Source organism: Vicugna pacos, unplaced genomic scaffold (genome assembly GCF_048564905.1).
Source record: "Vicugna pacos unplaced genomic scaffold, VicPac4 scaffold_20, whole genome shotgun sequence".
NCBI lineage: Eukaryota > Metazoa > Chordata > Mammalia > Artiodactyla > Camelidae > Vicugna > Vicugna pacos.
The window spans coordinates 95,229,076-95,301,164 of NW_027328741.1; the positions used below are offsets into that span (position 1 = coordinate 95,229,076).

At 33.3% G+C, this 72,089-nt stretch overlaps 1 long non-coding RNA gene across 1 annotated transcript; it reads left to right on the top strand.

The window, feature by feature from the left end:
- The first annotated feature begins 13,630 nt into the window (after positions 1 to 13,630).
- Positions 13,631 to 50,268, top strand: LOC140693855 (uncharacterized). Its single transcript, XR_012069558.1, has 4 exons — positions 13,631 to 13,705; positions 15,182 to 15,438; positions 23,980 to 24,050; positions 49,942 to 50,268. It is a non-coding gene; the product is annotated as an uncharacterized lncRNA (long non-coding RNA).
- Positions 50,269 to 72,089: the final 21,821 nt, after the last annotated feature.

The following is a 72,089-nucleotide window of genomic DNA, read 5'->3' on the forward strand; positions in this document are numbered from 1 at the left end:
CTAAGGGATAATAAGAAGCATGCCAATCATGGCATGATAGAAATCCCAGAAGGGGAGGAATGATCAAAGGGGATTGCAAAGGTGTTTGAAGAAATAATGACTGAAAACTTCCCAAACAGATACAAGGAATCAGATATCCAAGTACACTAACCTCAGAGTGTCCCAAACAGGAAGAATGCAAATACCAACACCAAGACATAAAATTAAGATGTCCAGAGTCAAGAATAAAGAAATGATCCTAAAGGCAGCAAGAGAATAGCAAAGAGTGAGTTATAAGGGAATCCCCATAAGGCTCCCAGCTGATTTCACTACATCAATACTAAAGGCCTGAAGGGAGTGGAAAGATATATTCAATGTCCTGAATGAAAAAAAGTTGTATCCTAGGATACTTTAATCAGCATGTTTATCCTTCATGGTAGAAGGATACATAAAGAAATTCACAGACAAGAAAATGCTACAAGAGTTTAGCAACACTAGACCCATGCTAGAAGAAATATTTAAAAGTCTACTCTAAATAGAAAAGCAGCAGGATACAACAAATATGTGAAACTCACAGCAGGAAAAGTGCTAACTCATGAATTACAAATAAAATACACACAAAATTTTAAAACAAGTGATACAAATCATTGAGAATGGGAGAGGGAGGCAGGAAAAGACAGAATTTTTTTTTTGTTCTTTCTTTTTAAAATATTTTGTTCTCTGTAGGATGGGTTTGAGATCATGTTACTATAAGTTTAATAAAATCACTTATAATAATGGTCTAAAAGACTTATAAAAAAGGGTAACAACAAGAAAAAAACTTATCAGGGTGTCAATAAAACTAAATAAAATACATGATAATACAAAGGAAAATGACCAAACCATAAAAGGAAGATAAAAGGAACAAAGAGGAAATACCAAATCAACTGCAAAAATAATGTCAAAATAGCAATAAACACAAACCTATAATCGATTATTTTAAATGTTAATGGACTAAATGCTCCAGTCGAATGTCATAGAGTGATATGCTGGATAATAAAGCAAGAACTTTCAAAATGCTACATACAAGAGACCCAATTGAGAGAGAAGGACACATAGAGATTGAGAGTGAAAGGATGGAAAAGAGTATTCCATTCAAATGGAAAAGCCAAAAAAGCAGGTGTTACAGTAGTCATTTCAGATAAAGTAGTCTTTAAAACTAAGGCCATAAAGGAAGGTAAAGAAGGACATTTTATTCTGATTGAAGGAGTTATACAAGATGAGGATAGCACACACGTTAATATATATGCACCAAATAGAGGAGCTCCTAAATACATAAAATAATTACTAACAGATATAAATGGGGATACTAATGGGAATCTAAACATATTTGGAGATTTCAACACTGAATTAACATCACAGGACAGATCACTGAGATAAAAAATAAATTAGGCAACAGAGAAGTTAAATAATACAATAGAAATATTACACTTGGTGGATATTTTCAGAGCATTGCACCCCCCACAAAATAGTATATACATTCTTTTCAAGTGCACATGGGACATTTTCCAGGATTCATGATATACTTGGGCACAAAAGAAACCTCAGCAATTTTAAGAAGACAGAAATTACCTCAAGCATGTTTACTGAACACAATGCCATGAAGCTATAAATCAACAACAGAGAAACAAATGATAACAAAAGGAAAACATGGAGATTAAAAAATATATTATTAAAAAACCAATGGGAAAATAAAGAAATCAAAGCTGAAATGAAAAAGTACCTTGAGACAAAAGAAAATGAAAGCAAAACGGCACAAAATTTATGGGACACAGCAAAAGCAGTGCTGATAGGGGAGCTTATAGCGATACAGGCCTTCCTCAAAAAAGAAGGACAATCACAAAAAAATAATTTAACTCACCAGCTGAATGAACTAGAAAAATAAGAACAAAAAATCGCCAAAGACAGCAAAAAGAAGGAAATCATAAATACTGGGGAGGAAATAAAATAGAGATTAAAAAGAGCATAGGAAAAAATTAAACCAATCCAAAAGGTGGTTTTTTAAAAAAGTAAGTAAAATCGACAAACCTCTGGCAAAACTCAAAATGAAGAAAAGAGAGAGAGCACAAATTTGCAAAATAAGATAGGAGAATGGAGAAATTACAACAAATAAAATAGAAAAACAGAATATCATATGAGAATATTCTGAAGACTATATGGAATCAAACTGTATGACCTAGACGAGATGGACAAGTTTCTGGAAACATACTGTCCACCAAGACTGAATCTAGAAGAAATTAACCCCTTGAACAAGCAGAGCACTAGAAATGAAATCAAAATAGCAATATAAAACCTCCCTATGAATAACAGCCCAGGACAGGATGGCTTCACTAAGGAATTCTACCAAACATACAAAGAAGGACCCATATCAGTTTTACTCAAACTCTACCAGAAGATTGAAAAGGAAGGAATACTCCCAAAGTCATTCTATGAAGCCACATTCACCCTGATACCACAACCAGGCAAAGACACTACCAAACAAGAGAATTAAAAGCCAATATCACTGATGAACACAGATGCCAAAATCCTCACCAAAATAGTAGCAAATAGAATCCAAAAACACAGAAAAAAGATTATACATCTTGACCAAGTGGGGATCATGCCAGGGACACAGGTGTGGTTCACCATATGCAAATCAATCAATGTAATACAGCACATCAAAAAGAGAAAGGAACAAAACCGCATGATCATCTCAATAGATGCAGATAAAACATTTGCTATAATTCAACACACAAGTATGATAAAAATTTTAACCAAAGTGGACATAGAGGCAACATATTTCTGCATCATGAAAGCTATAGATAACAAATCTACAGACAGCATAGTACTCAACGGTGAGAAAGTCAAAATCTTCCCACTAAAAACTGGGACAAGTCAATGATGCCCACTCTCACCATTTCTATTAAACACAGTATGGGAAGTCCTAGCAACAGAATTCGGACAAGAAATAAAGTTATTCAAGTTGAATAGAATGAAGTAAAACTGTTACTATATTAACTTAGGTGACCTGATCATCTATATAGAGAACCCTAAAGATTTTCCAGAACAAAACTACTAAAGCTAATAAAGACAATTCGCCAAGTAGCATGATTCATGATTAATATATAAAAACTGTCACATTTCTTTACCCTAACAGTGAAATATTCCATAATTTTAAAAAATTCATATGAAATCAGGTCAAAAAATGAAAAACCTAAGAAAAACCAAGATAAAAAAATCAATAGGATACTGATAAATAAATTTGAAGATGATGCAAAGAAATGGAATGAAATCTCAAGGTCTAGTTGAGATTAATTAATATTGTTAAAATATGCATACTACAAAAGATGTCTACAGATATAAAGTGATTCAGCTCGAACTACATGATATTTTCCTCATAACTAAAAATACTCCTAAGATTTGTATGGCACTGAAAAAGAACAAGAACTGCAAAAGTAACAATGAGGAAAAAGAAAAATTTGGAGGTATAACCCTAAACCCTCCCAGATCGCAGAATATATTGCAAATATACAGTAATCAAAACAGCACAATACTGGAAAACATACAAGCAACTATATCACTGGAACAGAACACATAGGCAGAAATGAATCATCACATCTATGGTCAACTAAACTATGACAAAGGAAACAAAAATATACAATGCCTAAAAGACCATCTTCAGCAAGTGATATTGATAAAACTAGACAGCTACATGTAAATCAATGAAATTAGAACACTCCCTCACACTGTACACAAATAAACTCAAGATGTTTTAATTATCTGAATCTAATACATGACACAATAAAACTCCTGGAAACTAACATATGCAAAACAAGAGAGAAATTGTAGTAAAATTTTCTTACGTCATTCTTCCAAGCTGAAAACAATAAAAGCAAAATAAATAAAAGCAAAAAAAATAAACTTAAAAGCTTCTACACAGCAAAATAAACAGAATGAAAAGATGAACTTAAATCTAAGAACACATTAGGAAACTACGCAATCAACAAGAGGCTAATTTCTAAAATACACACATCGTTCATTCAACTACATTTCAAAAATCTACAAACAACTCAGACAGAAAATGAGCAGAAGACAATTCTCTAAAGAAGACACACAGATGACAAATAGGAACATAAAAAAAAATGTTCACATTGCTAATCATTATACAAAGGCAAGACAAAAATAAAATAATGTTTTACCTCACACTAGTGAGAAGGGCTGTCATCAAAATGTCTCAAATAATAAAGACTGTGGAGGTTGTAGAGAAAAAGGGACTCTCCAACGCTCTTGGTGGGTATGAAAATTGGTGCAATAACTTTGGTAACAGTATGGAAGCTCCTTTAAATAATAAAATTAGACCTATCATATGACCCAGAAATCCCAGTCCTGGGCATATAAAACATAAAACCTGAAAACAAAGAATCCTAGGGTAAAACATAAGAAGTACACTTGACTTAATTTGATACTTTATATGTCTCCTCTGGCAAGGGAAGCAGAAGCAAAAGTAACAAAATATGATTAGATCATTCTAAACAGATTTACACTGAAGAGGAAATGATCAATAAAACGAAAATTCAACCAAAACAATGGGAGAATATATTTTCAAGTGATATTTTCCAATCAACTGTTAATATTCAAAATATATGGCAAACACATACACCACAACAACAAAAAAGACCAAACAATCCAATTTAAAAAAATGTCCATAGGAACTGAATAGATAGATCTGAATCAATTTTCTGAAGAAAACATACAGTTGGCAAAATGACACATGAAAATATGTTCAGAGTTATAAATTTTTAGGAAAGTCATAAACCAAAAATGAGACAAGACCTCACACTTCTCAGAAGGCTCTCATCAAAAAGTAAAGAAATAGATGTTGGAAAGATTGTGGAGAAAAAGAATAACCGAGGACACTGTGTATGCAAAGAATGCAAAGTATTAATTCCATTGCATATAAACATCAAATTTTCTTCATCTAGTTTTTTTCAAGGGATGTTGGGTTTGTAGGCCCCTGTCTGAAGGCTGTAGAGATTAAGCCCATCGGCTGAACTGATAAACAAGCTGTGAGGAATGTCACATATTCAGGCTGGATAAGAAATGGCCTACTCAATGTATCCAGTATAGATGGCTGGATACCCAATGATGGGTAAGTTCCTCAGAGGAGGACAAACTACGGCAGGCACAGCCGCCGGCTGGATAAGAGATGGCCTGCTTAATGAAGTTCCGTGATGAACTTGAAAACAATCCTTGATCATTTAACATCCTGTGCTTTCTGCAGGAGCATCAGGACATAAATAGCTTAAGATTATTAACACTGTTATAACTTAGATGATATATGAGGTATTGTGCATGTCCTATATAAACCCTTCTTCTAATAATCAATGAACAGAGAACTGCTTCGCTTCTCTCCACACAGTGTTTTTGTATATATGTTATCGTGCCACTGACAGGGTTAATTTAATTTGTTGGGAGTGTCTTAAAAGGATGTTGCATTATATACAATGCTCTTTCTGCACCTATTGAGATGATTATGTGAGTTTTGCTTTTCATTCTATTAGTGTGGCATGTCACCTTTATTGATTTGAATATTTTGAAGTCTCCTTAAACCCAGGGATAAATCCCTTTACTCATGTATGTGTATGATACATTAAATGTGTTGTTGAATTCATTTTGCTTGTGTTTTGTTGAGAATTTTGGCACATATTTTCATCAGGGATAATATTCTATATTTTGCATATAATGTCTTTTCTAGCATTGTATTGCAAATAAAGCTGGCACCATAAAATAAGTTTGGAAACTTTCACCCCCTTCAAATTCTTGGAAGATTTGGGGAAGACTTGGTGAAAAATTGTCTTCAAATTTATGACAGAATTCACCAGTAAAGTCATCTAGTATATATTTTCTTGTTTGGGAGGTTTGGATTTCTGATTTACTCATACACACTTTTGCTCTATTTAAATTTCTAATTTTTTCTTGATTCAGTATTGGAAGACATATGATTCTGGGAATTTGTCTTTTGTTCTAGGTCATTCAAATTGTTGGCTAGTGGTAATTTCTTATGATGCTCTGTATCTCTACACATCTACAATATCTTCTCTTTTATTTCTAATTTAATTTCAATCTTTATTTTCTTAGCCAACCTAAATGTTTGTCCAATTTATGTTTAAAAGAAACAGACTTATGTATATTTTATATCTTTTCAATTATTTCTCTTGTTATTTCCCTTACTCTGATTCATTCAATTTTCTCATTATTCTTTCTGTTTTCTCCTAGATTCTTGATGTGTAAAGATAAGTAGTGTGAATATTTGTATTTCTTTTATTATTAAATATTATTTATATAGTTATTATTTATTCATTTACTTACATAATCATTTACTTATTTACTTATTTATTCATTTATTTATCAATGAAGTACTACCATTTACAATGTGTCAATCTATGGTTTATAGCAGAATGTCCAAATTCATGCATATGTTTTTGTGCCTATTAAAATAAACTTCATGATATTTACATACAGCCCTGTGTCATACAAAAGGCATTTTGAAAAAATCTATTGTTATATATAGTTGATAACATATATAACTCTACAGCTCCCAAATACATCGTCTCTTAGCCCCTTTCTTCAGTAACCATGAGATTATTAAGTAGGTCTGCAAGTTTGTTTCACTTTTGTAAATGGAATCATAGTGTTCTCATCCAAAATTTTTTTAATGTTCTACATATGTGATGTCATGTATTATTTTTCTTTCTCTTTCTGGCTCACTTCAATTAGAATGACACTATTTGGGACATCCATTTTGCTGCATTTGTCATTGTTTTATCATTTTTTATGGCAGAATATAATTCCATTGTGTAAATATGGCATAAATTCTGCATATTGTCATCTCTTGATGGACAATTAGTGTGCTTCCATGTCGTGGCTCTTGTCTATAGCACTGCTAAGAATATTGGGGTGCAGGTGTCTTTTTGAATTAGGGTTCTCTTTGATATATACCCAGATGTGGGATTGCTGGATCATATGTTAAGTCTAGTTTTATTCTTTTGAGGAATCACCGTCCTGTTTTCCACAAAGACTGCAACAAACTCTATTCCTACCAACAGTGTAGGAGTGGTCACTTTCTCTACAGCTTCCCCAGCATTTATTGTTTGTGGAGTTTTGAATGATGGCCATTGTGACTATTGTGAGTTGATACTTCATTAAAGTTTTGAATTTCCCTTCTCTGATAAAGATAGTGAGCAATTGTTTTTTCATATTTCTATGTGGTATTTGTATGTCTCTAATGGAGATTTGCTTGCTTAGGGCTTTTGAAAATTTTCATATTGGGTTTCTTGGTTTTTTTTTATTATTATTAGGTTGTATGAACCCTTTATATTTTAGAAATTTAGCCTTTTTCAGTTGCATCACTTCTAAATATTTTCTTTAATCCTGTAGGTTGTCATTTTGACTTGTTTATGGTTCACTTTACTGTGCAAAAGCTTATAAGTTTAATTAGGTCCCATTTATTAAATTTGCTCTTACATCCATTACCTGGGTAGGCTGTTCTATAAGATAATTGCTGAGATTCATCTCAGAGTGTTTTGCGTATGTTTTCTTCTAGGAGATTTACTGTGTCTTGGCTTATGTTTAAGTCTTCAAGTCATTTTGAGTTTATACTTGTGTATGGAGTGAAGGAGTGTTCCAACTCCATTGCTCTGATGCTGCTATCCAGTTTTCCCAACACCAGTTGGTGAAGAGATGGAATTTTCTCTGTCATATTCTTGGCTACTCTGTCAAATATTAATTGAACATAGGCCTGTAGATTTACTCCTAGGCTCTCTATTCTGTTGCATTTGTCCATATGCCTGTTTCTGTACCAATATCATGTCGTTTTGATTATTGTAGCTCTGCAAAAGTGTATGGAGTCCAGGCGGGTTATTCCTCCAGCCTATTTCTTTGTCTTCAATATTGTTTTGGAAATTATGGATTTTTTTTGATTATATATAAGTCATATAATCATTTGTTTCATTCCTAAAAAGAAATGTTTTGCATAATTTGATAGGAACTCCGATTAAGTCTGTGGATTGCCTTGGGCAGTATGGCCATTTAAACAATAGTATTTCTTCAATTATTAGACCATTGGGTATCTTTTCAATTCTTCAAATCTTTCTTGATTACCTTAATCAATGTTTTCTTGTTTTCTATGTATAAGTCATTTGCTTCCTTGGTCAGAGTTTTGATTAAACATTTTATAGTTTTGGGTGAAGTTATAAAAGGGGATGTTTCTATGCTTTGTTTTCCTGTTGATTCAATGGTAGTGTAAAGAAATCTAAATGGTTTGTACATTACTCTGTCTACCTTTCCCATTTCCTTTTATTGCCTAAGTTATATTTTGTGAAGCTTTTACAATTTTCTATATATAGTGTCATGTCTGATTATCGTGACAATTTTACCTCTTCTTTCCCAGTCTGAATTTTTATTTCTTTTTCTTGCCTGATCGTTGTGGGTAAGAATTCCAAGACTATATTGAATTGAAAGTGTGAGAATGGGCATCCTTGTCTTGTCTCAGGTTTTTGTGGGAAGTTTTCCAGTTTTTCACCATTGAGTATTTTGCTGGCTATAAGTTTGTGGTAAATAGTTTTCATTATGTTGAAATATGGTCCCTCTATGCCCACTGTGATAAGAACTTTTATTGAAAATAGGTGTTAAATTATATCAAATGCTTTTTCTGCATCTACTGAGATGATCATATCGTTTTTGTCTTCTCTTTTGTTGATATGGTGTTTCATAATTTATTAATTGATTTGCATATGTTAAACCATCCTTGTGTTCCTGGGATGAACCCAACTTGTTCATGGTGAATGATTTTTTTATAAATGCTGTTGGATTCTGTTTGTTAATAATTTCTTAAGGACATTTACATCTATGTTTATCAATGATATTGGCCTATAGTATTCTTCTTGGGGTAGTGTCTTTGGTTTTCTTATCGGTTTGATTTTGACCTTATGGTGTGAGATTGGGAGTACTCCTCCATATCAATCTTTTGGAAGAATTTGAGTTGGAATTGTATGGATTTTTCCTTCTATGTTTGGTCAATTTCCTCAGTGAAGCTATTTGGGTCTGAATTTCGTTTGCAGAGATTTTTTATTTAATTGATAATTCTATTCCAGTTTTGGTGATCTGTCTATTCAAATGGTTAATCTCTTCTTGATGCAATATTGCTGGGATGAATGTTTCCAAAAACTTCTCCATTTCTTCCTGGTTATCCAGTTTGTTTCCATACAGTTGCTTATGGTATTCCCTTATGATGTATTGTAAATTTGTTGTACACTTTGTAGTTTCTCCATTTTCATTTCTTATATTATTTTTGTTCTCTCTCTTTTCTTGCTGGTGAGCCTGTCCAGAGATTTGTCTATTTTGTTTACTACTTCAAAAAAGAGTTTGATTGATTTTTTTTCTATTTTTTAACTTTATTTTATTCTTCCTCCCTTCATCTTTATTTTTTCCTTCTTTCTGCTGACTTTTGGTTTTGTTTGCTCTTCTTTTCTTGATTAGTTTACATAGAAAATTAGATTATTTATTACAAAATGTTCTTCTACTTTTAGGAGGGTCTTGTCACTCTGAACTTCCCTCTTAAGAGTGCTGTTACTGTATTCCATAGACTTTGTATAGTGTTTTGTCATATTTCTCAAGATATTTTTTAATTTATTCTTTTATTTCATCACCTACCCCCCTTGTTTTAGTACCATGTTTTTAATCTGGATGCTGTTATTTTCCTCCCTGGTTTTCCGTGATTGATTTCTAGTTTCATGCTATTATACTCAGAAAAGCTGCTTGAAATTATTATTATCTTCTTAAATTTGTTGAGGCTTCTTCAGTGCCTGAGTTCATAATCTTTCCTGGAAAATGTTCCATGTGCACAGGAAAAGAATGTATATTCTCTTTTGGGGAGAAGTACTGTTTTGAAAATGTCAACCATCTCTAATTATTTTATAATGACTTTTAGTATCTTTGTTCCCTTATTAATTTTCTGTGTGAAAGACCAGTCCAGTGGTGGTAATGGGAAGCTGTAGTCTCCTACTGTGATTGTGTTCCCAGGGATTTCTCTCTATTTATCTATTAGTATTTGCTTTTCTTTTAGGTGCTCCTATATTGAGTGCATATATCATAATGAGTATAATATCCTCACGTTGTATTACTTCTTTAATCATTATGTCATGTCCTTGTTTATCTTTCTCTATGGCCTTTCTTGTAAATTCTATTTTGTGTGAAGTCAGTACTGCTAGTCCTGCTTTCCTGTCAAGTGCATTTGCATGGAATATAATTTTCCATCTTCTGATTTTCAATTGATGTGTGTTTCTCTTACTAATGTGGGTCTCTTGTATGCTTCATAATGTAGGGTCTTGTTATATTATCCCATCTGACAATATATATCTTTTTATTGAAGCACTAAGTCCATTAACATTTGTGATAATTATTGATAGACTGGTGTTTATTTCCATTATGAACTTCATTTCCCAGGTGATTTGGTATTTCCTTTTTGTTAATTTTTTTTCTCCTTGTGGCTTGATAAGTTTTCTTTTACTATTTTGGTTTTTTTTTTCTTTGTGACTTCATTGTTAGTATTTGATTTATGGTTACATTGTTTTGTATTTATATTGACCCGTACTATATCTGTTTATTTTAGCTGAAAAGAACACAAACTCAAATCCATCCTACAGAGAACAGAAACAAGAAGAAAACTCCCTGTATTGTCCTGTTTCACTCTGTGACACTTAAAAATTTTAATGTCCTGTTTTACAACATAATATTTATTCTGTTGTAAGTCATTGAATCTATTGCCTTTCTAATTATGCCTTTCTCTTCTTTATAGTGTCCTGCTTCTATTTTATTTAGAGTAGATCTTTCATTATTTCTTTTTCTCTTGCTAAATTCTTTTAGTATTTGCTTGTGTGCAAGTTATTTATCTCTCCTTCAATTCTCAAAGATAGCCTTGCTTCATAAAGTATCTTAGAACCCAGTTTTATTTTATTGATGACTTTGAATATGTCTTGTCACTGCCTTCTGCCTGCTGTATTTGTGTAGGAAACTAGTTTACAAATTTTATATATATAATTATATATATTTATGTAAAGAGCACCTAGAAATGAAGTTAATATATAAGGTGAAAACCTATACATAAAAAAACAGAAAACATTGATGAAGAAATTAAAATTTATCCAAAGAAATGAAAAGATCTCTTATGTTAACGATGTGAAACAATGTGGTTGAAACAACCATACTACCCAAAGGAATCTACATTTAGTGTGATTCATATCAAAATACCCATGAGAATTTTTCATTAAATAGATCAAATAATTTCAAAATTTATATATAATCACAAAGACCATAAGTTGACAAAATAATTTTGAATAAGAGTATTAAATTTAATGGTGTAAAGTTCTCTGATGTTAAACACTCCTACAAAGCTTTAGTAATTAAAACAACATGTTACTGGCTCAAAAACAGACACCAATCAAAAGAAGAGAATAGATCAACCAGATATAATTCCTCACACCTATGATCAGTTAACCCATGGTAAAGTAAGCAAGAGTACAAAATGAAGACATTCTCCTCAATAATTAGTGCTGGAGAGATTGAACATGTAAAAGATTGATTAGAATATTTCCTCACATTGTATACAATCCATGAGCAAAGAATATCATTCTATTTATTTTGTTTTCTTTTATTTCTTGCACCTGAAATTTATAGGTCTATGTTAAGATCTTTTATTTCACATACCAAATGTATTCCTATATTATTCTATTTGATATAAGTTAACACACAATTGTTTTCCTAATTTCTCTTTCTGATAATGTGTTGTTACTATACAAAAATGCAATGAATATTTGTATATTGATTTTGTATTCTGCAAGTTTACTGAGTTTGTTGGTTATTTCTAACAGTCACTGGAGGTGTCTATGGAGTTTTCTATCTATGCATAATTATGTCATCTGTAAAAATTCACTGCTTTTTTACAAGTAGGATGACTTTTATATTTTTCTTGACTGATTGTTCTGGCTAGGACTTCTAGTAATGTAATTTAGGACTTGTGTAAGTGAGCTAGTTTTTCTTATTACTGGACCAGAGTAAAACATTCTTGTATGCTAATATTGAAATTGATGTTAGTCATGGTTTTTTCATATATGGCTTTTATTATGTTTAGTTACATTCTTTGTAGAGCAAATTTGTAAAGAATATTTTTATAAAATATTTATGATCAGATCTGTCAATAACTTTCCTACATTTTTTGAGATTGTTATTTTTGAGTTCTTTGTTTTTTAAGGGATGATATCACATATATTGATTTGTGTATGTTAAATAATATTTATGTATCAGGACTAAACACAACTTAACTATAGTTTATAATACTTGTAATATGCCATGAATTCAGGTTGCTAATATTTATTTAGAATGGAATTTATAGATACTGAAGGAAAAATTTTCTTTGTAGCTTGAGTGTACATTTATTTATTTAAAAATTTTATCACTCATTTTGAATTTGGCTTCAGTTTAACGGAATTTATTACTAAATAAAAATATAAAGTTTTGTAGAACAGCATTTACTTCAGTTTACTGATACAGAACATAGCTATTATTTACAATTAGTGAACAAAACACTTGCCTTAAAATGCCGTATTATACTAACAATGCCAACTGTTCCAGAACTGAGAAATGTACTGCTACCTAAAATGAATTGCCTGGTCTTTTTCACCCCAAACCACATATACTGTTGTTTCTTTGTTTTTGATTGTTTATTTCTTTGCCCCTTAATGGAGGCACTGCTTATTGAACCAAGGATCTTGTGCATAAATGTATTTATCAACATCATTTTGGAACACATAACAGAACCCACAAGAGTATGGATAATAAACATGACAAAAAAATTTATTTCTTCTAGCGACTGAAAAACCTCTGAGTGAAAGAATGGCAAACATAAACATTTGTAAGTATACAATAATATGTTCTCTTTTGTAATTTTAAAGTAGAATATTAAATTACATTTTTTTTACTTATAGCAATGAAATGAAATTTAAAACAAAAATTCCCCCCTTTGGGATTTCTTAAATTTGATTGCTTATTTTAACCTAATTTTATTTCATAAATATTTACCATTTATTTACAAACATACCAAATAAACAGATATTTATTCTGCTAATATTTTGAATATAGAGTTATTTATTGTAAAGTACACAAATAAATACATACTTCCATTTCCAAATCAAATTATTTTTCACCTTAATTACAACTGATCATGAAAGTGTTATAAATTTTATGTAGAGGTTTTAAACAGTTTTCACTGTAAATTCCAAAATTTAAAATTATTTTATATATTTTCTGCATTATTTATACTCTGTTCCCCAATCTGGTGTAAATTTATGTACAAAAGGATGGATATTGGTTTTATTTCATAGACCCCAAAATTAAATTATTAAAAAGATTTTGTGTGGATAATATTTGCAGATCACACTATAAAAATAAACATCCTACATGTTTCATTTTAACTGGATAAATGAGAAGTAAACACTGACTGAACATTACACTTGAGTTGCTAGGAGACCAGTCGTTTTGTGATGTCACAGCTACTCAGGTTGAGAACCATTGTGATGGCCTAGCAGTTTATCTGTGCAGACCTACCAAAGCAGCATTTGAAGATGCAGTGCTCAAAATCATGCAGAATAAAAAGGTAGCTGTAGATAAAGTTACTTTAGATGGCATATTTTTCTTCAGAAATTCAAGTTGTGTCTCATAAAGATGGACCAATTGGTTCAGGAAACCCCGGTAGATCTCTATTGTGTAATCAAACATTCCTTGTGGACTTGGACTTGAAGACTATGATTGAAGAAAATGCTGTTCAGTATTTGTCTGAAAGATCCTTGATTAAAAGACCATGTTACATATATTGTGTCTCTGAACCAGATGAAGATAATGATTTTCGTTCTCTGTCATTTCCAAGAAAACTCTGGAAAAAAGGTGCGAGTGACAAACTTAAATCCATCTGGTGGGGTGATAATGGACCTTCCATAGTGATTGATGAAGATGTCTTTAAGAAGGAAGTTTTGGAAAGAAAGCCCCCTTTCAGAATATTTCAAATTGGAAGTATGAAAAGTTTAGTTAGACAGCTTAACCTTTATGGGTTTGGTAAAGTGCAGCAGAATTTTCAAAGATCTGCTTGTCTAGTTGACTTTCTGGCAAAAGAAAAAGAAGTCTCTGTTTTAAGAAAGGTATACAGAAATTTTAGATACCACTTGGTAACTTATATATAAAATTTTATTCTGTACATCATCCTATGGTAATATAAATGTTAAGATAGATTTTGAAAATTGTATTAAACTACTAAGGCTAAAATACTTTATTTTTTCTAAAAAATGAGGACAGTACCTTAAGAAGTCAAAATTATGAGAAACTTTGCTTGAAACTCTGAATCTTAACAGAAATCAAAATAAAGGTATTAATGCTGCTTTTAAAACGTGGCATAAACCATTACTGCAAATACTACCTTCTTAAATTTGATGACTATTCTATTTAAATGTGTAGTTTCCAAACAAGAAACTTAAAAATATCGTCAGCAATGTTCATATTTTGATGATATTATCTTTGCATTGTAAACGTGAAATCTGAGGATTTACAGGTTAGGCTAATTTTTGACTTGTATTTTGATTTAAAATATTACTAAAAATTTTCACCTTTGGTTGTAGCTGCAGTTCTATCATAATCCAAATTTTAAATGAGGCTGTCCCCAGATTTTACTTAGAGTAAATAGAAGAGTTGGGATTAAAAATGATTCTCTGGTATCTTCATTGGCTGAAGATTTCAAAAAGAAGCACTTTAAAGCAGGGGGTAATGTGGATAATCATAATTCTGGTTTTGTGGCTAACGCTAGTGGAGAAAGTGCTTTTTAACCTACTGCAAATTTTAACATGCCTCTAATAAGAAGGCCCTCTACCACCCAGATAATTGGTGATACAACTACCCTTATCAGAGGTGATTTTTCTCCTCCATCATCAAGGTCAGTTAGACCAACAGAACAAATTGCAGTGGATCAACGTGCTATTTTAAATGAGTTGACCACTGTCCACTGGCACTATCAATGCAGCTAAACTGAAGCAAATGGCCGTGTTGTGAACTTCATTACAACTAAATATTCTACTTCTCTGTACAGCATATTGTCTCCCATACAGAGCAATTATTTTGGACTGATGGTGGAGCCTTATACTTTTCCAAATAGATATCACAACATATCTGCCAATGAAGGTCGTTTTTATAAACTTCAACCTGGGAGCAACCCACGGATTCTAGTGCCAGTGATAGCTGATACATCAGCTACCTCTCTTTCAAGGCCAACTCATCAGCCATCTTCAGTTTATGAACGTCATCCTAATTACAACTGATCTACCACAGGATTACCATATTATACAGGTAACAAAGATTAAAATGATGTTGAAAAATGTCGACAAATATCTGCCAATTTCTTGTTTGAACGATAAACATAGATGTGTAGCTGTATTTTCCTTTTATTTTTTAATAGAATTAAGAGTTAAATGGGGAGTAAGTTACCATTTAAAAAAAAAGAGATATTTGATATGATCATTTGATGAAACAATATGGGAGTAAATTTAAATAATTTCTTGTAAGGAAGAAGAGAAAATGGAAGAATTTGGAATAAGACTAAAACATGGAGAGTGGGAAAAGTACTAAATGGTTTCTGGTTCATACTGGAAAGTATTAAAAGTGTTAAGTTAGGATAGGTTGGAACAGTAGATAAATGCAGGTATCGGCCCAGGGATCATGGTCTCTATTATGTCATCCCTGGAATCATAAAGGTCACATGATGTAGTCTCAGATGGCACATTCAGCACGTGGTAGAATTTAAGAAGTAATTTTATCAATGGTCTTCTTTGCGCTGTTCTCAAAGCAATCGAATGGGTGCTTTCATTCCCTGCCCTCAAGATTCTACACTATATTTTCTAGTCAATAATTTATATTGCTTTTCTGTTCCAGCCAAAGGCCAGCTTACATCCTCAGGGTGGCACTTAATGCTTTTCCAACTCTAAGCCCACAAACTCAACTTAGTTTAGTCAGTTCTTTATAAATTGGCATCTGTCTACCTTGGCATATCTTAATGTTTCACTGTATCTGGAGATACATCCAGGCAAATGCTTGTCAACTATTTTAGCTCCAGCCTCACCACTTTTGCTCCAGCTCATCCTTGGAAGTTGTGTGTCCTCCTTTTACCTACTTACACTTTTCCAGTCTCAGCACAGAAACCACCTCCTCCAGATGTTTTCTGTCTATCCCACTTTCCTTGTCTAACTTGTATACCAGCAAAGTAAGCACAGCACATGCCAAAGGAAGAATCTTACTATTTAGTGAACGAAAAATACATGTTGACTTTAAGCAAAATCTACTTTCCTGAAACAACAAAACTCTCATGGTTTTCAAAATATTTCGTTATGGTCTTTACTCTTCACCACAAACTAGTTCTTTTCATAGTCCAAGGACTAGTAACTCAAGAGAGTAAGTGGAAGTAGGTACAGGAGAAAAAGTATTATTTTCTTCTTAATTCATGCCTCCAGAGGCCTAAAGCATTCCATTCCCATTTGCTGGAATTTTTCCTGTCTCTTCATCACCCACCCACCCCAAAATAGCTGATTCTCTTCCCCTTACCAATAACTATACTGACTTCTAATTAATTTACTTCTTAGAATCAGAAATTTACACAGAAGAGACAGTGCCATTGCAAATATTTAATGTATGTTTATACACCCCACATAAATTGTGCCCCTTCTAACTTTCACACAGGAAGCATCTTAGAGGTACTATCCCGTTGGTTGGAGTGGTCATATTCAGTAACCCAATTGCAATCTAAATTGTGTGGAGTAGGAGGAAGTGAGGGTAGTGGAATTAAAGATTTATCTAACTGCAAGAACACCAAATTTCTGCAGATATTAGAAATATAAAATATTCATGGAAGACTCTGACTTTTTCCCATTATTTTAAAATTAAAGGTGAAGCATTTTCAGAATGTGAAATGCCCTGAAATGCTGGAAAAATTGTAGGCAAGTTCAGGGAGCCTAAGGCTTCTGCTCATAATCATGCAGTCAGTGTCAGCTGATAAGACTGAAATGGCAAGATTCAGTCCTGAAAATGCATCACCAGTTGTGAAGAAAGCCTTTGATAATCTGGAGAAAAGGCAAATGGGCCAGGGTAAGCTGTAGCAACATCCCACCATTATGAAATTTACCAAGAGAAGAAAATAGCCCACTTGCAGCAGGAGAACTTTGGACAGCAGTGGTTTTTTCCTACAACAGAAATTTCAAGCTTTTAAGTTTGTGAGCTCAACTCTGATGGTGGCTATGTTTTTGCTTACATTAGCAGTCTGGGGTTCAGATGGGCTGGTTCAGCAGCTAGTTTCCAGCTCTCTTATCAGACAGTGGTTCTTACCACGATCATATTAGCAAGGTTCTATAATGAAAAGTGAAAAGCTACAGTTTACTTTCAAAATTAGAAATCCTAAATAAGAATATTGTTTATTTGTCCATCTGTAGTATTCTACCTTGCAAAAGCTAGACTATTGGCAAAAGTAGAAAAGTAGTCTGGTGTTTGAAAACTATTATCTGAGACCTGCCCACTGAATTCTTCCCACTAAGTACAACAAATATGTCTACCATTGTGTGTGTGTGTGTGTGAAAATGGATTGTTAAGCAGCAACTGTTTGTCTTATTTGAGTCATCAGTGAATTATTCCTCTGCATCTAGCAGAATCTCTGTGAGTTAAGAGTTTCATTGAGCCACCAGATTTCCTTCCAATCAGGGATAGGTAGTTTTTATTTCTCCCAGTATACTAATTGTTACCTGTTCATTGAATCCCAAGCTGATATTAGGGCCATTATAATGAACCCTTGAATTGGACTGAGGTATATACATTTTCCTGTCCCCAGAGCCCAGCACAGGACTGTGTCTCCTTTTTAATTTAAGCTTATGTCTAATTTTTTTTGTCTTATTCTCATTGTTGACACAATTTATTATGGCTTTGAACAGCCGTTGTCTTATTTATAGCAACTGAGCCACTGACTTATTCCCGTTCAACTAGAAATTGCAATAACCTTTCTTTCCTTGGACTACCTGGAATAGAGTGAGCGTAGTCATCATTTTGAAAGCAGTCCTCAGTCCTAATAATGCAGAACCTTTACAGTTCTTTGCCCAGCACTTGAGCGAAAATGTTTGTTGTGGATCACAGGGATTATACTCACATCCCCTGTTGCAACCATGAGAAAACACCACATTGTTATCCAAAATCAAGTCTTAGTCAGTATTGCATTCCCATTGCAAAACAGTTAAGAATTGTAGGAGTTCTGAGATTTTACCATGCTGAGATTTTTAGCAACCCAGCAGGTTCCTTTATTACAGATGCTGTCGTGGAGATGAGACTTTCGGTCAGAGACAGTGAACTTTATCACTCACAGCAAAAGCAGCCAGGGTTACCATTTGTTTCCATTCTCTAATCTTAGATGAATATACAGAGTGATATTTTGTTGCCTACAGAAGCAGTGGGCTTTTAACATGAAGAAAGTTTAAGGCATGACAAAACACTAATTTTATTAGTATCTTTATGTATAATTTATTAGAATCACTTATTTATTAGTATTTTTACCTAGGATAAGTTTATCATGACTCAAGATTTCTTGCTGCAAAAACAATCATGAGAAATGACATGGGAAAAAATGACCATTGGTTTTCCATTTTTTCTTCCACTTTTTTTTGAGATATAGTTGGCATAAAACATTGTGTAAGTTTAGGTGCACAGGATAGTGATTTGATTTACAAGTATCATGAAATAAATATCATAGCAACTTTAGGGAGAATTCATTATCTCTTTTAGATACAATTTGAAAGAAATACAACTTGTCTTTTGGTTGTGATGAGAAACATTATGGTCTACTCTCTTAACAACATTCATTTAGCACATAAAGCACTATTAGTTGTAATTTTCATTTTACTATGGGACATCCTTACAACACGTTTATTTTATGGCTGGAGGTTTGTAGATTTTGAGTGCATTAATCAAATTCTCCTTTCCCAACCTCTGCCTCTGTTGACTGCAAGTCTAATTTTTTTCTATAAAAATGTTTCCTTGTTTTTGAAGTGTACTTTAATCTAAACACTGTGTTGGTTTCTCTTACACAACATACTGTTTGCAGTTTTTAATACATTTCAAGCTGCTCACCAGAATATACCTAGTTATGACTTGTTGCTATGTAAAGAAGTTTTATTGTTAATTACTAATACCCATACAGTATATTTCTTGTCCCTGACTCATTTAATTTGCAATTGGAAAATTTTCTCTCTTAATTTCCCTCAACTTTTTCTTTTCCTTACCCCATTTCCCTCCTTCTTGTGAACAACCTGTTGCTTTCTATAACTATAACTCCTTTTCTGTGTTGTTATGTTCATTTGTTTTAAATTCAACATATGAGTAAAATCATTCAGCATTTGTCATTCTGTTTCTGACTTATTTCACTTAGCATATTACCCTCTTGATCTACGAATTTGTTGCAAATGACAAGAAATTATTCTTTTTAGAGCGGAGTAATAACTCATTGTATTTTTATGTGTGTGTGTGCATATATATAGTGCATATAAATATATATTGTGTGTATGTATATATAAATATTGATAAATCTGCATTTAAGTTGGGTAGATATATATACTATAAACACACATGTTCTTTATCAATCATCTATTGATGAGCAATAAATATGCTTCTATATCCTGTCTATTGTGAATAATGTTGCAGTAAATATAGGTTTGAATTTATCTTTTCTAATTAGTGTTATCATTTTCTTGAAATAAATATCCAGATATGGAAATGTTGGTATATATTTCATTTTTAATTTTCAGATATATCTCCATGTTGTTTTCCACAGTGGCAGCACATATTTACATTCACTCCAGCAGTGCATCATGGTTGTTTTTCTTACATCCTCATGAACACTTATGTTTGTTATCTTTTTGATAATAGTCATTCTGACAGGAGTGACATAAAATCTCATTGTGTTCTGGACTTGCATTTTTCTGATGGTTAGTGATGTTGATCGGTTTCATATGCCTGTTGGTTGCCTTTCCCCCACTGTATATTCAATTTTTGTAATGGGATAAATGACCATAAGTGTCTGATTTCATTTTGAAGCATTCTTTGTGTTCCATTATTCTGTTTGTTCTGTGCCACTACCATATTCTTTTAATTCTGTAGCTTTTAATTGTAGTTTAAAATGAGGGACAGTGATACACCCTCTTAGTTCTTTGTCAAAGCGTTTGTGTTTTTAGTTTGTTTTCTTTTCTTTCTTTTTTTTAATTGATTTCAACTATTTTGTGTTTACATGTAAATTTTAGATTTATTTATTGTAAATTCTGAAAATGCCCTTGGTATTTTGATAGGCACTGAATTTAATTTGTTTATTTTCTTGGCTAGTACTGTCATTTAAAGAATTTATTTTCTCATCTACCAGCACAGTATATCCTTTCATCTGTTTGCATTATCTTCAATTTCTTTTGTAAATATTATACAGTTATCTGAGAACAGGTCTTTTAACTCCTTGGTTGGAAACATTTCTTGATTTTTTTTTGTTTTTTGTAATCCAGCTGTAAAAGTGATATTTCTCTCACTTTCTCTATCTATTAGCTTGTTGTTAGTGTGTAGAAATGCAAGTTTTCTGTATGTTAATTTTACATTCGGAAATTTTACCAAATGCGTTGATAACTCCTAGAAATTTTGTGGCACCATTTTTAGGATTTCTGTTTAAAGTATTTCATCTGCAAACAGATACTTTTACTCCTTTTCTTAATTAGTTATATTTTATTTACTTTTATTTTGGATAGCTATGGCTAGAATTTCCAGTACTATACTGAATAAAAGTGGTAAGAATGAGCATTCTTGTCTTCTTCCTTCTCTTATTGGGGATGCTTTCAGCTTTTAATCAGTGAGTGTCATGTTAGCTGAGTTCTTGTCATATATGACCTTAACTATGTTGAGGTATGTTTCTTTATACCCACTTTGAGGAGAAATATATTCTTAAAAAGATACCAAATTTGTCAAAACATTTTATGACTCTATTGATGTGACCATATAATTTTTATTCTTCAGGTTGTTAGTGTGGTGTATCATACTGATTAATTTGTGGGTATTTAATCAATTTTGCATGACTAGAAAAAAATGGACTTATTCATATTGTATAATCCTCTGAAAATATTGTTTGATTTGCTAACAATTTCGTGATGATTTTGCATCTATGCTTATCAATAGTATTTAATCTCTAATTTTTTGAGGTATTTGTTCCAGTTTTACTAGTGGTGTGATACAGAAATGTGGGGTAGAAAGCCTTCCTTCCTCTCGAAATTTTTGGAATACTCTGTGAAGTATAGGTGAAACCTCTTCTCAAAATGTTTGGCAGAAATCACCTGAGAATCTGTGTAGTCCTGTAATTTTGTTTCTTGGAAGATTTGGTTTAATTACATATTCAATTTCATTAGTGATAATCTGTTCATGTATTCTTTCTCATTCCATTCTGGAGATTAGTTCTTTCTAAGAAATTGTCCATTTCTTCTAGGCTTTCCATTTTATTGGCATATAATTTGTTGTATCATCTTATGATGCTTTGTATTTCTTTGAAATAAGATGTAACTTCTCATTCATCTCTGAGCTTATTAATCTGTAACTATCTTTTTTGCTCTTGTGTCTGGTTAAAGTTTATCAACTTTATTTATCTTTCAAAAGGCATTATTTAGTTTGATTATATGTTTCTATTTTAATCTTTATTTTATTTAATTATGTTCTGTCCTTTCAGCTGTCTTTCCTTCTAGCAAAAAGTTTGTTTATTATTTTCTACAACATTTGCTGGTAACTATATTTTATAAGAGAGAGATATTTCCTATTTGTATAAGTGGGATTATTTTGCTATAAGCATCCCTATTAATACTGCTTGTGCTATACCCCATGGATTTTGTTTTGGTTGTCATGTTTTATATATATTTTTTCTTTCAATTATTCAGCAATCCATTTGTTGTTAATATTGCATGATTTATCCTCCACACTTTAGTATTTTTCTCAGGTTTTTTCTTTTAGCAAATTTTCATTCTCACAGAATCCATAAGTTTCTTCAAAAAACAAGGAGAATAATACTAAAATTTATACATAAATCTGAAAGACCCAAATTTTCTAAAAGTATTTCGAAAAATGAACAAAACTGTGGGCATTACCCTCCCTGACTTTATAACATACTACAAAGCTACAGCAATCAATACATCAAAATATGGTACTTAAAGAAACACATAGATCAGTAGAACAAAATAAAGAGTCCAAAAATAAACCCGCACACCTAAGGTCAATTAGTCTACAATGAAGGAGGCAAGAGTATACAATGGAAAAAAGGCAGTCTCTTCAACAAGTAGTTCTGAGAAAAGTAGACAGTACATGTAAAATGAAGATGTAAGAGCACTTCCTTCCAAAGTATAAAAAATGAGGTAAAAATGGATTAATTTCCCAAATGTAAACACAAATTTATACAATTTCTGACCAAGAACAGGAGCAGAAGTGACTCTGAGATAAATCATAGCAATGTTTATTTTTGATTTGTCTTCAAATTTCAAGCATAAAGGAAAACTAACAATTACAGTTTTTAGTTTACTGAGGAAAAAATAGATGTATTATGTGACACAGGGATTCTAATTCTTGTATATGTGTGATGTGCAAAACCTTTTCCAGAGCAAAGGAAACCTTCAACAAGACATGATATCAGACAGAATAGAAGGAAAAATTTCAGACAATGAGACCAACAAGATGTTAATATTCATAATATATATATAGCATATTAGACAAAATATTTAATAAACAAAGACCCCAACTTAAAAACAGTTGAAGGATCTTCATGGAAACTTTTCAAAAACAGACATGTGGATGATTTTCATGCACATAAAAAGAAACATATTGTTGGTATTCATTAGGAAATTAAAAATCAAAACCAGAATGAAACATAATCTCACAACAACCAAAACGGCTTTTAATAAAAACTCTACAAATGACAAATATTAATAAGAATATCAATAAGAGGGAACCCAGGTGCACTGTTGGTGGTAATATAAATTGATGCATCCACTATTATAAAAGTGTGGACAGTGCTAAGGAAACTAGAAATAGAAACATTATATGTAGCCACAATTCCAGTTTTTGTTATAAATCTGATAAAAATGAAAACATTAACTTTAAAGGATAAATTACCCACAGAGTTCTTAACATCATCATTTATAGTAGCCAAGGATAGAAGCACAACTCAACTGCCTATCAACAGATGATTGGCTCAAGTAGATGTGAGATATAGATAACATAATAAATACTAAGTCATTGTCATATTAAAAAATAAAACTCTACAATTTGGAAATATGTGAGTGGACCCAGAGATTATTGCACATAGTAAAATAAGTCACAGAGAAAAACACACTATGTTGTCACTTAAATGAGGAAAATAAAGATATAAGAGAAATAATCATAAAAAAACAGAAACAAAATCACTTATATATGTGTAGTGTACCAAGTAGTGGTTTCCTGTGGGGACAGGGAAGAACGATGGAGAAGACAGAAATGTGCAAGATACTGGTAATAAATTAGAAAACCAAAAGGGCTATATTTACAGCACAGAGAAATATTTTAATAATTTAATTGATTTTAAAGATGTTATATGGATATATTATAGTAAAATGTGTATGTGGGTGTAAAAAACATTGAAGAAAAACCCCAGGAAAAACAAAATATTTTGTAGTTCTATGATATTAAGGGATGTGATTTGTTCACTTTCTTTACTGTTCTTATAATGTCCTTAGTAGAATTTAAGCTTTCATTTGAAAAAGTATATACTTTTAAAAGTGACATAAGTTTAAATTATTTTTGTCTCTCCCCTTACATCTACAGTCAGTAAATCATTCACATCTGAAGAAAAATAACTACAACACAAAGCAATAATCCAGAAGGCATGTGAACAGGTAAAGTTTGATGGACTAAAATACACAAATGAGGCTGAACTAAGGGAAGAGCAGATTTGGTGTCTGCAACCAAGGCCCACTGACTAAGATATCTTAGTCCACAAGTTCAGAGAACCCAGTAGAAACAGAGTCACAGTGGTTCGCACAGATTCGACCTCCAACTTCACCAGTGCTCATGGTCACATGTAATTAGGAGGGACCCACAATGGAGACAGAATTTCCATCCTTCAGACGCTCAGACATTCATGACACTGTCCCTACTCCCCATTCACAGTGGTGGAGACATGTTACCTTGCAATACTGGACATGGCAAAGGCACTTGCCTGATTCCAAATACCCACCTGTCTTTACATGTTTCCTCACTGAGTACACTGAGTTTCAAGGGATATCAAATAAAAGGAAGGGTTCACAGTCCCAGTGACAAGAGTGGCATTAACTACCAGAGAAGTCTAAGAAGTGACAATGAAAACATATCTTTATCCAGAAAATAGTGACTGGAAAGTGCCAGTTTGAAATATTATCACAGGTAGCTCAGGTAAGTAAAACAAAATCTGTGCAATATTGCAAACAACCAGAAAACAAAAACAAGGACTCCAACTCAAAATCTGTTATTTAGTGTCATCAGAGAAATAACTTATCAAGACCATGACAAATCACAGTAACATTATAGGGCATGCACACACACAGATAGACACACAAAGTCACTGACACAGACACAGTCAAACACGCACATGCAACTGCACACACACACACACACAATGTCAACCCTGCAGCAAACAAACTTAAAGTCATGGTATATTGCCACATTACTAATAGAGAATCCAAATAGGTGTCATACAGAATCTCAATACAAAAAACAAAACTAAGAAAGCAGTTTAGTGAGCTCAGGAATAAATGAAATGATGATAAGGAATACATTATCAAAGAGACTGAATCTATAAAATAACCAAATAGTATTGGAGGACCAGGAGAATTTAATAAATGAGATGAAGAAAGCAACAGAAAGCATTGGAAGTAGACTGTCTTTGTGGAAGAGAGATTAGCAAACTCACCAATACAAAACTAGAAATGATAGGAGATGTCAGAGATTCAAGATATTAAAAAGTGAGGGAATTCTACAATAGCCATCAGACTTCTTCAGGAAGTACACATTAGACTGGAATCCTGGAGGGAGAAGAAATTTAGAAGGCAGCTAATGGTTTATTTAAAGAAGTAATAGTTGATAACTTTCCGAACCTGTGTAAGAAGCTGATATACATGTCCGTGAGCCAACACCAATAACTATAAGAAAAAGGGACCTCCTTCAAGATACGTCATATGCAAATTGGCAAGTCAATGACAGAGTAAAATTTTAAAAGCATCCAAAAAAGTTATGATAATCTACAAATGAACCCCCATTAGGCTATCAGCAGATTTCTGAGAAGAAAACATAGGCCAAGGGTAAATAAAATTACATTTTCAAATACTAAAATACAAAATGTCTCACCCATTAATACTTACACAATTATCACTTAGAGATACAGTGAAAATAAAGACTTTAACAGACAAACAATACCTGAATGAGGTAAAATAAACAACCAAGATAACTTATAATAGGTGTAAAAAAGAAGCTTTCCAAGAAATATAAAATGGCAAAAATATGCAAAACATTGACCAAAATGCTAAGGAGAGACCACGAGAAATTTGCAACTGTTTCTTTGGGTATGTTTTTAAATGCTACTATAATATATGGATTAAAGAGAGAAAAATAGGAAATCAGTTGCAATAAATATAGATACTTCAAACTGGTTACATGTTCATAGCAGTAAAAGAAATAAATTGAAACAGTAATCATAAAAGGTAAAGATTAAAAATAAAATAATATTTAAGGAAGCTTCTATCAGCTGATAAAGGACTAAATTACACATGAGATGTTTTATTTTTAATTGAAGTACAGTAGATGTAGTATATTGTGTAGTTTCAGAAGTAAAGCATAGTTATTTTTACCAGTTTGTAGATTTTATTGCATTATGAATTATTAAAATGATTGTAACATACAATTATTTTAAGCCATTGTGTATAATTCCCTGACCTATGCAGATTATTCTTGTTGCTTCTCTCCTTTATTTATACTAGTTTGTATCTGTCAATGTCCTACCATTAAATTCTCTTTTCCTTCCGCTTTGGTAAACATAAATATTTTCCCATATCTTTGAGCCTGCTTAAGTCTTGTCTATCTAATCTCTTTACCTCTCCATCATGTCTCTGTCTATTTATCCATGTATCTATCTATCTATCTATCTATCTATCTATCTATCTATCTATCTATCTACCATGTATGTATGTATCTGTCCATCTATTTATCTGTCATCTATCAAAAGATAACTATAGATTGATGTAAACTGATAATTGTTATTCTTTATATTCCACATATAAATTATGTTATATTCTTTTGTCTTTTTCTAAGTTACTTCACTAAGCACAATATTTACTAGGTTCATTCATGATGCTGAAATAACATAGTGTTATACTTTTTCATCACTGAGTAATATTCTATGGCATATTTATAGAAACATCCTATCTTCTTAAGTCCATAGTCTACTGTGGACTCTTGGATTGCTTCCCTGTCTTGTATATTATAAACACTGCTATTAGGAACATTGGTTCCTCTCAATTTAGGGTGTTTCCCCAGATTTTTTCTATGAGAGGCATTACTGGGTCATATGGTAGTTAACTTTTTAGGTTTTAAAGAAATCTGAATACTGTTTTCCATAGAAGTTGTAGCAATTTACATTCCTGCCAAGAGTAGACAAGAGATTTGTTACCACAACATCATCTCCAACACTTACTATTTGTAGACTTTTTGATAATAGCCATTTGACCTATGTGAAGTGATAACTCATTTCAGTTTTGATTTGCAATTACCTAATAATTAGTTATGTTGAGCAATTTTATCACTTGCCTGTTACTCATCTGTAAGTTTTCTTTGGAAAAATATTAACTCAGGTACTCTGCTCTTGTTATTGATTGGGTTTTTGTTTTTCACCTTGTGTTGTGTAATCTAAATACATCTTACATCTATTAACATACATCTATTAACCCCTGGTCACTTGCATTGTTTGCAAATATGTTCTCCTATTACACAGGCAGTGTTTTCATTTCATTGATATTGTCCTTAGCTGTGCAGAAATTTTCAAGTTTGTTTAGGTCCCACTTGCTTATTTTTGCTTTTATTTCTTTTGCCTTAGGAGATTGATATAAGAAAATATTCCTATGATATATATCCAATAGGGTTTCACCTACATTCCCTTCTAGACGTTTTATATTATCAGGTCTTATATTTAGGTCCTTAATATACTTGGAGTTTATTTTTGTATATGATGTCAGGGAATGCTCTCATTTCACTGTTTTACATGTAGATGTCCAGCTATCCCAACACCATCCATTGATGAGACTGTCTTTTCTCCATTGTGTACTCTTGCCTCTTTTATCATAGAGTCATTGCTCATAGGTGTGTGGAATTATTTCTAGGCTCTCTATCTGTTTCTAATTGATTATATCTCTTTCCCAATGCCATACTGTTTTTATTACTGTAGGTTTGTAGTATAGTAAGGTGTCCGGGAGGGTTATACCTCCAGATATGTTGTTTTCCTCAAGATCATTTTGGCAATTTTTAATGGTTTCATGTAAAACTTAGAGTTATTTAATTTCTGGTCCTGTAGAAAATACTACAGCTTCGTAACAAGAATTGCACTTGATCTGTAGGTTTCTTTGTGTAGTACGGCCATGTTAACAAGACATCTTTCAATCCAAGAGCACAAGACATCTTTCCATTTCTTTGAAACATTTCAATCCAAGAGCACAAGACATCTTTCCATTTCTTTGAAACATTTTTAATTTCTTTGTCAATGTTGTGTAATTTTCAGTGTGTAGATATTTCACATATGTTGCTACATTTAATCCAAAATATTCTGGGGAATGGGGTTTTAAACATTATTGCTTTCAATGTCCATTTTATGGTATCTCTTCATTAATGTGTAGAAATGCAAGAGACTTTTTTACGTTAATCTTGTACCCTGCTCCCTTAATGAAATTATTTATTGTTCATAATAGTCAGTGTGGAGCCCTTAGGACACTCTATGTAGATTTTTATGCCATCAGTACTGGTGAAAATTTGGCCTCTTTTTCCATTTTGTGTTTCTTTTACTTTTTTTCTTTTCCTCTTCCTTTCTTGTATTAGTGTGGAACACAAGTGGTGACAGTAGGAGCCCTTGTCTTGTTCCCGAATTTACCCAGAAGGCTTTCAGCCTTTCCCCTGAGTATTATAAATTGTTATAAATGGCCTTTAGTATGTTGAGAGATGTTCCCATTTTACTCACTTTCATGAGAGTTCTGAAGGTTAATGTATGTTGAATTTTCATGTGCTTTTTCTTTGTGTATTGACATGGTCTTGTGAATATTGTCCTTCCTTTATTAGATAATTGTCATACTGATTGAATTGTGTATGTTGAACCATCCTTGTGTCTCTGGAAGGAATCCAACTGATCATAATGTATAATCTTTTCTATGTATTGCTGGATTAATTTGTTGATGTTTTTTGAGGATTTTTGAATATATATTCATCTAGGATATTGGATTTTCATTTTCATTTTTTTTTGGTATTTTCTTTGACTGGTTTTGTTATCAGTGTAATGGTGGCCTCATAGAATAACTTTGGGAATTTTCCTTCTATCTTCATTTTTTAAAATAGTTGGGGGGAAAGTGGTTTTAGGGAATGCATCCAGGCATTTTGTTCAAGGGGTGTTTTTAAAATTACAGATTTTATTTAACTTATACTGATTGCTCTTTTCAAGTTCTCAGTTTTCCCTTACTTCACTGTTGGCAGGCTGTACATTTCTAGAAAATTGTGCATTTCTTTTAGGTAGTCCAGTTTGTTGTCATGTAAAAGCTCATAGTGCTTTCATAACCTTTTTTTTTTTGTATTTCTGAAATATCAGATGTTATTTCTACTCTTTCATTTCTTATTTTGTTTTGGTCCAGTCTCTGTATTTCTTGATAAGCCTGGCTAAATGCTTACATGTTTGTTAAATTTTTAAGAAAAATTAAAGGTGTTGATGATATGAATTGTAATTTATTTTTCAACTTTTACTTTATTTATTTTCAACTTAATCATTAAAGATTTCTCTTTCTATTGCCTTTGGGTTTTGTTTCTTTTATTTCTTGTTATTTTTGGTGGTATGCTTTGTCCTTTCTATGAGGTTTTTCTTGTTCCTTGTAGAAGCCCTGGCTTCTTCTCAACTTCCCTCTTAGATTTGTCTTTGCTGCAACCCATACATTTTATGAAGTTGTGTTGTCATTGTAATTTGTCTCCAGGTATGATTTTATTACCTCTTTGATTTCATCATTGAACATGTTTTATTTTATTTTTTTAAAGGATGTGGTTTGACCTCATGTTTGTGCTTTTCCTATTCTTCTTTCTACAGTTGATTCATAGTTTCATACTTTTGTGTATGTAAAAATACTTGCTGTAATCTATATTTGCTTAAAGTTCCTGAGGCTCATTTCATGACATAATGTGTGGTTAATTCCTTAGACAACATCCTGTGCACACTTGAAAAGTTTATGTGTTCTGCTTTTCTGATGCAGTGTCTAACATTTCAGTTAGGTTCAAATGATCTAATATGCTATTAAGACCTCTGTTTTCTTACAGATATTCTTTCTGGATGATCTGGCCATCATTATAATAAGATCTTAAACTCATCTGCTATTATTGTTTTATAATGAATTAATTCTTTGTTGTCTACTAAAATTTCTTTTTATACATAGGATCTATGGTGTTGGGTCCATATATAATTTAATGAGTGTAATACCCTATTTTTTTATTGATCTCTTTTTCTTTATATAATCTCATGTTTCTTTCATTTTGGCCCTTATTTTAAAATGTATTTCCTATGAGTTGAGCATTGCAATCTGCACTTTCTTGTCATTTCCAGGGAATATCATTTCCATTTATTTCCAGACTATGTTTATCTTCCACCATAAAGTGAGACATTTTTGGCGGGGAGGCAAAGATGTTAGAGCAGAAGGATGCCCGTAGCTCACCCTTTCACACAAATGCACCAAGACTCACATCCACAGACCCACTCAGCTAACCAGAGGACCTGCAAAACTCTGCCAGAACATTGTCCTCTTCAATAGATAAAGGTGCGAAAAATCTGGTAGGAGAAATGAAGAAAGAAAGAAGAAAAGGCAAAACATAGTGGGACAGATCCCATGGGGAGGGAGCAGCAAAGAAGGACTGGTGCTCATTCACTGTATCTCCCCTCTACAACTTAGAGTTTGGCAGGACGGAAGGGGAGCCTCCAAGGTTTGACCTTTACAAAGTATAATTTGACTGACAATTCTAAGTTAACAGGCACAGAGGATCACTCTGAAACACAGCCAAAAATGCACCCCAGATGCAGGGGGCAGGGCCTTGCTGCCCGAGCTGGGAGGAAGATGGGGATGGCTGCACTGAGGCATCCCAGTGGAATGGAAAAGGCTTTGTGCCATTGCTGTGGGTGCAAAGGGCAGAACAACCTGGGCCTTCCATAAAACGACAGGGCAGATGTGCCCTTTTGGGGGGAAGGGTACTATCCCCATCTCTGGAAATCTGCAAAAAGTTCTAGGTGAAGAGAGTTGGGGCTAAGACACAGCCACCATAACCTCTGGTGCTTTGCACCCAGGTGACAGTGGGGGCAAAACCTGCATCTACACCTAAGAACCTAGATGCCTCAAGAGCCAGATGGAGACTTGCCTACAGCCTGAAGCAGATAGGATACTACTGTCCTGGTTTCTCAGAGATCTTGTCCACCAAGACAAACAAGGAGCTGGATTTTGGCCCAGAACAGGGACAGGGCAGATACTCAGTCTACCCTGAGCCCACTTCTGTTGTGCAAACCTGAGGCAGAAAGTACAGTGTCACAGTGCAGCAGAGTGACCGGCACCCTGAGGGTGCATGTGGCCCCCTACATTTTGGGCTGGAATGCAGCCCCTGACCATGGTGTTGGGAAAGGTTGTGATGCCCAATCCTGCCTTGTCAGTCTGCAACATCTGACTGCAGCATCAGGCAGGGCAGTGATAAGCCAGCCCATAGTAAAGAGAGCTGAACCTGACCCAGTGTTGGGTTTAGGAGCTATCTGCTTGCCGACATGCCCTGGGAGCACCACAGATGAGGGCTCCAATGGAGGGTCTCAGGAAACAGCAGGCTGAGATTCCAAAACAGGATGAATACAGAAAAATTTCACAGTCTCCAGGAGGACACTGACCACCCCCATGTTTTAATCTGTTTTACCTATTCCATTTTCCATTACCCTCCTAATTTTTACTTCTTATGCAATTATATATACCCCCATTTAAATCCCTTTGAAATTTTTAAAAATATTTTTATTATTATTATTTATCAGATTTCTGCTTCAACTTGTTTTTCTATTATTCATTATACAATGTCTTCAAAGCTTTTGTTCTCCCTTCTTTAAAATTCTTCATCTCTCTCTCTCTTTTTTCCATTTTCTAACTTGTATTACTACATAGGTATTAGGTAGATAAACTCTTTTAGGTCCGCAGTAGATAACTGATACTCCATAAATCACAGTGCCAGAGAGGTAGGTGCAAGATGAAGAAGCTGAGAAACCATTCACAATTAAAAGAACAAGAGATATCCCCTGAATTAATGATCAGTGAAATAGACATCAATATCCTACAAGATCAAAATTTCAAAAAAATAGTGATCTTATTATTGAAGGAAATTAAAGATAGTGTTTAGAGATATAAAATATGTTTAAAATGAAATGAAAGGTATAAAGAAGAGCCGAGTAGAATTAGTAAACCCATTGACTGAGATGAGGAATGATATAAAAGCATCACAAAGCTGACTAGACAATGCAGAGGAAAGAATTAGTGACTTAGAAGACAGGACAATAGAAAGCACACAATCAGAATAGCTACAAGAGAAACAATGAGAAACAAATGAAAAATGCATGAGATCTATGGGATATTATAAAGCATGCCAATCTTGGTATGATAGAAGTCCAAGAAGGGGAGGAAAGATCAAAGGTGATTGCAAAGCCGTTTGAAGAATTCATGACTGAGAACTTCCCAAACATAAAGAAGGAATCAGATACTCAGGTACAGTAAGCTCAGAGTGTCCAAAACAGGAAGAACACAAATATACCCACACCAAGACATATAATTAAGATGGCCAGAGCCAAGGATAAAGAAATGATCCTAAAGGCAGCAGGAAAATAGCAAAGAGTGAGATACAAGGGAATCCCCATAACTCTCCCAGCTAATTTCACTACACAAGTACTACAGGCCTGAAGGGAGTGGAAAGATATATTCAAAGGCCTGAGTGAAAAAAGATATACCCTAAGATACTTTAATAAGCAAGTCTATCCTTTTTGGTAGAAGGAGACATAAAGAATTTCACAGACAAGAAAATGCTTCAAGAGTTTAGCAACACTAGACCCATGCTAGAAGAAATATTGAAAAGTCTACTCTAAATAGAAAAGAAGCAGGATGCTTCAGAAATGTGAAATTCACAGCTGGAAACGTGATAACTCATGAATTACAAATAAAATATGCACAAAATTTTAAAATAAGATATCCAAATCATTGAGAGTCGGAGAGGGAAGCAGGAAAATATAACTTTTTTTTTTTAGTCTTTAAAAATTCTTTTGTTTTTGGTTAAATGGGATTGAGATCATGTTACTATCAGTTTAATAAAAGCAGTTATAATAATGGTCTAAAAGACTTATAATGAAGGGTGACAACAAGACTAAAACATATCAGGGAGTCACTAAAACAAAATAAAATTCATGAAAATACAAAGGAAAATGACCAAACCATAAAAGGAAGGTGATATGAACAAAGAGGAAATAACAAATCAACAGCAAAGATAAGGTAAAAATGGCAATAAACAGAAACCTATCATTGATTACTGTAAATGTTAATGGAATAAATGCTCCAGTAGAAAGTCAAAGAGTGGCATGCTGTATAATGAAGCACGAACCTTCAATATGCTGCATACAAGAGAACCACTTCAGATAGAAGGACACATATACATTGAGAGTGAAAGGATGGAACAGGGAATTACATTCAAATAGGAAATCCAAAAAAGCAGGTGTTACAGTACTGATTTCAGACAAAATATTCTTTAAAACAAAGGCCATAAAGAAAGATAAAAAAGGACATTTTATAATGATTGAAGGAGTGATTAAAAAATGAGAATAGCCCACTCGTTAATACATATGCATGAAAAAAAGGAGCACCTAAGTACATAAAATTATTACTTACAGATATAAAGGGGGATAGTGATGGGAATCTAATCATAGTTGGAGAATTCAACACTGCATTAACATCACTGGAAAGATCACTGAGACAGAAAATGAATAAGGCATCAGAGAAGGTAAATAATACAGTAGAAATATTACACTTGGTGGATATTTTCAGAGCATTGCAACCACAAAAAATAGAATATACAGCCTTTTCAAGTGCACATGGGGCATTTTCCAGGATTCATGATATACTTGGGCACAAAAGAAACCTCAGCAATTTTAAGAAGATAGAAATTATCTCAAGCATCTTTACAGACCACAAACCCATGAAGCTAGAAATCAACAACAGAGAAACAAAGGGGAACAAAAGGAAAACACGGAGATTAAAAAATATGTTAATAAAAAACCAATGGGTCAATGAAGAAATCATAGCTGAAATGAAAAATACTTTGAGACAGAAGAAAATGAAAGCAATACCACACATAATTTATGGGTCACATCAAAAGCAGTGCTCAGAGGGGTGTTTACAGCAATACAGGCCTTCCACAAAAAGAAGAACAATTTCAAAAAAAATTTAAACCACCAGCAGAATGCACTGGAAAAAGAAGAACAAAAAACAACAAAAGGCAGCAGAAAGAAGGAAATAATAAATATTGGGGAGGAAATAAATAAAATAGACATTAAAAACACCATAGAAAAATATCGACAAATCCAAAAGCTGGTTTTTCGAAAAAGTAAGTAAATTCAACAAATCTCTGTCCAAACTCGAAAAGAAGGAAAGAGAGAGACCACAAATTAGCAAAATAAGGAAGGAGAATAGAGAAATAACAACAAATAAAAAATACAGAATATCATACGAAAGTATTATTAAAAGTATATGGATAACCTAGACGAGATGGAAAAGTTTCTGGAAACATACTGTCCACCAACACTGAATCAAGAAGAAACTGACCCCTTGAACAAGGAGAGCACTAGAAATGAAATCAAAATAGCAATATGAAAGCTCCCTACAAATAAAACTCCAGGACAGGACGGATTCACTGCAGAATTCTACCAAACATACAAAGAAGAACTCATACCAGTCCTTCTCAAACTCTTCCAGAAGATTGAAAAGTAAGGAATACTCCCAAAGTCATTCTATGAAGCCACAATCACCCTGATACCACAACCAGGCAAAGACACTACCAAAAAAGAGGATTCTAGATCAATATCACTGATGAACACAGATGCCAAACTCCTCACAAAAATTGTAGCAAATAGAATCCAACAACACAGATGAAAGGTTATACATCATGACCAATTGGGGATTATGCCAGGGACACAGGGGTGGTTCAACATATGCAAATCAATCAGTGTAATACAGCACATCAACAAGAGAAAGGAACAAAACCACATGATCTTCTCAATAGATGCAGGAAAATTATTTGATAAAATTCAACCCTCAAGTTTGATAAAAAATCTCACCAACATATCTCAGCATCATGAAAGCTAAAGATAAACCTACAGCCAGCATAGTACTGAATGGTGAGAAAATTAAACCTTCCCACCAAAATCTGAGACAAGACAAGGATGCACACTATCACCACTCCAACTCAATATAATCATGGAATTCCTAGCCACAGCAGTCAAACAAGAGAGAGAAGTAAAAGGGATGCAAATTGGAAAGGAAGAGGTAAAATTCTCACTATATGCAAATAATATGTTACTATATAGAGAAAACCCTGCAAGATCCAACCAAAAACTACTACAGCTGAACGGAGAATTCAGCAAGGTAGCAGTTTACAAGATTAAGGTTCAAAAATCAGTGACATTTCTTTACGCTAACGATTCAGATAATGCTAAAGAGCTACAGTAAAAATGACAGCACTGTATTGGTAGGAAAACAGACATATAGGCCAGTGGAACATTATAGAGAGCCTAGAAATGAACCCACAAACTTTTAGTCAATTAATCTTTGACAAAGGAGGCAAGAAAATACAATGGAATTGAGACAGTCCCTTCAGGAAATGGTGTTGGGAAAACTGGACAGCAGCAGGAATATCAATGAAGCTAGAACACTCCCAATGAAGCTAGAACACCATACACAAAAATAAACTCAGAATGGGTCAAAGACTTAAACATACGACAAGATACAAGAAACCTCCTAGAGGAAAATATAGGCAAAACGTTATCTAACTTACGTCTCCAAAATTTTCTTGCAGGTGAAATAAAAACAAGAATAAACATGTGAGACGTAATGAAACTTACAAGTTTCGGCACAGTTAGAAATCGGAAGTGAAACAAAAAGACCACCTACGGAATGGGAAAATAATTTGCATATGAAACCTATAAAGGCTTGATCTCCAAAGTATATAAGCAGTTCATCCAACTGAATAAGAAAAAATAAACAACCTAATACAAAAATGGGCAGAAAACCTAAACAAGCGATTCTCCAAGGAAGACATACAAATGACCAAAAGACACATCAGAAAATGCTCAATATCTCTGATTATCAGAGAAATGCAAATCAAAACTACAGTGAGGTATCACCTCACACTACTCAGAATGGCCATCATTCAAAAATCCACAAATGACAAATGCTGGAGGAGCTGTGGATAAAAGGGAACAGTCCTTCACTGCTGGTGGCAATGCAGTATGGTGAAGCCACTGTGGAAAACAGGATGGAGATTCTTCAAAAGCCAAGGAATAGACTTATCATATGACACAGGAATCCCGCTCCTGGGCATAAATCCAGAAAAAACCCTATTGTAGGATGACACCTGCACCCCAATGTTCATAGCCAGCATTATTTACAATAGCCAAGATGTGGAAAAGTCCAAAATGTCCATCAACAGTTTATTGAATAAAGACGAGGTGGTATATTTATACAATGGAATGCTATTCAGGCTTATAAACTGACAGCATAATGCCATTATCAGCAACATGGATGCTCCTGGAGAAAATCAGTCTAAGTGAAGTAACCCATATATAGAAAGAGAAATACCATATGAGATGGCTCATCAGTGGAAACTAAAAACAAAACAAAACAAAAAACAAAAAAAAAACAGAAATTCAAAACAGAAATAGACTCATAAATATAGAATACAATGTTTTGGTTGCCAAGGGGGCACAGGGCAGGGAGAGATAGACTGGGAATTCAAAATTGTAGAATTGATAAACAGGATTGTACTATATAGCACAGGGAAATATATAAAACATCTTACGGCAGCTCACTGAGGAAAAAATGGGAAAACAAATGTGTTATGTTCATTGTAACTGAAAGATTGTGCTCTTCGCTGGAATTTGAGTCAACTTTGTAAAATGAATATAAACGAATAAAAAAAGTTAATAATAGAAGAAAACATGATCCTAAATATTACAGGTGTAAATATAAATTAGAGAGCAAAAACACTATGCAAAAGAGTAGTAAAACACCAGATTTTGTTTTATGTTTTCTTTTTAAGGTAAGCAAAATCAAAAAACCTCTAGCCAGGTGCACCAAGAAGAAAAGAGAGATGCTCCAAAGAAATAAAATAAGAAATAAAAAGAGAAATAATAATTGTTACCTCAGATATACAAAAAAAAGGATCATTTTGTCAACACATACATGCCAATAACCTGGACAACTTAGAAGAAATAGGCAAATGTCTAGAAAGAGACAGAGATAAGGAGAAACAAATAATTTGAACAAACTAATTACTAGAAGAAAGTTAGAATCTTCATTTAAAAAAATCGTTAAACATTAGTGCAGATATAAACAGCTGTCGTGGAGTACTGTACAAACATACAAAACAGGACTTATACTGTTCAAACTATTCAAACATAGTGAAGATGTGGGAAACTCCCAAATTAATTCAATGAAGACTTCATCAATGTGATAGCAAAGCCAACAAAGTACAGGCAAAGAGAATTTCAAGCCAATATATTTGATTGATTTAGTTGCAAAAGTTCTACCAAATATCATTAGCAAACTGCATGCAACAATAGCTAAAATGAATCATGCACTATGATCAACTTGGATTTATTGCAGGGTCACAAGAGAGGTTCAACATACACAAATCAGTTTGATACACCAAATTAACAAAAGAAAAAGTGAAAATGATGTGGTCACCCCAATAAATCCATAAAAAGCATTTCAAAAAATTCAACATTTATTCATTAAAACAACAACAACAGCAACAACAACAACAGCAACAACAACAACAACAACAGCAACAACAACAACAGAAACCTCTTACAAAAGTAGGATTCAGGAAATAAATCTCAACATAACTAAAGTCATTAATTACAGACCCACAGAAAATATAATATGTAAAAGTGAAAAACTGAAAGCCAAAATAAGAAATAAGACAAGGATGCCCACTCTCAAGATTTCTATTAAACACAGTATGGGATGCCCTAGCAACAACAATTGGAATAGAAAAAAAATGTATTCAAATTGGATTGAATGTAGTACAACAGTCATTATTTTAGATGACATAATAATCTATATAGAGAACTCTAAAGATTCTCCACATCAGAACAACTAAAACTAATAAAGACATTTACCAATGTTGCATGATTCATGATTAATATAAAATACTGTCACATTTCTTTAACAATGAAATATTCCATAATTTAAAAAACCATATGAAATCAGATGAAAAATGAAAAACCTATTAAAAATCAAGATAAAAAATCATTAGGACACTGATAAAGAAAATTGAAGATGATGCAAGAAATGGAAAGAAATCTCAAGGTCCTAGCTTAGAGGAAATAATATTGCTATAATATACATACTACAAAAATGTCTACAGATATAAAGTGATTCAGATCGAAATACATGATATTTTCCATAGAAATAAAAACAGTCCTAAGATTTGTAAGGAACTGCAAGAGAACCAGAACTGCAAAAGGAACAATGTGGGAAAAGAACAAAGTTGGAAGCATAACCCATAACCCTCCCAGATCTCAGACAATATTACAAAAATACAGTAATCAAAACAGCACAATACTGGAAAACAAACATCTATATCACTGGAACGGAACACAGAGGTAGAAATAAAACATCACACCCATGGTCAACTAAACAATGACAAAGGAAACAAAAATATACAATGCCTAAAAGACAGTTTTCAGCAAGTGATGTTGAGGCAATTAGACAGCTACATGTAAATCAATGAAATTTGAACACTCCCTCATACAGTACAAAAATAAACTCAAAATGATTTAATTATCTGAATCTAACACATGACACAATAAATCTCCTGTAAACTAACATAAGGAAAACAATAGATAAATTGTACTGAGATTTTCTTATCTCACTCTCCCAAGCTGAAAACAATAAAAGCAAAATAATCAAATTAGTCTGAATTAAAATTAAAAGCTTATACACAGCAAAATAAACAGAATGAAAACATGAAATTCCAAATGGGAGAAAACATTTGGAAAAAATGCAATCAACAAGAGGCTAATTTCTAAAATACACACATCGTTTATAAAACTCCATTTCAAAAATCTACAAACAACCCAGCCAGAAAATGAGCAGAAGACAATTCTCCAAAGAAGACACACAGATGACCAACAGGAACATAAAAACATGCTCATATTGCTAATCATTATACAAAGGCAAGACAAAAATAAAATAATGTTTTACCTCACACTAGTGAGAAGGGTTGTCATCAAAATGTCTACAAATAATAAAGACTGTGGAGGTTGTAGAGAATAAGGGACTCTCCAACGCTGTTGGTGGGAATGAAAATTAGTGCAACCACTTTGGAAACAGTACGGAAGTTCCTTTTAATAATAAAAATAGACCTATCTTATGACACAGTAATCCCACTCCTGGGCATATAAAACATAAAACCTGAAAACAACGAATCCTAGGGTAAAACAAAAGAAGTACACTTGACTTAATTTGATTTTTCATATGTCTCCTCTGGCAGGGGAAGCAGAAGCAAAATTAACAAAAGATGATTGTATCAGTCTAAACAGATTTACACTGCAGAAGAAATGATCAATAAAATGAACAGTCAACCAAGACAATGGGAGAAAATATATGCAAGTGATATTTTCCTATCAAGTGTTAATATCCAAAATATATGGCAAACTCATACACCACAACAAAATAAAGACCAAACAATTCAATTTAAAAAAGTCCATAGGTACTGAATAGATAGATCTGAATCAATTTTCTGTAGAAAACATACAGTTTGCTAAATGACACATGAAAATATGTTCAGAGTTATAAATTATTAGGAAAGTCATAAACCAAAAATGAGACAACACCTCACACTTGTCAGAAGGCTCTCAACAAAAGGAAAAGAAATAGATATTGGTGAGATTGTGGAGAAAAGGGAACACCATGGAAACTGTTGATAGGAATGCAAAGTATTGATTCCATAACATATAAACATCAAATTTTCTTCATCCAGTTTTCTGTCAAGGGATGTTTGGTTCGTAGGCCCCTGTCTGAAGGCTCTAGAGAATAAGCCCATGGGCTGAACTAATAAACAAGCTGTGAGGAGTGTTACATATCCAGGCTGGAAAAGAAATGGCCTATTCAATGTATCCTGTATGGTTGGCTGGATAGCCTATGCTGGATAAGATACTCATAGGAGGACAACGTAAGACAGGCAGAGCCGGCTGGATAAGAGATGGCCTACTTAATGAAGTTCTGTGATGAACTTTAAAACAATCCTTGATCATTTAACATCCTATGCTTACTGCAGGAGCATGGGGACATAAATAGCTTACGATTATTAACATTGTTATAACTTAGATGATATGTGAGGCATTGTGCATGATGTATATAAACCCTTTTCCTAAGAATCAATAAACAGAGAACTGCTTCGCTTATCTCCACACAGTGTTTGTGTGTATATTATATCGTGCCTCTGACAGGTTTAATTTAATTTGTTGGGAGTAACTTAAAAAGATGTTGCATTATATACAATACTCTTTCTGCACCTATTGAGATGATTATGTGAGTTTTATTTCTCATTCTATTAGTGTGGCATGTCATCTTTATTGATTTGAATATTTTGAAGTTTCCTTAAACCCAGGGATAAATCCCTTTACTCATGTATGTGTATGATACATTAAAAGTTTTATTGCATCCATTTTGCTTGTGTTTTCTTGAGAATTTTGGCTTATATGTTCATGAGGGTTATATTATATATATTGCATATAATGTCCTTTCTAGCATTTTATGCAAATATAGCTGGCATCATAAATCTAGTTTGGAAACTTTCACCCCATCAAATTCTTGGAAGATTTGGGGAAGAATTGGTGAAAAATTGTCTTCAAATATATGACAGAATATACCGGTAAAGACTTTTTGTAAATATTTTCTGGTTTCAGAGGTTTGGATTACTGATTTGCTCATACACAGTTTTGCTATATTTAACTTTCTAATTACTTCTTGATTCAGTATTGGAAGACATATTTCTGGGAATTTGTCTTTTGTTCTAGGTCATTCAAATTGTTATCTAGTGGTCATTTTTTATGATGCTATGCATCTCTACAACATCAGTGTTAATATCTTCTCTTCTATTTCAAATTTTATTTGTCTTTATTTTCTTAGCCAACCTAAACTTTTGTCCAGTTTATGTTTAAAAGAATCACACTTAGGTATATTTTTTGTTATCTTTTCAATTATTTCTCTTGTTATTTGCCTTACTCTCATTCATTCAATTTTCTTCTTCATTCTTTCTGTTTTCTCCTAGGTTCTTGATGTGTAAAGTTAAGTAGCGTGAATCTTTGTATTACATTCATTATTAAATATTATTTATTTATTTATTTATTTAATTTGTCTATTTATTTACTTATTTATTTTCTTATTTACTTATATATTCATTTATTTATCATTGAACTACTTCCATTTACAACGTGTCAATCTGTGGTGCATAACACAGTGACCCACTTCATGCATATGTTTGCATGCCTATTAAATTTAACTTCACGATATTTAACATACTGCCCTGTGTCATACAATAGACATTTTGAAAATATTTATTTTTATATATAGTGGATAACATTTATAAATCTACAGCTCCCAAATATATCCTATCCTTGACCATTTCGGCAGTTACCATAAGATTATTATGTAGATCTGCAAGTGTGTTTCATAGTTGTAGATGAAATCATAGTGTTCTCATCCAAATTTTTTTTTTAGGTTTCTCCATGTGTCATGCCATGTATAATTTTTCTTTCTCTTTCTGGCTTACTTCAATTAGAATGACACATTTTGGGAGATATATTTTGCTGCAAATGTCATTGTTTTATCAATTTTTATGGCAGAATATTATTCCATTTTGTAAATAAGGCATAAATTCTGTATACTGTCATCTGTTGATGGACATTTAGGGTGCTTCCATGTCATGGCTTTTGTATATAGCACTGCTAAGAACATTTGTGTGCAGGTGACATTTTGAATTAGGGTCCTCTTTTATATATACCCAGGAGTTGGATTGCTGGATAAGTTAAATATACTTTTATTCTTTTGAGGAATACCCATCCTGGTTTCCACAATGACTTCAACAAACTACATTCCTACCAACAGTGTAAGAGGGTTCCATTTCATCATAGCTTCCCCAGCATTTATTGTTTTTGGACTTTTTATTGACGGCCATTGTGACTAATGTGAGGTGATAATTCATTATAGTTTTGAATTGCCCTTCTCTGATAATGAGAGTTAGCAATTTTTTTTTTCATATTTCTATGTGGCATTTGTATGTCTCTAATGGATAATGTATTGTTTAGGGCTTCTGTGCATTTTCAGATTGGGTTTCTTTTGTTTTGTATTATTATTAGGTTGTATGAACTCTATATTTTGGAAATTTAGCCTTTGTCAGTTGCATCATTTCTAAATATTTTCCTTAATCCTGTAGTTAGTCATTTTGCTTTGTTTATGGTTCCCTTTGCTGTGCAAAAGCTTATAAGTTTAATTAGGTCCAATTTTAATAATTTTGCTCTTACATCCATTACTTGGGTAGACTGTACTAGGAGATCATTGCTGAGATTTATCTCAGAGTGTTTTGCCTATGTTTTCTTCTTGGAGATTTACTCTGTCTTGCCTTACATTTAAGTATTCAAGCCATTTTGAGTTTATTCTTGTGTATGGAGCGAAGGAGTGTTCTAACTCCATTGCCCTGCTTGCTGCTATCCTGTTTTCCCAACACCAGTTGGTGAAGAGATGGTCTTTTCTCAGTCATATTCTTGGCTACTCTGTCAAAGATTAATTGAACATAGGCCTGTAGATTTATTCCTAGTCTCTCAATTCTGTTGCATTGGCCATATGTCTGTTTCTGTACCAATATCATGTCGTTTTCATTATTGTAGGTCTGCAATAGTGTATGGAGACCAGGAGGGTTATTCCTCCAGCCTCTTTCTTTGTCTTCAATATTGTTTGGAAAATTATAGATCTTTAGTGTATCTATATAATTCTTATGATCATTTGTTTCAGTCCTAAAAAGAAATGTTTTGAATAATTTGATAGGAAATCACATTAAGCCTGGGGATTGCCTTGGGCAGTATGGCCATTTTAACAATATTATTTCTTCCATTACAAGACCATTGGTTATCTTTTCAATTCTTAAAATCCTTTTTGATTTCCTGAAACAATGATTTCCTGTTCTCCATGTATAAGTCATTCACCTACTTGGTCAGAGTTTTTTTTAAGCATTTTATAGTTTTGGGTGCAGTTATAAAAGGGGTTGTTTCTATACTTTTTTTTCCTGTTGATTCAATGGTAGTGTAATGAAATCTAATTGGTTTTTGTACATTACACTGGCTACCTTGCCCAATTCCTTTTTTACCCTAAGTATTTTTTGTGAAGCTTTTACAGTTTTCTATATATAGTGTCATATCTGCATATCATGACAGTTTTAACTCTTCTTTTACAGTCTGAATCATTTTATTTATTTTTCTTGCTTGATCGTTGTGGCTAGGAATTCCAAGACTATATTGAAATTGTGAGAATGTGCATCCTTGTATTGTCTCAGGTTTTTGTGGAAAGGGTTCCAGTTTTTCACCATTGAGTATTTGCTGGCTAAATATTTGTCATAAATAGCTTTCATTATGTTGAGATATGGTCCTTCTATGCCCACTGTGATAAGAACTTTTATCACAAATAGGTGTTAAATTTTATCAAATGCTTTTTCTGCATCTACTGAGATGATCATATCATTTTTGTCTTCTCTTTTGCTGATATGGTGTATCACAATTGTTTGATTGATTTGCAAATGGTAAACCATCCTTGTGTTCCTGGGATGAACCTAAAGTGTAAATGGTGCATGATCTTTTTTTACATGCTGTTGGATTCTGTTTATTAATAATTTCTTAAGGACATTTACATCTATGTTTATCAATGATATTGGCCTATAGTTTTCTTTTTGGGGTAGTGTCTTTTTCTGCTTTTGGTATCAGTTTGATATTGGCCTATGGTGTCAGTTTGGGAGTACTCTCTCCATATCAATCTTTTGGAAGAGTTTGAGGAGGACTGGTATGGATTTTTCTTTGTATGTTTTATCAAATTCCCCAGTGAAGGTAATTGGGTCTGGATTTTGTTTGCAGAGAATTTTATTTTATTGATATTTCTATTCGATTTCTGGTGATCTGTCTGTTCAAATGGTTAATTTCTTCTTGATGCAATATTGGTGGGCTGAATGTTTCCAAAAACTTCTCCATTTCTTCCTGGTTGCCCAGTTTGTTTACATACAGTTGCTCATGGTAATCCCTTATGATATTTTGCAAATTTGTTGTACTCTTTGTATTTTCTCCATTTTCATTTCTTATATTATTTGTGTTCTCTCTCTTTTCTTGTTGGTGAGCCTGTACAGAGATTTGTCAATTTTGTTTACTATTTTAAAAAATAATTAGATTAATTTTTTTCTATTTTTTAATCTCTATTCCAAATCTTCCTTCCATGGTCTTTATTTTTTACATCATTCTGTTGACTTTTGGTTTTGTTTGCTCTTCTTTTCTTGATTAGTTTACATAGAATGTTAGATTATTTATTTGAAATTGTTCTTCTTCTTTGACGAAGGCCTTTTCACTATGAACTTCCCTCTTAAGCCTGCTTTAAGTTTTCCATAGAATTTCTGCTGTGTTTTGTCATATTTCTCAAGATATTTTGTAATTTCTTCTTTTACTTCATCAACTCTCCCCCTTGTTTTAGTACCATGTTTTTTATTCTGGATGGTGTCATTTTTTCTCCCTGTTTTTCTGTTTCATGGTATTATACTCAGAAAAGATGCTTGAAATATTTTTTATCTTCTTAAATTTGTTGAGGCTTTTTCAGAGCCTGAGTTCATAATCTTTCCTAGAAGATGTTCCATGTGCACAGAAAAGAGTGCATATTCTGTTTTGGGGAGAATTACTGTTTTAAAAATATCAACCATCTCCAATTATTTTATAATGTCTTTTAGTATCTTTGTTCCCTTATTAATTTTCTGTGTGAAAGACCAGTCCAGTGATGTAATGGGGAGTTATAGTCTCCAACTCTGATTGTGTTCCCAGGGATTTCTGTCTTTTTATCTATTTGTATTTGCTTTATATATTTAGGGGCTACTATATTGAGTGCATATACATTAATGAGTATAATACCCCCATTTTGCATTGTTCCTTTAATCATTATATCATGTCCTTGTTTATCTTTCTCTACGGCCTTTCTTGTAAAGTCTCTATTGTGTGAAGTCAGTACTGCTAGTCCTGCATTCTTCATATGTACATTTGAATGGAATATATTTTTCCATCTTCTGACATAAATTTGATGTGTGTTCCTCTCGCAAAAGTGGTTCTCTTGTATTTGTCATAATATAGGGTCTTGTTATATTATCCCATCTGACAATATATATCTTTTGATTGAAGTACTAAATCCATTAACATTTGCGATAATTATTAATAGACTAGTGTTTATTTCCATTTTTAACTTCATTTTCCAGTTGATTGGTATTTCCTTTTTGTTCATTTCTTTTTCTTTTTGTGGCTTGATAAGTATTCTTTTATAATCTTGGTTTCTTTTTTGCTTTGTGAATTCATTGTAAGCTTTTGACTTATTATTACATTGTTTTATATTTATATTGACCTATGATATTTCTGTTTATTTTAACTGATAATAATATAACTCAAACCCATCCTGCAGAGAAGAGAAACAAGAAGAAAACACTCTGTATTTTCATGTTTCAGTCAGTGACGCATAAACTTTTGACGTCCTGTTTTACAACATCATATTTATTCTGTTGTAAGTCATTGTAGCTATTTCCTTTCTAATTATACCTTTCTCTTTTCTATAGCTTCCTGCTTGTTTTTTATTTAGAGTAGATCTTTCATTATTTCTTTTTCTCTTGCTTAATTCTTTTAGTATTTGCTTGTGTGGAAGCTATTTATCTCGCCTTCTACACTAAAAGGTAGCCTTGCTTGATAAAGTATCTTAGATTACAGCTATTTTCATTCAGGACTTTGAATATGACTTGCCACTGCCTTCTGCCTGTTGTATTTGTGCAGGAAATGTATTTACAAATACAATGTATTTAATTATATATATGTAAAGAAAACCTACAAATAAGTTAACAAATAAGGAGAAAACCTATACATTAAAAAACAGAAAATATTGATGAATGAAATTAAAACTGGTCCAAAGAAATGAAAAAAATCTCTTGTGTTAATAATGTGAAACAATGTGGTTGCAACAACCCTACTACCCAAAGCAATCTACATTTAGTGTGATTCATGTCAAAATACCCATGATATTTTTCCATTTAATAGAACAAATAATTTCAAAATTTATATGTAACCACAAAGATCATGAGTTGCCAAAATAATCTTCAAAAACTGTATTAAATATAATGGTGTAAAGTTCTCTGACGTTAAATAGTCCTACAAAGCTTTAGTATTTAAAACAACATGATACTGGCTCAAAAACAGACACCAATGAATTGAAGAGAATAGAGCAACCAAATATAATCCCTCACATCTATGATCTTTTAACCCATGATAAAGGAAGCAAGAGTATAAAATGAAGAAAAGACATTCTCCTCAATAATTAGTGCGGGAGATTGAACATGTAAAAGATAGATTAGAATATTTCCTCACAATGTATACAATCCATGAGCACAGAATATCTTTGTATTTATTTTGTTTGCTTTTATTTCTTGCACCTGTAATTTATACATCTATGCTTAGATCTTTTATTTCACTTATCAAATTTATTCATATTTTAATATTTTTGGTATTAATTTACACACAATTGTTTCCCTAATTTCTCTTTCTGATAATGTGTTTTTAGTATACATAAATGCAACGGATATTTGTATATTGATTTTGTATTCTGCAAGTTTACTAAGTTTGTTCATTATTTCTAACAGTCACTGGAGGAGTATATGGAGTTTTCTATCTATGCATAATTATGTCATCTGTAAAAATTTTACTGCATTTTTACAAGTTGGATGCCTTTTATAATTTTTCTTGACTACTTGTTCTGGCTAGGACATCTAGTACTGTAATTTAGGACTTCTGAAAATGAGCTACTTCTTCTTATTACTGGGCCAGATGAAAACATTACTGTATGTTAATATTGAACTTGATGTTAGTCATGGGTTTCCCATATATGGCTTTTATTATGTTTAGTTACATTCAATCTAGAGCAAATTTGTTAAGAATATTTTTATAAAAAAAGGTAATATCCAATCTGTGAATAATTTTCCTACATATTTTCAGATTGTTATTTTTGAATTCTTTGTTTTCTAATGGACGGTATCACATATATTCATTTACATATGTTAAGTAATATTTATGAATGAGGACTAAACCCAACTTAACTATAATTTCTAATACTTATAACGTGCAATAAATTCAGGTTGCTATTATTTATTTAGAATGGAATTTACAGATACTGAAGGAAAATTTTACATTGTAGCTTGAGGGTACATTTATTTATTTAAAAATTTTATCTCCCATTTTGAATTTGGCTTATGTTTAACGGAATTTATTTCTAAATAAGTATATAAGTATTGGTAGAACTGGATTTACTACAGTTTACTGATACAGAACATAGCTATTATTACAATTAGTTCACAAGACACTTGCCTTAAAATGCCGTATTATACTTACAATGACAAATGTTTCAGGACTGAGAAATATGTTGCTTCCTAAAATGCATTACCTGGTCTTTTCCACCCCAACCCACATACACTGTTATTTCTTTGTTTTTTGATTGTTTGTTTCCCCCTTAATGGAGGCACATTTATTGAACCCAGGATATTGTGCATAAGAGTATTAATCAACATCATTTTGGAACACATAACAGAAGCCCCAAGGGTATGTATTATATAGATGACAAGAAAATTTATTAGTTCTATGCACTGAGAAACCTCTGAGTGAAAGAATGGCAAAAACAAACATTTGTAAATATACAATAAGATTGTCTCTCTTGTAATTTTAAAGTAGTATATTAAATTACATTTGTTTTACTTATAGCACTGAATTACAATTTAAAACAAAAATGCCACCCTTTGGGATTTCTTAAATTTTAATGATTATTTTAATCTAATTTTATTTCATAAATATTTATCATTTATTTATAAACATAAAAAATAAACATATTTATTCTTCACATGTTTTGAATATAGAGATACATATTGTAAAGTACACAGATAAATAACTACTTCCATTTCCAAATCAAACTAAGTTTCACTTTAATTACAAATGTTGATGAAATCATTATACCATTTCTTTACAGTTTTTACACAAATTTCACTTTAAATTCCAAAACTTTAAAATTACTATAGATATTTTGTGCATTATTTATACTCTGTTCACCAATCTGGTATAAATTTGTGTACAAAAGGATGGAGATTGGTTTTATTTCATAGACCCCAAAATTAAATTATTTAAAAAGATTTTGTGGGAATAAGATTTGCAGATAACACTATAAACATAAGCATCCTATATGTTTCATTTTAACTGGATGAATGAGAAGTAAACAGTGGCTGAATGTTACTCTTGGGTTGGTAGGAGATCAGTCGCTTTGTGATGTGACAGCTTCTCAGGTTGAGAACCATTGTGATGGCCTAGCAGTTTATCTGTGCAAGACTGCCAAAGCTGCATTTGTAGCTGCAGTGCTCAAAATCATGCTGATTAGAAAAGTAGCTGTGGAAAAATTTATTTGAGATGGCACATGTTTCTTCAGAAATTCAAGATGTGTCTCATAAAGATGAACAAACTGGTTCAGGAAACCCCGGTAGATCTCTATTGTGTGATCAAACATTCTCTGGGGACTTGGACTTGAGGTCTATGATTGAGGAAAATATTTTCCAGACTTTCTCTGAAGAATCCATGATAAAAAGACCATGTTACACACATTGTGTCTCTGAACCAGATGAAGATAATAATTTTCGTTCTCTGACATTTCCCAGAATACTCTGGAAAATGACTGGGAGTGACCAATTTAAATCCATCTGTTGGGATGATAATGGAACCTCTGTAGTGATTGATGAAGATGTCTTTAAGAAGGAAGTTTTGGAAAGAAAGTCCCCTTTCACTATATTTGAAACTGGAAGTATGAAAAGTTTAGTTAGAGAGCTTAAGCTTTATGGGTTTAGTAAAGAGTGGCAGAATTTTCAAAGATCTGCTTGTCTAGCTGACATTCTGGCAGAAGAAAAATTAGTCTCTGTTTTAAGCAAGATATTCAGAAATATTAGTTACGACTTGGTAACTTATATATAAAAGTTTATTTTGTACATCAATCTATGGTAATATAAATGTAAAGCTAGATTTTGAAAATTGTATAGAACTACTAAGACTAAAATCCTTTAGTTTTTCAAAAAAATGAGGACAGTGCCTTAAGTAGTCAAGATTATGAGAAACTTTGCTTGCAACTATGAATCACACCAGAAATCTAAATAAAGGTATTAAAGTTGCTTTAAAAATTGGAATTCACCGTTGCTGCAAATGTTAACTTCTTAAATTTGATGACTACAAAATTTAAATTTGTATTTTCCAAATAAGGAACTTCAAAATATCATCAGCATTGTTTATATTTTGATGATATTTTCTATGCACAGTAAACGTGAAATCTGAGGTTTTATTAGTTAGGCTTATTGTAGTCTTGTATTTTGGTTTAAAATATTACTAAAATTTTTCTCCTTTGGTTGTAGCTGCAATTCTATCATTATCCAAATTTTAAACGAGTCTGTCCCCAGCTTTTAGTGAGAATAAAAAGAAGAGTTGGGATTAAAAATGCCTCTCTGGTATCTTCATTGGATGAAGATTTCAAAAAGAAGCACTTTAAATCAGGTGGTAATGTGGATAATCTTAATTCTGGTTTTGTGGCTGACACTAGTGGAGAAAGTCCATTTTTATCTCCTGCAAATTTAAATATGAATCGAATAAGTAAGCCCCCTACTAGCCACATTATTGGTGATACAAATACCCCGATCAGAGGTGATTTTTCTCCTCCATCATCAATATCAGTTAGACCACGAGTGCAAATTGCAGTGGATCAACGTGCTATTTTAAGTCAGTTTACCACTGTCCACGGGCACTCTCAAAGCAGCTTCAATGAAGCAAATGACACTGTTGTGAACTTCATTACAACTACAACTTCTAATTCTCAATACAGCATCTTGTCTCCCATACAGAGCAATTGTTATGGACTGATGTTGGAGCCTTCTACTTTTCCAAATAGATATCACAACAAATCTGCCAGTGAAGGTCGTTTTTCTAAACTTCAACCAGGGAGCAACCCACGGATTCCAGTGCCAGGGATAGCTGATACATCAACTACCTCTCTTTCAAAGCCAACTCATCAACCATCTTCAGTTTATCAACGTCATCCTAATTAAAACTGATCTACCAGAGGACTACCAGATTATGCAAGATAACAAAGATTAAAATTGATGTTGTCAAATGTCCACAAATATCTGCAAATTTCTTATTTGAACAATAAACATAGATTTGTACCTGTATTTTCCTTATTTGTTTTAAATGGAGTTAAAATTTAAATGTGAGACTAAGTAACCATTTAAGAAAAAAAATATTTGATTGATTTGATCATTTGATGGAACAATATGTAAGTAAATTTAAATAATTTCTTGTAAGGAAGAAGAGAAAATGGAAGAATTTGGAAAAAAACTAACACATGGAGAGAGACAAATGTACTAAATGGTTTCCGGTTCATCCTTGAAAGTATTAATAGTGTTAAGTTAGGATAGGTTGGAACAGAAGGTAAATGTAGGACAAGCCCAGGGATCATGGTCTCTATTGTGTCACTCCTGGAACCATAAAGTTCACATAATGTAGTCTCAGATGGCATATTAAGCATGTGGTAGAATTTAAGAAGCAATTTTATCTATGGTCTTCTTTGTGCTGTTCTCAAAACATTCCAATTGGTGGTTTCATTTCCTGAACTAAAGAGTCTACAGTATATTAACAAGTCAATAATTTATGTTGCTTTTAGGTTCCAGCTAAAGACAAGCTTATGTCCTCAGGTTGGCACTTAATGCCTATCCATCTCTAAGCCCAGAAACTCAACTTAGTTTAGTCATTCCTTAATAAATCTGGTATCTGACTTCCTTGGAATATCTTTATGTTTCACAGTATCTGGAGATATATCCAGGCAAATGCTTGTCAACAATGTAAGCTCCAACCTTACCACTTTTGTTCCAGCTCATCCATGGACTTTAGGTATCCTCCTTTTACCTTCTTAGACTTTCCCAGTCTCAGCATGAAACCACCTCCTCCAGATGTTTTCTGTCTATCCCCCTTTCATTGTCTAACTTGGATACCAGCACTGTAAGCACAGCACATGCCACAGGATGCAATTTAATATTTAGTGAATGAAAGATACATGTTGACTTTAAGGAAAATCTACTTTCCTGAAACAACAAATCTCTCATGCTTTTCAAACTATTTCGTTATGGTGTTTACTCTTCCCCACAAACTAGCTCTTTTCATAGCCCAAGGACTAGTCACTCAAAACAGTAAGTGGAAGTAGGTAAAGTAGACAAAGTATTATTTTCTTCTTAATTCATGCCTCAAGAGGCATAAAGTATTCCATTCTCATTTGCTGGATTTCTTCCTATCTCTTCATCACACACCCACCCAAAATAGCTGATTCTCTTCCCCATACCAATAACTATACTGCCTTCTAATTAATTTACTTCTTAGAATCAGAGCTTTGTCCAGAAGAGACAGTGCCATTTCAAACTTTTAATGTAGATTTATACACCCCACAAAATTTGTGCCCCTTCTAACCTTAACACAGGAAGTATCTAAGAGGTACTAGACCCTTGGTTGTGGTGGTCATATTCAGTAACAAAATTGCAATCTAATATGTGTGGAATAGTAGGAGGTGAGGGTGGTGGAATTAAAATTTGTCCAACTGCAAGATTACCAAATTTCTGCAGATATTAGGAAATATAATATATTCCTGGAAGACTTTGAGTATTTCCCATTTATTTAAAATAAAAGGTGAAGCATTTTCAGAATGTGAAATGCCCTGAAAGGCTGGAAAAATTGTAGGCAAGGTCAGGGTGTCTAAGGCTTCTGGTCATAATCATGCAGCCAGTGTCAGCTGATAAGACTGGAATGGTAAAATTGAGTCCTGAAAATGTGTCACCAGTTGTGAAGAAAGTATTTGATTATCTGGAGAATGGGCAAATGGTCCAGGGTAAGCTCTTGGAACATCCCACCAATATGACCTTTATCAAGAGAAGAAAGAGACCACTTGCAGTAGGAGATCTGTGTATTGACAGCAGTGGTTTTTCCTACAACAGAAACATCACGCTTTTAAGTTTGTCAGCTCAAATCTGATGGTGGCTATGTTTTTGCTTACATTAGCAGTCTGGGGTTCAGATGGGCTGGTTCAGCAGCTAGTTTCCAGCTCTCTTATCAGACAGTGGGTCTTACCGTAATCATCTTAACAAGGTTCTATACTTATAAGCCAAAAGCTACAGTTTACTTTCAAAATTCAAAATCCTAAAGAAGAATATTGTTTGTTTGTCCATCTGTAGTTTTCTCCCTGGTAAAATCTAGACCATTGGCAAAAGTACAAAAGTTGGCTGGTGCTTTGAAAACTATTCTCTGTGCACTGCCCACTGAATTCTTCCCAGTAAATACTACAAATCTGTCTACCACTGTGTGTGTGTGAAGATGGATTGTTAAGTTTGTCTTAGCTGAGTCATCAGTGAAATATTCCTCTGCATTTGGCAGAATATCTGTGTATTAAGAGTTTCATTGAGCCACCAGATTTTCTACCGATCAGGGAGAGGTAGATTATATTTCTTCCAGTATACTAATTGTTAACTGTTCATTGAATCCCGAGCTGAAGCTAGGGCCAAGCCTCTGAACCCTTGAATTGGACTGAGGCAGGTACATTCTTCAGTCCACAGAGCCCAGAACAGGATTGTGTCTCCTTTTTAATTTAAGCTTACATCTAAGTTATTTTTCTTTTAATTCTCATTGTTGTCACAACTTATTTTGGCTTTGAACACCCGTTGACTAATTTATAGAGACTGAACCACTGACTTATTCCTGTTCACCTAGAAATTGCAATAATCTTTCTTTCCTTGGACTACATGGAGTAGAGTTTGCATTGTCATCATTTTGAAAGCAGTCCTCAGTCCTAATAATGCAGAACATTTACAGTTCTTTGCCCAGCTCTTGAGCGAGAATATTTGTTGTGGGTCTCAATGATTATCCTCACATTCTCTAATGCAACCATGAGAAAACACCACATTGTTATCCAAAATCAAGTCTTTGTCAGTATTGACTTCCCATTGCAAAACAGTTAAGAACTGTAGGGGTTCTGAGATTTTCCCATGCTGAGATTTTTAGCAACCTAGCATGTTCCTTTCTTACTGATGCTGTCATGGAGATGAGACCATCGGTCAGAGACAGTGAACTTTATCACTCAGCAGAAGAGCATCCATTTCCTAATCTCAGATGAATACACAGAGTGAAATTTTGATGCCTACAGAAGCAGTGGGCTGTTAACATGAACAATGTTTAAGGCATGGTAAAACTAATTATATTAGTATCTTTATGTATTATTTATTAGAATCACATATTTATTAGTATCTTTACCTAGGATAAGTATATCATAACTCAAATTTACTTGCTGCAGAAACAATCATGAGAAATATCATGGGAAAAATGAATATTGTCTTTCCATTTTTCCTTCTGCATCTATTGAGATATAAATGGCATAGAACATTGTGTAAGTTTAGGTGTCCAGGATATTGGCTTGATTAACAAGTATCTTGAAACAAATATCATAGCAACATTAGGGAGAATTCATTATCTCATTTAGATTCAATATTAAAGAAATACGATTTGCCTTTTGGTTGTGATATAAAACCTTATTGTCTACTTCCTTAACAACATTCATATATAACATAAAGCAGTATTTATTGTAATTTTCATATTACTACGGGGCATCCCTTGAACACGTTTATTTTATGGCTGGAGGTTTATAGCATTTGAGTGCATTAATCAAATTCTCCTTTCCCAACCCCTGCCCCTGTTAACTACAAATCTAATTTCTTTCTAAATGTATGTTTCTTTACGAAGTGAACATTAATTTATAAACTGTGTTAGTATCTCTTAAACATCAAACTCTTTGCAACTTTTAGTACACTTCAAACTGATAACCAGAATATATCTAGATATGATATGTTGCTATTTAAAGATATTTCGTAGTTATTTACTATTCCCCATACAGCACATTTCTTGACCCTGACTCATTTAATTTGCAACTGGAAAATTTTCTCTCTTAATTTTCATGAAATATTTCTTTTTCCTCACCCCATTTCCCCCATTCTTGTGAACAACCTGTTTCTTTGTATATCTATATCTCCTTTTCTGCTGTGTTATTTTCATTTGTTTTAAATTACAAATATGAGTAAAATCATATATCATATGTCATTCTATTTCTGAATTATTTCACTTAACATATTACCCTTTTGGTCTACAAATTTGTTGCAAATGAAAAAATTATTCTTTTTATAGCTGAGTAATAACCCATTGGAATTTTATCTGTGTGTGTGCATATATATATACATATATATTTATATATACATGTAAATATAGTTTAATCAATAAAATCAAAGATAAAAATATAGCTGTGTAGATATATATATTATAAACACACATTATCTTTATCCATCATCTATTGATGAGCAATTAATTTGCTTCTATATCCTGTCTATTGTATATAATGCTGCAGGGAATATATGTTTGAATTTATCTTTTCTGGTTAGTGTTTTTATTTTCTTGAAATAAGTATCCAGATATGGAAATGTTGGATTATATTTCATTTTTAATTTTTCAAGAAAACTGCATACTGTTTTCCACAGTGGCAGCACAAATTTACATTCACTCCAGCAGTGCATCAGGTTTGTTTTTCTTACATACTCACCAACACTTATATTTGTTATCTTTTTGATTATATTCTTTCTGACAGGGCTGACATAAACTCTCATTGTGTTTTGGACTTGCATTCTTCTGATGATTAGTGATGTTGACCGGTTTCATATGCCTGTTGGTTACCTTTTCCCCACTGTATATTCATTTTTTGTAATGGTCTAAATGACCATAACTGTCTGATTTCATTTTTAGGCATTCTTTGTGTGCCATTATTCCCTTTGTTCTGTGCCACTACCAAATTCTTTTTATTACTGTAGCTTTGTATTATAGTTTTAAATCAGGGAAAGTGATACATCCTCTTTGTTGTTTATAAAATAAATTTGTATTTATGGTTTGTTTTTTTCTTTTGTTATTTGTTTTAGTGATTTCAACAATTTTGTGTTTACATGTAAATTTTAGAATTATTTATTGTAAATTATGAAAATGCCCTTGGTATTTTGATAGGCACTGAATTTAATTAGTGTATTTTCTTTGCTAATACTGTCATTGAAACAATATTATTACCTCATCAATGAACACAATATATACTTTCATCTGTTTGCATTATCTTCAATTTCTTTTATAAATATTTCATAGTTTTCTGTGTACAGTTCTTTTACCTCCTTGATTGGATATATTTCCAGGTTTATTTTTTTTGTAATGCAACTCTAAGTGAGACAGTTCCCTCACTTTCTCTATCTGTTAGCTTGTTGTTAGTGTGCAGAAATGCAAGATTTCTGTATGTTAATTTTACAATATGAAATTTTATCAAATGCATTGATAAGCCCTAGTAGTTTTGAGGTGCCATCTTAAGGATTTCTGTTTAAAGTATGTCATCTGCAATCAGATACTTTTATTCCTATTCTAAATTAGCCATATTTTATTTACATTTATTTTGGATAACTATGGCTAGAATTTCCAATACTATTCAGAATAAAAGTTGAAAGAGTGTGCATTCTTGTATTTTTCCTGTCCATAAAGGAGATGATTTCAGCTTTTAATCAGTGAGTGTCATGTTAGCTGAGTTCTTGTAATATATGATCTTATCTGTGTTGAGGTATGTTTCCTCATGCCCAATTTGAGGAGAAACTTACTCATAAATAGATACTGAATATTTCAAAACATTTTATGACTCTTTTGAAGTGAGCATATTATTTTTTTCTTCAATTTGTTAGTGTGGTGTATCATATTAATTAATTTGTGGGTAATGAATCGCTTTTGCATCCCTTGAATAAAATGGACTAATCATACTGTATAATCCTTTTACTGTATTTTTTTCATTGCTAACATTTTAGTGATGATTTTTACACCTATGCTTATCAGTAGTATTTAACCTGTAATTTTTTGAGGTATTTGTTCCAGTTTTAATAGTAGTGTGATACAGAAAGTTGGGGTAGGAAGCCTTCCTTCCTCTGCAAATTTTTGGAATTCTCTGAGAAGTATAGGTGATAGCTCTTCTCTAATTGTTTGTCAGAATTCACCTGTGAAGCTGTCTAGGCCTGGAATTTTGTTTCTTGGAAGATCTTGTTTAATAACTTATTCAAATTCATTAGTGATAATCTGTTCATATTTTCTCTTTCTCATTCCATCCTGGAGATTATGTCTTTTTAAGAAATTGTCCATTTCTTCTTGGGTTTCCATTTTATTGACATATAATTTGTTGTATCTTCTTATAATGTTTTGTATTTCTTTGATATAAACTGTAACTTCCATTTATTTATGAGCTTATTTATCTGTATTCTGGTTTTACTCATGAGTCTGGTTAAATTTTATCATTTTTATCTATCTTTCAATAGCCATTATTTAGTATGATTGAATGGTTCTATTTTTAATCTTTTTATTCGTGTATCTTATGATCTTTCAGCTGTCTTTCCTTCTACTAACAAGTTTATTTCATATTTTGCTACATCATCTGTTTGTACGATTATGTTATAAGAGAGAGATATTTCTTATTTGAATAAGTGGGATTATTTTGCTATATTCATCCCTATTAATACTGCTTTTGCTATACCCCATGGACTTTGTTTTTGTTGTCATTTTCTTTATATATATTTCCTTTGATTTATACAGCAATCCATTGGTTGTTTAATATTGTATGATTTATAATCTAAATTTTAGTATTTTTCTTTTGTTTTTTCCTTTAGAAAATTTCTATTCTCCCAGAATCCATATGTTTCTTCACAAAACAAGGAGAAAAATAATAATATTCAAAATCAGAAGACACAAATTTCCTAAAATTATTTTTGAAAAATGAACAAAGCTGTGGGTATTACCCTCCCTGACTTTAGAACATATTACAAAGCTACAGTATTCAAAACATCAAAATTTATCACTAAAAGACACACATAGATCAATGGAACAATATAAAAAGTCCAGAAATAAACCCACACACATATGGTCAATTAGTCCACAATGAAGGAGGCAAGAGTATACAATGGAAAATTGGCAATCCCTTCAACAAGTAGTTCTGGGAAAACAGGACAGTACATGTAAAAAGAAGATGTATGAGCATTTCCTTCCATAGAATACAGAAAAAAGGATTAATTTCCTTAATGTAAAACCTGAAACTATACAATTTCTGACCAAGAACATGAGGAGAACTGACTTTGAGATAAATCATAGCAATATTTATTTTTGATATGTCTCCTAATTAAAAAAAGGAAAATTAATAATAGTTTTAAGTTTACTAAGGAAAAATTAGATTTTCTACGTGATACAGGGATTCTAATTCTTGTATAAGTGTGAAGTGCAAAACTGTTTTCAGAGCAAAGGAAACCTTCTACAAGAAATATGACAACACATAGAATAGAAGGAAAAACTTCAGACAATGAGACCAAGATGGTGTTAATAGCCATAATATATATGTAGCATATTAGACCCAATATTTTAAAACACATGCCCCATCTTAAAAACACTTTAAGGGTCTTCATGTAAACTTTTCAAAAACAGACATGTGGATGATTTTCATGCACATAAAAAGAAACATAATTTTGCTATTCATAAGGGAATCATAAATCAAAACCAGAATGAAATATAATCTCACAGCAACCAAAATGGCTATTAGAAAAGTCTTCAAATGACAACCATCAAAGGATAAAATGGAGCCCAGGTACACTGTTGGTGGAAATAAAAATTGATGCATCCACTTATATAAAAGTATAAACAGTGCACAAATAACTAGAAATGGAAGCATTATATGTTGCAGCAATTCCAGTTTTTGGTATAAATCTGTAAAAACATGAAAACATTAACTTTAAAGGATATTTTACCCCCAATGTTCTTTACATCATCATTTATAATAGCCAAGGATAGATGCACAAATCAACTTCCCATCAAGAGATGATTGGCTGAAGTAGATGTGAGATATAGGTAACATAATAAATAGTCATTGCCATATCAAAAAATAAAATTCTTCAAATTGGAACAATGTGACTGGACCCAGAGAGTGTTGTATATATGAAAATAAATCATACAGACAAAAACACTTTAAGTTATAACTTACATGAGAAAATTAAAGATATAAGTGTAATAATCATAAAGAAACAGTAACATAATCACATATATATGTGTACTGTTCCAAGTAGTGGTTTCCTTTGGGGACAGACAAGAAGGATGGGGAAGACAGAAATATGCAAGCTACTAGTTATAAATTAGAGGAGCAACAGTGCTATATTTACAGCACAGAAATATTTTAATAATTTAAATGATTTTAAAGAAATTATAGGCATATATTTTAGTAAAATGTGCGTGTATGTGGGAAAAATATTGAAGAAAATAACCCAGGAAAATAAAATATTTTGTAGTACTATGACATTAAGGGGGGTGATTTGTTCAATTTCTTTATTCTTCTTATAATGTCCTTATTATAATTTAAGCATTTAAATGAAAAAGTATATACTTTGAAAAAAGTGACATAAGTTTAAATTATTTCTGTCTCTCCCCTTAAATCTACAGTCAGTAAAACGTTCACATCTCAACAAAAATAACTACAACACAAAACAATACTCCAGAACGCATATGTACAGCTGACGTTTGGTGGGCTAAAACACATAAAGGAGGCTCTACTGAGGGAAGAGAAGATTTGGTGCCTGCAACCAAGGACCACTGACTAGGGTATCTGAGCCTACAGGTTCAGAGAACCCAGTAGAAACAGGGTCTCAGTGGTTCACACAGCTTCAGCCTCAAACTGCACCAGTACTCATGGTCACAGGTAACTAGGAGGGAGCCACAATGGAGACAGGAATTCCATCCTTCAGACACTCAGACATTCATGACATTGTCCTAACTCCCAATTCATATTGGTGGAGACAAGTTACCTTGCAAAACTTGTCATGGGAAAGGCACTTGCCTGATTCCAATTACCCACCTGTCTTTGCATGTTTCCTCAATGTGTACACTGAGTCTCAAGGCATATCAGATAAAAGGAAGTGTTCACCATACCAGTGACAAGAGTGGCATTAACTACCGGAGAATTCTAAGAAGTGACAATGAAAGCACATCTTTTATCCAGACAGTAACGACTGGAAAGTGCCATTTTGAAATGTTATCAGAGGTAGCTCAGGTAAGTAAAACCAAAAATTGTGCAATATTGCAAACTACCAGAAAACAAAAGCAAGGTCTTCAACTCCCAATCTGTTATTTAGTGTCATCAGAGCAGTAAATTACCAAGACCATGACCAATCACAGTAAAATTATAGGGCATGGTAACATACAGATACACAGACACAGACACCAAAACAGACACAGTCACACACGAGCACACACACGCACACACACACAATGTCAACCCTGCAGCAAACTTAAAGTCATGGTATATTGCCATATAATTTAGACTCCAAATAGGTGTCATACAGAATCTCAATACATAAAACAAAACTCAGATATAAGTTTAATGAGCTTAGGAATAAATTAAATGCTGATAAGCAATACATTACCAAAGAGACTGAAACTATAAAATAACCAAACATAATTGGAGGACGAGATGAACTCAAAAACTGAGACGAAGAATGCAACAGAAAGCACTGGAAGCAGACTGCCTATGTGGAAGAGAATTTACCAAGCTGACCAATACAAAACTAGAAATGATAGAAGAGGGCAGAGATACAAGATATTAAAAAGTGAGGAAATTCTACAATAGCCATCAGACTTCTTCAGGAAATGCACTTTAGTGTGACATCCTGGAGGGAGAAGAAAGTTAGAATGTAGCTGATGGTTTATTTAAAGAAGTAATAGTTGATAACTTCCCAAACCTGTGTAAGGAACTGATATACAAGTCCGTGAGCCAACAAAACACCAATAACTTTAAGGCAAAGAGACCTTCAAGATACGTCAGATGCAAATTGACAACTCAATGACAGAGGAAAATTTTAAACGCAGCCAAAAATTATTATAATAATCTACAAAGGAACCTCATTAGGCTTTCAGCAGATTTCTCAGCAGAAAACATTGGCCAAGGGTAAATAAAATGACATTTTCAAACTCCTGAAATAATAAACCTCTCACCCAAGAATACCCTACCTTGCACAGTTATCACTTAGGTATAAAGTGAAAATAAAGTCTTTACCAGACAAAAAAAACCTGAATGAGATGAAAAAACAAAACTGAGACACCTTATACGGGGTGCAGAAAAGAGCTCTACTAAGAAAAATAAGAGAGCAAAAATATGCAAAACATTGAACAAAATGCTAAGTAGACACCATGAGAAATTTGCAACTGTTTCTTTGGGTATGTTTTTAAAAGCTTCTCTACTATATGTATTCAAGAAAGAAAAATAGGAAATCAGGGGCAATAAATATATATACATCAATCTGGTAACAACTTCACAAGAATAAATGAACTAATTTGAGACAGTAATATTAAAAGATAAAGAGTAAAAATAAATCAATATTAAAGGAGCTGCTATCAGCGGAAAAAGGGCTAAATTATACATGAGATGTTTTATTTTTAATTGAAGTACAGTTGATGTAGTATATTGTGCAGTTTCAGATGTACAGTTAAGGGATACCAACCTCTTTGTGGATAATATTGCATTATAAATTATGACAATATTTTTAACATTAAATTATTCTAAGTTATTGTGTATAATTCCCTGATCTATACAGATTATCTTGTTGCTTCTCTCCTTTATGTATTCTACATTATATCCCTCAATATCATACCATAAAATTGCACTTCCCTTCCACTTTGGTAAAGATAAATGTTTTCCCATATATTTCAGTCTGCTTCAGTCTTGTCTATCTAATCTCTCTTTCTTTCTACCATATCTCTATCAATCATTCAATCAATCAATCAATCTGTCTATCTGTCTATCTATCTATCTATCTATCTATCTATCTATCTATCTATCTTTCTATCTATCATCTATCTATATATCTATCTATCTCTCTATCATTTATTATCCTTCTATCTATTTATCTGCCATCTATCAATAGATAGCTATAGATAGATTTACATAGATATCTGTTATTCTTTAGATTCCAAACATAAATTATATTATATAGTTTTGTCTTTGTATAAGTTACTTCACTAAGCACATTATTTACTAGGTCCTTTCATGACGTTGAAATAGCAATGTGTTATACTATTTCATGGCTGCATTTTATACCATTGCATATTTATAGAAATATCATATCTTCTTAATTCCATAGTCTACTGTGGACACTTGGATTGCTTCCCTGTCTTGCATATAATAAACAGTGCTGTTTTGAACATTGATTCTTCTCAATTTATGGTGTTTTCCCCAGATTTTTCTGAGGAGAGTTATTAATGTTTCATATGGTATTTGTCTTTTAGGTTTAAAGAAATCTGACTATTGTTTTCCATAGAAGTTGTTCAAATTTACATTCCTACCAAGAGAATTCAAGAGAATTCTTACTTCCACATGGTCTCCAACACTTTCTATTTGTAGACTTTTAGATAATAGCCATTTGAGAAGTGTGAAGTGATACCTCTTTGTTGTTTTGTTTTGTAATTACCTAATAATTAGTAATGTTGAGCAATTTTATCACTTGCTTGTTGCTCATCTTTATGTTTTCATTGGAAAAATATTAGCTCAGTTACCCTGCCCTTGTTTTTGATTGGGTTTTTGCCTTTCACATTGAGTTGTGTAACCTAAATGTATGTTGCATCTATTTACCTACATCTATTAAACCCTGGTCATTTGCATTGTTTACCGATATGTTCTCCAATTACACAGGCAGCGTTTTCATTTCATTGATTGTGTCCTTAGCTGTGCAGAAGTTTTCAAGTTTGTTTAGGTCCCACTTGCTTATGTTTGCTTTTATTTCTTTTACCTATGGAGACTGATATAAGAAAATATTCCTATGATATATATCCAATAGGGTATCACCTATATTCCCTTCTAGCAGTTTTATAGTATCAGGTCTTATATTTAGGTCCTTAATACACTTGGAGTATATTTTTGTTTATGATGTCAGGGAATGCTCTAATTTCACTGTTTTACATGTAGATGTCCAGCTTTCCCAACACCATCCATTGACGTGACATTTTATCCATTGTGTACTCTTGCCTCTTTTATCATAGATTCATTACTCATAGGTGTGTTGAATTATTTCTAGACTGTTTTTATTGATTATATCTCTGTGCCAATTCCATGCTGTTTTTATTCCTGTAGGTTTGTAGTATAGTAAGGTATCTTGGAGGGTAATATCTACAGATTTGTTGTTTTTCTCAAGATCACTTTGGCAATTTTTTAATGGTTTCATGTAAAACAGTTATTTTTTTCTACTTCTACGGAAAACACTATAGCTATCTAACAGGAATTTGCTTAAATCTGCAGGTTTCTTTGTGTAGTACGACTATGTTAACAATACAAACTCTTTCAATCCAAGAGCACAAGACATATTTCCATTTCTTTGAATAATTTTTAATTTCTTTGTCAATGTTTTATAATTTTCAGTGTGTAGACCTTTCCCATATGTGGTTACATTTATTCCAAGATATTCGAGGGGATGGATTTTAAATAGTATTGCTTTCAACGTCCATTTTAGGGTATCTCATGATTAATGTGTAGAAATGCAAGAGACTTCTTTACATTAATCTTGTACCCTGCTCCTTTGTTGAAATTATTTATTATTCATAATAGGCAGTGTGGATCCATTAGGACTCTCTATGCAGATTGTTATGTCATCAGCACTGGCGACAGTTTTGCCTCTTTCTTTCCATTTTGCATTTCTTTTACTTCCTTTTCTTTTCCTCTTCCTTTATTGTTTTACTGTGGAACAGAAATGGTGAGAGTAGGAGCCCTTATATTTTACCCTAATTTACCCAGAAGGCTTTCAGCTTTTCCCCCTGAGAATTATAAATTGTTTTAAATGGCCTTTATTATGCTGGGAGATGTTCCCATTATACTCACATCCATGAGAGTTCTGATCATGAATGTATGTTGAATTTTGTCAAATGCTTTTTCTGTGTGTATTGACATGGTCCTGTGAATTTTGTCCTTCTTTTGTTAGATATGTGTCATGCTGATTGACCTGTGTATGTTGAACCATCCTTGTGATTCTGGAAGGAATCCAACTGATCATCATGTATAATCCTTTCTATGTATTGCTGGATTAATTTGTTGATGTTCTTTTGAGGATTTTTGAATGTATATTCATCAAGGATATTGGATTTTCATTTTTTTTTTGGTAGTGTCTTTGGTTTTGTTATCAGGGTAATGGTGGCCTTATAGAATAAATCTGGGAATTTTCCTTCCTCCTGCATTTTTTGAAAGAGTTGGTGGGAAAGAGGTTTCAGTGAAGGCACCCAGGCATTTTGTTCAAGGGGTGTTTTTAAAATTAAAGATTTTATTTAACTTATACTGATTCTGCTTTTCAAGTTTTCTTTTTTGTCTTTATAAAGTGTTTGTAGGCTACACGTTTCTAGAAATGTATCCATTTCTTTAAGGTCGTCCAGTTTTTGTCACATAACTTCTCACAGTGCTTTCATAATCTTTTTTTGTATTTCTGTAATATCAAATGTTATTTCTACTCTTTCATTTCTTATTTTGTTTGGGTCCATTCTGTGTATTTCTTGATAAGCCTGGCTAAATGCTTACCAGGTTGTTAATATTTTTAAGAAAAAAACTCTTGATTTTAGGACATTTAATTTATTTTTTGATTTTTATTTCATTTATTTTCAAAGTACTCATTAAAGAATTCTTATTCTAATGCCTTTGGGTTTTGCTTGTTTTTATATCAAGTAATTTTGGGTGTTATGCTTGGTCCTTTGTGTCAGGTTTTTCTTGTTCCTTGTAAAAGGCCTTAATTGTTCTAAACTTACTTGATAGATTTGTCTTTGCTGCATCCCATACATTTTATGAAGCTGTGTTTTCATTGTAATTTGTCTCTAGGTATGATTTTATTACCCCTTTGATTTCATAATTGACGTTGTTTTATTTTTTTAAAGGGTGTGGTTTAATCTCATGTTTGTGCTTTTCCTGTTCTTCTTTCTAGAGTTGATGCATTTTTTCATAATTATGAGTATGAAAAAATACTTGCTGTAATCTATATTTGCTTAAAGTTCCTGAGGCACTTTTCATGACATAATTTGTGGTTAATTCCTTAGATAACATCCTGTGCACACTTGAAAAGTTTATGTGTTCTGATTTTCTGATGCTATGACCAATAAACCAGTTAGGTTCAAATGATCTAATATACTATTAAGACCTCTGTTTCCTTACAGATATTCTTTCTGGTTGAACTGGCCTTCAGAATAAAGAGGTGTTAAATTCATCTACTATTATTGTTTTATAATCAGTTAATTACTTCATGTCTACTAATATGTCTTTATATAATTTGGATCTGTGGTGTTGGGTCCATATATAATTTAATGAGTGTAATACCCTATTTTAATATTGATCTCTTTTTCATTATATAATCTCATATTTATCTTTCATTGTGGCCCTTATTTTGAAACGTATTTTGTATGAGTTTATCATTGCAATATGCACTTTCTTGTAATTTCCATGAAATATCTCTTCCATCTATTTCCAGGCTGTGTTTATCTTCCACCATAAAGTGAAACTTTTTGGGGGCAGAGGCCAAGATGGTGGATTAGAAGGATGCTCGTTACTCACCATTTCCCACAAATGCACCAAGACTCACACACACAGACCTACTCAGCTAAGCAGAGAACATGCAGAACTCTGCCAGAACATTGTCCTCTTCACTATGTAAACATGTGGAAAAGCTGGTAGGAGAAAAGGAAGAAAGAAAGAAGAAAAGGCAAAACAGAGGGGGTCAGGTCCCCCAGGGAGGGAGCTGCAAAGAAGGGCTGGTGCTCATTCACTGGGTCTCCCCTCTCCAACTGAGAATTCGGAAGGATGGAGGGTGAGCCTCCAAGGCTTGGGTCTGTACAGAGTATAAGTAGGCTGACAGAACTAAGTTAAACAAGCAGAGACACCCAGATCAAAATGCAGCCCGGAAGCTGGGGGCAGGGCCATGCTGCACAAGCTGGGTGGTAGATGGGAATGGCTGCACTGTGGCAGCCAGGGGAAATGGAGGGGGCTGTGTGCCATGGCTGTGGGTGCACAGGGCAGAAAAATCTGGGCCCTCCATAAAACAATAGGGCAGATGTGCCCTGTGTGGGGAAGGGTGCATAACCATGTCTGAAAACCCACAAAAGTTTCTAGGTGAAGATAACTGGGGATCAGATACAGCCACCATACCCTCTGGTACTTTGCACCCAGGCAGCAGTGGGGGAAAAATCTGCATGCACCTCTGAGGACATAGCAACCTTAAGGGCCAGACGGAGACTTCTTTACAGCCTGAGGCAGATAGGACACTCCTGTCCTGGTTCCTCAGAAAACTTGATTCACCAAGACAAACAAGGATCTGGGATTTGGGCCAGACCAGGGACAGGGCTGTTCCTCTGTCTTCCTGGAGCCAACTTCTGGTGTGCAAACCCGAGGCAGACAGTACAGTGACACAGAGCAGCGAAGTGACCAGCACCCTGAGGGGGAGTGTGGCCCCTCACTTTTTGGGCTGGACCGCAGCCCCTGAACATGGTGCCAGGAGATGGTGTGATGCCCACTTCTGCCTGGTCAGTCTGGAACAGCTGACTGCAGCATCCGGCAGGAGAGTGACAAACAAGCCCAAGTCAAAGAGAGCTGCTCCAGATGCAATGTTGGGGGTAAGAGCGATCAGCTTGCCGACAGACACTGGTAGCAGCAGAGTGAGGGCTCCAATGGAGGGCCTCTGATAAAATGAAGATGAGATTCCAAAACAGGATGAATACAGAAAGATTTCACATTAAATATACACAGTCACCAGGAGGACACGGACCACTCCAAAGTTTTAATCTGTTTTTAACTGTTCCATTTTTTATTAACCTCTTAATTTTTACTTCTAAGGCAATTATATACACACCCATTTTAATCCCTTTGAAATTTTTAAAAAATAATTTTATTATTATTGTTTTTCAAAACTCTGCTTCAACTTGATCTTCTATTATGAATTATACAATGTCTTCAAACTTTTGTTTATCCCTTCTTTAAAATTCTCTGTCTCTCTCTCTCTTTTTTTTTCTAAGTTGTATTACCACATAGACATTAGGTAGACAAACTCCTTTAAGACCACATTAGATAACTGATACTCCATACACCACAGTGCCAGAGAGGTAGGAGCAAGATGAACAAGCAGAGAAACCATTCCCAATTAAAAGAACAAAAGAAATTCCCTGAAAGAATGATCAGTGAAATAGACATCGATATCCTACTAGATCAGGAGTTCAGAAGAGGAGTGATCAAATGACTGAAGGAAATAAAGTATTTAGAGATACAAAATATGTCAAAAATGAAATGGAAGCTATAAAGAAGAAATGAGTAGAATAGGTAAACTCATTGACTGAGATGAGGATTGATCTAAAGGTGTTGCAATGTTGACTAGATAATGCAGAGGAAAGAATTAGTGACTTAGAGGACAGGACAATTGACAGCACCCAATTAGAAGAGCTACAAGAGAAACAATGAGAAAAAAATGAAAAACGCATAAGGAATATATGGGATAATAGAAAGCATGCCAATCTTGGCATGATACAAGTTCCAGAATGGGGGAAAGATTAAAGGGTATTGCTAAGGTGTTCATAGAAATAATGACCGAGAACTTCCCAAATTTAAATAAGGAATCAGATATCCAAGTATAGGAAGCTCAGAGTGTCCCAAAAAGGAAGAACCCAAATACACCCACACCAAGACATATAATTAAGTTGGCCATAGAAAAGGATAAAGGAATGATCCTAAAGGCAGTAAGAGAATAGCAAAGAGTGAGTTACAAGGGAATCCCCATAAGGCTCCCAGCTGATTTCACTACAGAAATACTACAGGCCAGAAGGTACTGGCAAGATATATTCATAGTCCTGAATGAAAAAAATGATATATTGTAGGCTACTTTAACCAGCAATGGTATCCTTCCTGGTAGAAGGAGATATAAAGATTTCACAGACAAGAAAAAGCTACAAGATTTTAGCAATACTAGACCCATGCTAAAAGAAATATTGAAAGGTATACTCTAAAATCAAAAGAAGTAGGATACTGCAGGAATGTTAAACACACAGCTGGAAAGGTGATAACTCATTAATCATAACTAAATTAAACATAAAATTTTTAAAAAAGACATATAAATAATTGAGAGTGGGAGAGAGAGGCAGGAAAATAGAGAATTTTTTGTCTTTCTTTTAAAATTTTTCTTTCTCAGTAGAATGGGTTTGAGATCTTGTTACTATCAGTTTAATAAAAGCAGTTATAATAATGGTATAAAAGACTTCTATAAAAGGGTAACAAAAAGACAAAAACATATCAGGGAGTCAGTGAAACTAAACAAAATTCATGATAATTCAAAGGAAAATGACCAAACCATAAAAGGAAGATGAAACGAACAAAGAGGAAATATCAAATCAACTGCAAAGATAAGGTCAAAATGGCAATAAATAAAAACATATCATCGATTATTGTAAATTTAATGGACTAAATGCTCCAGTCAAATGTCATTGAGTGGCAGGCTGCATAATAAAGCAAGAACCTTCAATATGCTGCATACAAGAGACCCACTTCAGGGAGAAGTATACATATAGATTGAGAGTGAAAGGATGGAAAAGGGTATTCCATACAAATGGAAAAGCCAAAAAAGCAGGTGTTGCAGTACTGATTTCTGACAAAAGAGTCTTTAAAACATAGGCCATAAAGAAAGATAAAGTAGGACATTTTATAATGATTGAAGGAGTGATACAAGATGAGGATAGCACACCCGTTAATACATATGCACCAAATAGAAGAGCACCTAAGTACATAAAATAATTACTAACAGATGTAAAGGGGGATTGTGATGGGAATCTAATCATAGTTGGAATTTACAACACTGAATTAACATCACTGGACCTATCACTGAGACAGAAAATGAATAAGGCAACAGAGAAGTTAAAAAATACAATAGAAATATTACACTTTGTGGATATTTTCAGAGCATTGCCCCCCCACAAATTAGTATATACAATCTTTTCAAGTACACGTGGGACATATTCCAGGATTCATGATGTACTTGGGCACAAAAGAATCCTCAGCAATTTTAAGAAGATAGAAATTACCTCAAGCATCTTTTCTGAACACAATGCCATGAAGCTAGAAATCAACAACAGAGAAACAAATGAGAACAAACGGAAAACATGGGGAGTTAACAATATGTTACTAAAAAACGAATGAGTCAAAGAAGAAATCAAAGCTGAAATGAAAAAGAACCTTGAGACAAAAGAAAAGGAAAGCAATACCACACAAAATTTATGGGACACAGCAGAAGCAGTGCTGAGAGGGGAGTTTATAGCCATACAGGCCTTCCTCAAAAAAGAAGAACAATCACAAATTAACAATTTAACCCACCAGCAGAATGAACTAGAAAAAGAAGAACAAGAAACCCCAAAGGGCAGCAGAAGGAAGGAAATCATAAATATTAGGGAGGAAATAAACAAAATAGAGATTCGAGAAATAATTGGAAAAAAATCAACCATTCCAAAAGCTGGTTTTTTGAAAAAGTAAGTAAAAGCAACAATCCTCTGTCCAAACTCAAATAGAAGAAAAGAGAGGGAGCACAAATTATCAAAATAAGATAGAATGGAGAAATTACAACAAATAAAATACAAATACAGTATGTCATACGAGAATATTATGAATAGTTTATGGAAACAAACTGGATAACCTAGAGGAGATGGAAAGTTTTCTGGAAACATACTGTCCACCAAGACTGATTCAAGACATAACTGATCCCTTGAAAATGCAGAGAACTAGAAATTAAATCAAAATAGCAATATAAAGCCTCCCTAAAAATAACAGTCCAGGACCGGATGGCTTCACCGAGGAATTCTACCAAATATAGAAAGAAGAACTCATACCAGTTTTTCCCAAACTCTTCCAGAATAATGAAAAAGAAGGAGTACACCCAAAGTCATTCTGTGAAGCCACAATCACCCTGATACCACAACAAGGCAAAGACACTACCAAACAAGAGAATTATAGGTCAATATCACTGATGAACACAGACACCAAAATCCTCACCAAAATAGTAGCAAGCAGAATCCAACAACACAGAAAAAAGATTATACATCATGACCAAGTTGGGATCATGCCAGGGACACAGGGGTGGTTCAACATATGCAAATTAATCAATGAACACAGCGCATCAACAAAAGAAAGTAGCAAATCCACATGATCATCTCAATAGATGCAGGAAAATCATTTGATAGGATTCAACACACACTTATGATAAAAACTCTCACCAAAGTGGGCATAGAGGCAACATAACTCAGCATCATGAAAGCTATAGATAACAAACCTACAGCTAGTATAGTACTCAATGATGAGAAAGTTAAAAACTTCCCACTAAAATCTGGGACAAGGATGCACAGTAACACCACTCCAACTCAATATAAACTTGGAAGACCTAGCCACAGCAATCAAACTAGAGAGAGAAGTAAAAGGGATGCAAATTGGAAGGGAAGTGGTAAAATTATAACTATATGCAGATAATATGTTATTATATATCGAAAACCCTGCAAGATCCAGACAAAAATTACTACAACTGATGGAATAATTCAGCAAGGTAGCAGGTTACAAGATTAAGGTTCAAAAATCAGTGATATTTCTTTATGCTAATGATTCAGATAATACTATAGAGCTACAGTCAACATGACAGCACTGTATTGGTAGGAAAACAGACATATAGGCCAATGGAATAGAACAGAGAGTCCAGAAATAAACCCACAAAATTTTGGTCAATTAATCTTTGACAAAGGAGGCAAGAAAATACAATGGAAAGGAGACAGACTCTTCAGCAAATGATGTTGGGAAAACTGGACAGCAGTATGTAAATCAATGAAGCTAGAACACTCTCAATGAAGCTAGAACACCATACACAAAAATCTCAGAATGGATCAAAGACTTAAACATAAGACTAAATAAATAAACTTCCTAGAGGGAAATATAGGCAAAACACTATCTGATATAAGTCTCGAAAATTTTCTCATAGAAAAAATAAAAGCAAGAATAATCAAATGAGAACTAATGAAACTTACAAGCTTCTGCACAGTAATGAAACCAGAAGTAAAACAAAAACACAACCTACGGAATGGGAAATAAAATTTGCATATGAAACCAACAAAGGCTTGATCTTTAGAGTATATATGCAGCTCATCCAACTGAATAAGAAAAAATAAAAAAAAATCAAAATGGGCAGAAAACCTAAACAAGCAATTCTCCAAGGAAGACATACAAATAATCAAAAGGCACATCAAAAAATGCTCAATATCACTGATTATCAGAGAAATGAAAATCAAAACTACAGTGAGGTATCACCTCACACCAACAACTACAAGAACAACATTAAAAACGACAGAATCCTCTTAGCAAATTAGGATTCAGGAAATATATGTCAACATAACTAAAGTCATTAATTACAGACCCACAGACAACATAACATGCAAAAGTGAAATACTGGAAGCCAAATTAAGGAATAAGATAAGGATGCCCACTCTCACCATTTGTATTAAACACAGTACGTGAAGACCTAGCAACAGAATTCGGACAAGAAAAAAAGTTATTCATGTTGGATTCAATGTCGTAAGTCTGTTATTATTTTAGATGACATGATAATCTATATAGAGAACCCTAAAGATTCTCCACACCAAAACAACTAAAACTAATAAAGACATTTAGCAAAGTAGCATGATTCATGATTAATATACAATAACTGTCACATTTCTTTACACTAAGAATGAAATATTCCATAATTTTAAAAAATCCATATGAAATCAGATCAAAAAATGATAAACCTATGAAAAAACCAAGATAATAAAATCAATAGGACACTGATAAAGAAATTTGAAGATGATGCAAAGAAATGTAAAAAAATCTCATGGTCTTAGTTTAAAGGAATTTATATTGTTAAAATATTCATACTACAAAAGATGTCTACATATATAGAGATTCAGATTGAACTACATGATATTTTCCACAGAACTAAAAACAGTCCTATGATTTGTATGGAACTGCAAAAGAACCAGAACTGCAAAAGTAACAATGAGGGAAAAGAACAAAGTTGGAGGCATAGCCCATAACCCTCCCAGATCTCAGACTATATTACAAAAATACAGTAATCAAAAGAGCACAATGCTGGAAAACAAAGAAATATCTATATCACTGGAATGGAACACAGAGACAGAAATAAAAATCACACCTATGGTCAACTAAACTATGACAAAGGAAACAAAATTATACAATGCCTAAAAGACAGTCATCATCAAGTGATGTTAAGAAAGCTAGACAGCTACATGTAAATCAATGAAATTAGAACACTCCCAGAAGAGGCAAGATGGCGGAGTAGAAGGACGCTCGTAAGTCACCATCTCCCACAAATACAGCAATACCCACATCTACAGACCCACTCAACCAACCAGAGTGCCTGCGGAAATCTGACAGAACATCGCCCTCTTCAAAAGATATAGACGCCAAAAATCTGGTAGGGGAAAAGGAAAAAAGAAAGAACAAAAGGCAAAGCAGCACGGGACGGGTCCCGCGGGGAGGGAGCGGCAAAGGAGGGCAGGAGCTCGCTCACTGGGTCTCCCCTCTCCAACTGAGAGGCCAGCGGGACGGAGGGGGAGCCTCTGAGGCTCGGACCTGTACAGAGTAGACCTTGTCTGACAGAACTAAGTTAAACGGGCACAAAGCGTTCTCCCGACACCCAGCCTGAGACGCGGGCAGGCAGCGGTGGGCAGGGCCAGGCTGCACAAGCCGGGCGGAGGACGGGGGCGGCTGCACGGAGGCAGCCCCTGGGAACTGCAAGGGGCTGGGGGCCGTGGCTGTGGGTGTACAGGACAGAAAAACCTGGGCCCTCTAAAA